The sequence below is a fragment of the Photinus pyralis genome, unplaced genomic scaffold, assembly GCF_008802855.1.
Source record: "Photinus pyralis isolate 1611_PpyrPB1 unplaced genomic scaffold, Ppyr1.3 Ppyr1.4_LG6, whole genome shotgun sequence".
Classification (NCBI taxonomy): domain Eukaryota; kingdom Metazoa; phylum Arthropoda; class Insecta; order Coleoptera; family Lampyridae; genus Photinus; species Photinus pyralis.
This window is the reverse complement of record NW_022170663.1, coordinates 21812139-21883679: the sequence shown is the minus strand read 5'-3', so window position 1 is coordinate 21883679 and position 71541 is coordinate 21812139. Positions and strand designations below refer to the sequence as shown.

At 37.3% G+C, this 71541-nt stretch overlaps 6 protein-coding genes across 8 annotated transcripts in view; 3 read left to right on the top strand and 3 right to left on the bottom strand.

The window, feature by feature from the left end:
* LOC116173677 (SPARC-related modular calcium-binding protein 1) overlaps positions 1–6785 on the top strand; it is a 19265-nt gene extending 12480 nt beyond the window's left edge. Inside the window, exons 2-7 of one of the 2 annotated variants that reach the window (XM_031491318.1) lie at positions 14–740; positions 971–1102; positions 1159–1343; positions 5815–6044; positions 6105–6358; positions 6410–6785. In XM_031491318.1, the coding sequence (XP_031347178.1) occupies positions 14–740; positions 971–1102; positions 1159–1343; positions 5815–6044; positions 6105–6358; positions 6410–6480 (1599 nt within the window). In that variant the 3' untranslated portion in view covers positions 6481–6785. The remainder of the gene's footprint in view (positions 1–13; positions 741–970; positions 1103–1158; positions 1344–5814; positions 6045–6104; positions 6359–6409) is intronic. The other variant, XM_031491319.1, reaches the window with a different exon arrangement.
* A 7778-nt stretch (positions 6786–14563) lies between these two features.
* LOC116174343 (cyclin-dependent kinase 9) lies at positions 14564–18352 on the top strand. The gene is made up of 4 exons (XM_031492250.1): positions 14564–14789; positions 14840–14924; positions 14978–15354; positions 17728–18352. The coding sequence occupies exons 1-4, from the start codon at positions 14647–14649 to the stop codon at positions 18290–18292; spliced, it is 1170 nt and encodes a 389-aa protein (XP_031348110.1). The 5' UTR covers positions 14564–14646; the 3' UTR covers positions 18293–18352.
* A 919-nt stretch (positions 18353–19271) lies between these two features.
* Positions 19272–19733, bottom strand: LOC116174536 (protein pxr1-like). Its single transcript, XM_031492471.1, has one exon. The coding sequence runs from the start codon at positions 19731–19733 to the stop codon at positions 19272–19274; it is 462 nt and encodes a 153-aa protein (XP_031348331.1).
* A 7464-nt stretch (positions 19734–27197) lies between these two features.
* Positions 27198–57065, bottom strand: LOC116173126 (SNF-related serine/threonine-protein kinase-like). 2 transcript variants are annotated; one of them, XM_031490406.1, is made up of 8 exons: positions 56791–57065; positions 38226–38462; positions 37641–38182; positions 37381–37590; positions 37116–37335; positions 35952–37064; positions 35855–35890; positions 29462–29587 (listed from the first exon to the last, which is right to left on the bottom strand). In XM_031490406.1, the coding sequence occupies exons 2-7, from the start codon at positions 38454–38456 to the stop codon at positions 35870–35872; spliced, it is 2337 nt and encodes a 778-aa protein (XP_031346266.1). In that variant the 5' UTR covers positions 38457–38462; positions 56791–57065; the 3' UTR covers positions 29462–29587; positions 35855–35869. The 2 variants fall into 2 exon arrangements, with proteins under 2 accessions (XP_031346265.1, XP_031346266.1); XM_031490405.1 differs by lacking the exon at positions 35855–35890 and having other exon boundaries at positions 27198–29587.
* A 5177-nt stretch (positions 57066–62242) lies between these two features.
* Positions 62243–63466, top strand: LOC116174452 (15-hydroxyprostaglandin dehydrogenase [NAD(+)]-like). The gene is made up of 4 exons (XM_031492370.1): positions 62243–62473; positions 62523–62761; positions 62809–62915; positions 62961–63466. The coding sequence occupies exons 1-4, from the start codon at positions 62328–62330 to the stop codon at positions 63432–63434; spliced, it is 966 nt and encodes a 321-aa protein (XP_031348230.1). The 5' UTR covers positions 62243–62327; the 3' UTR covers positions 63435–63466.
* A 4034-nt stretch (positions 63467–67500) lies between these two features.
* On the bottom strand, positions 67501–69390 carry LOC116174014 (15-hydroxyprostaglandin dehydrogenase [NAD(+)]-like). The gene is made up of 5 exons (XM_031491791.1): positions 68863–69390; positions 68684–68804; positions 68524–68630; positions 68150–68478; positions 67501–68097 (listed from the first exon to the last, which is right to left on the bottom strand). The coding sequence occupies exons 1-5, from the start codon at positions 68953–68955 to the stop codon at positions 67980–67982; spliced, it is 768 nt and encodes a 255-aa protein (XP_031347651.1). The 5' UTR covers positions 68956–69390; the 3' UTR covers positions 67501–67979.
* Between the last annotated feature and the right edge of the window lie 2151 nt (positions 69391–71541).

The window sequence follows — 71541 nt, the reverse complement described above, 5'->3', positions numbered from 1 at the left end:
TTTTTTGTTACAGAATGGTACGGTATGTGCCCAAAGACTATGCAAAGAAACAGAAGACAGCAAACCGGTATGCGGATCGGACAAACTCACGTACCCCACGCAGTGCCATCTCGAAAAATTACAGTGTCACAATAAAAACCTATCCCTAGCCCATACGGGTTCGTGTAGAGAACATACGTCTTGTATACAAGCCGCGGCCAATCACAACTCATTACATCCCCAGTGTCGTCCCGACGGCAGCTACGCGTCTTCCCAGTGTTACCCTTCGATCGGCTATTGCTGGTGCGTAACGGCACAGGGCATACCGATTCCCCAATCGTCAGTGAAATGGGCACCGAACGTGAAACCGCGCTGCAGACGTAAGAAGAAGACCACGAAACGAAGATCGTCGATGCGATCGAAGAAACCAAAACGTGGATGCAAAAGGGCGGACCGCGCGCTATTCAATAACAACCTCATCAAAGTATTCCACACCGAGTATTTGCACGAAAACGGCGCTTCCGTTCCAAACATTCAGGACGTCGACAAAGTCGTCGTGGAATGGGAATTCAAACGGCTGGACATCAATCGCAACGGGCAGCTTGACCAAAGCGAATATCGCGATTTACGCAAGATAGTGAAGATGGCTGTGAAACCGAAACGGTGCTCGAAGAATTTTGGCAAAAATTGCGACGTGAACCAAGATCAACTCATCAGTTTGTCGGAGTGGTCCGATTGCCTCTCGAAAGACGGCATGGATGGTAGGTATTGAAAATCCAGAGCTTTTTACCAACAAAACAATAACACTAAACTACACCCCACGACATATCAACTAATCGCTTTATCCGGCGTTGCTTCCGCTAGCCTACAATTTAACTTTAATAACTTAATTTAAGTATATAATCGTGTAATATGTGGTAGTTGCAGCCGCCTTATGCTAACAACTTAGTTACTTAGGATAGGTACCCGTACTTGTTTTGAACTTAAATAGTTTCTTTGCGTGTGTTCTTGTCGTTGAACGCAGACGTGCGAGGAGAGGAAGGCGCGAATCCTGACGAGGAGGACGAGGACGAAGATGATGGTGTTAATATTTTCCACTCGCCGAGGTCTCCTCCTCATGGAGGTACTGAACCGCTCTACACACTTGCATGTCTTTACTTGATATTGTCAATTTTGTAGTCCTTTACGGAGACGGTCACCCAACCGGTAGCGGCCAAAATTACGACGACGAGTCCGCGGAACGCAAGGACGAAGACGCCACCGACTGCACCTCCGATCGCCAAACGGCCCTCAACGAACAGCACTCCGCCAAACTGTACCAGCTCTACGTTCCCGAATGCACACCAGATGGTCGATACCAAAAGGTAAAACAAGGAACTGATTAGTTAACACTGAATTAGATTCAATTCGTTCTTGCATGCGAATGGCTATCGGTTTTATAGCTCTCGATTAATTATACTTCCCAACACTAATTCGAGCGCGGAGGAAGTACAAATTAAAGTGCAATCAAAACGGGCCACTGCGTTCATCAACGAAGTTAAGTGCGTTAAGTACTTACATAATCAAAGAAATATGAATAAAAACTTGATGCATCGTGGGACGATGGTTATGTGCCATACATTTTTCTTCTAAGTCAACTTACCGTTAGCAAAGCGCAGTTAAACCGGAATCAACTTTGATGTTTCGGATTAATAAAAGGCAGATGCAGGTGGTTATGCAGAAAAATGGCCTGAGGCTGCATACTACACCGCCTTAGTTTTCGAGATTTTTATTTGCTTGGCACACAGAAATCAATTATATACTTGTCCAGGTCGTCCAGGACAGGACTTGTGCTACGTTTCCAGTATGTCACTGGTGGCGGTTTTATATAATGACAGAAAAAAAAACCATAAAATTCAGATCATTGAAGAGTAGGTGAAGGTTATGATCTCGGTTATGATTCTATATATTAACTATAACTCTCACCAGGAAAGATTGCCGAGTCCGATCCCGATCTACAATCTCTTAATTTCGTAAGGTTTTCCGGGACAGTATCGTGTCAATGTTGAACGAAAAGACTTTTTGTTCAACATTAGCACGATCCTATTCCAGAAGTCGCTCGCATCTTAATAAAAACAAAGATTGTAAATCGACACAAGGTGTGCTGTGACCGGCAATCTTTCCTAGCGAGACTTATATTAATACAACTAAGTACTACTATTAGTATATTAAGTAACAAGGGATTAAAAAGAGTTTTTGTTCCCTCGAGCTTTAATATTCTTAAGGGAACAAAAACTAGTTTAATGCAGTGTTGCTTATACTATTTTTTCCAATACCGACCGATTTAAATCAATTTTTCCATGAATTGTTCAAACAAAAATGAGGGATTAACATTTTTTAATCCCTAGGGATTAAAATTACCTGTTAATGCACAAAAATTAGGGATTAAATTCAATAAAACAATGTAGGTATTGGAAAAAAAAACTATTTTGTAGAATTATGCCCCCTGGGCGTAGAGGAACATTTTAGCTATTTCAACTTTTTCACAAAGCGGTTAGTTATCTCGTTATTAAAAAACGGGAATTATTATTGCAAATGTAAATTAGAACGTCAAAAAAGCGTAAATGGTCAAATTTATTAATTTAGCAAAATGAAATTGATGATGGTTCAGCAAAGACGAAACGTCTGATTAAAAAATTAACAACGAAGTAAAAGTTGCTGGGGCATTGGTTTTGCTCTAGGTCAAATATTAACGCCAGAAAAAATAGTTCGTAAAATCCGATTGTTCAAAAGATTTCAAAAACCAAAAAAAATTTCAGAGGGTAAGGCAGAGGCTAAAAACATTCTTTTTTGTTGCTAGAAAGTAACAGCTCATAGGACTATTCAAGTGTACAAAGGAAAATGAGTTGAGGCATAAAATATTGGTATAAAAGAAGCTTACCATTGCGCAGTCTGCGCATACGGACACCTAATGTTTAAAATATACGATATGTTTTCCTTTACTTGAAGAATCTTTGGATACAATAAAAAAAAATAAATGAGAAAGTTGAAATTGCGCACATCTGATTTTTACAATATTCGATGTGCTTGTCTTTACTAGAAGATTCTGTGCTTAAAATTGCAAAAAAATATCTCTATAAATAAGAAAGTTGGCTGCGCAAATTAATCGTCAAGATTTTTTTTGTTGAGGTGCCAGTGTTATTAGCTACCGAATGCAAACGAACTAAATATCTTGAAAACTGTAGGAGTAGTTAAGGCCTTAGACGGATAGACGGACGGACGGACGGATAAAGTGGCCATAATAGCGTCTTCCAACATCAGTTGGAAAATGCGCTAATAATGGACAAAGGTTTTCGCCCTAAGGCGAGTAACTTTAGCGCATTTTCCATGCATTCATCGGTACTTTCCAAAAGCTTTCCATGCGCACATTAATCGTAAAGATTTTTCTTCCTCGGTATTGAATTCAAAAAAACAAACCAAATATACTACTGAAAACTGTAGAAGTATTTGCGGTCTCAGACGGACGGACGGACGGAGAACCTGGCCAATAGCGCCTTCCAAAATGACAAAGATCAGAGTTGGAAATGCGCTAAAATTCAACACGATTTTCCGGGGCTTTTCTGAACATGGTGGCACTGTACACAATTTTAGAATTTCATATACAGGGTGTCAAGAAAACAGGGCCCAAAACAAGCATTTTTTCCTACTTAAGATCCAAAATGTATCGTCTGGGAGCTAAGCTTCCAAAAGTATCAAAATTTGCATTTAGGATAACACTTGGGGTTTTACCTATGTTTTTAGAAATGTCATGTCCTTTCCAAATTCTTACCCAAAGATGGTGCGGTCTGTGATGTACCACGATGTATAGGGTTGAACTGTTAACTCCACGTCGGTCGGTACGCCAATGGGTTGATTTTACATACTGACTCGTTGACTTGTAGTTGCTCCTCAGATTATTAACTCGTTGTATAAAACTTAAATTTTTTGTTTTGCCTATACAGGGTATAGCACCTAAGAACCCTCGGGTCATAATTCCTTTACCATAAAAGATACCGAAAAAAGTCTTAGAGCAAAATTGTGCAAAATTACCGCCGCCATATTTCTAAAATTTTTGATCGCCAGGAGCGTGCTGTATTCCAGTGGCGTATCAAACTTGCATTTTTCTAAATGGAACACTCCATATTTTATTATTGATTTGGAGAGTACTTGAAAAGTACTTATTTTTTATGTAAATGTTATACTCCTAACTGTAACGATTTCGCTGTTATAACCTTTTTTCGTCAAAATTTGACAGTTATTATTATTAAGTCTAGACAATTTGCAGAGGAATTTGGTTCCTTTTTTGCAAATTTTGCTATATTATAAAATCATCGAATTTTTTTTAGAGAAACTAAATCGCGCAGGCGGCTAAGTTTTGTCAAATTTGTGAAATGTCAAATTAAAAAAAAAATTCAAATGGCACCCCCCTAAACCTCTGGGTAGCCAAAACTACAAATTTTCCACTGATACAAAGAAATCCACTCATTCCATAAGAAAATTTCAGACAAAAACCAAGTCGAAACGCCAATTTGTGCCGGCAGTGTATGATTTTTTTAAATTAACGTTGCGAAAATGTTCAAACTCAAGCAGAACTAGTTGATAATTATGGTGTTTGTTCTTGTAGACTGTTTTAAATATCCCATTAAAATCAAAATTGATACGTTACCTGAATTATACATTTAAGTCCTGTCAAGTGCAAGTCATACATCGTCTGATTAATTTATGATGCAAACGTTATAGGTTAGAATTCATCAAATGAACAATTCCATGTAACTTTCCCACCTGAAAAATCTATCTGAAGGCAATCCTAATGATAAATTTAACTACGAGGATGCTTTGAAAAGTAAGGTCTCAGTTTTTTCCCTACTGAGAGTAGGAAACAAGTGGTAGTCGCCGGGGGCACGTCCGGGCTATAACGAGGGTGGTCGATGACCAGTCGAATCCATTGAGTAGGGTGGTCGTTTGATGTGACACATGTAGACGCGCATTGTCATGATTCTTTTATTAACTTTTGTTAACTCGTTAAAATTTAATTCAGTGTAACGTTTGATATTGCAAATTTTTTATATATGTACATAGCATTCAAACATAGTAGGTATTATCTCAGCCCTTAATCCGGGTTTTTCAACATGAAAATAAGGCAGTTGGCGAGTTGGAAAATTGGATGGTGGATCGCCTTTTTGCAATACAATAGAACTTTTATATCGCCAAATGAAAACTTGGTTTACTCATTTAAAGCGAATCTCAAAAGATGGTTGACGAGTTTGAATCCAGACCAAACCCGTGCTCAGGTTCCTCACAATTTCTTAGTTCTAATTTGGTTTATTTATTGGAAAAATTATCAATGTTCCGCAGTATGAAATGTCCAAATTACCCTTATAACTTAAGGTTTGACAGCCAACAAAAGTACGAATTAATTGTCTTTAACTTTTTTACCGGTTGCCGTTTTGTTTATAATGTTAATAACTTCTTGTATATACAAATTAGGTTCACAACTGTGATTAATAAACTGGTTTTGTTCGTAACTTGCCACTACACATCTGGCGCAACGGAATGTTTCGCACCTTGGACCTTAACGTGTTCGTAGTAACAATTTATTTAAGCGCAAGTACAATGATCTAATAACGCACCTAAACCAAAACAGCGGAAGACTGACTTTTTTCCTCCTCCTCCTCTATCTGTCAGGTCTTTTATCCAAATTATAAATGAGGTTTTTGGGATTCCATTTTCCTCAAATTACGATGTAAATTATAATAAAACAAACAATTTTTGTCATTGCACGGCATCGGCTTTGTTTGATAGGCACTAATATTGCAGATTCAATGTTATAAATCGGCCGGCTACTGTTGGTGTGTCAATGAAGACACAGGGAAAAATATACCTGGTACATCAGTGAAGAATCAGACGCCGAAATGCGACCAAATACCTGTCCCAACTCGTCCGATGAAGGGCTGTCCCGACGACAAGAAGAAATCGTTCCTAAAAGACCTTATGGAATACCTCCATCAAAGGATGCAGAAGGAAACGAACGGAACTAATATCGCCGGGTAAGTTAGCAACCGGCGGCGGCGACAACCCTAATCCGTCACTTATCTACAATTTTACAGAAACAGCCCAACATGGAAGGCGTCTCGCGAGGAGCAAATCGCAACGTGGAGTTTTGTCGTGTTCGACAAGAACAAGAACAAAGTCTTGGACAGGAACGAGTGGAAGACCTTCAAGGACGTCATGGCGGGAATAAAGACGTTAAAACGGTGCGGTAAAAAATTGCCGCGTTACTGTGATATCAATAAGGATCGACTGATCAGCATGACCGAATGGTTAGATTGCCTGAATACGCAAAGACACGTTTCCAATAACGGTAAGGCCCAACTGGTCGCAATCGATTTTTTAATTTCTGTCTCTGTTACAGTTGCAACAACAGTTTCGCCTGGACTAACACGGACAGGTAAAAATCCATTAACGATGTTAATGGACGATTAGTGCAATGTGAGAAGTTGACTGAATACGCTTTAGTGCTGTGAACTAAAAATGTGAAAGACAAATGTGAAATGACCTCAAAATGTGATCTAAAGTAGCTCTTTACTTTAATTTTATACAAGCGCTTTAAGTTTGTACTAATTTATTATACAAACGCTGAACGTTACGTAATGATTATTACATTTATTATAATTGTTTTCTGTGCTGGTTTGCCCGGTTTGCATGTGAACACTTCTCTTCAATACTTATGTAATTATTTATTTAATTAGTTTAGATAGTATCGCAAAAATAAAAAAGACCTAGACTTACTGGAGGCTTTTCTTTCATTTCAATACCCCCATTCAATTTTGCTTAGAAATGTTTTGTGAGTGACCTAATGGAAGCATGGACCTTGAGGTATTACTGCCCCCAATTGGTGTAAAGTCGCAAATAAATAAACGTATGCAACAAAACCAAAGCAATTGCCGAAAGAAGATAATGAAGAAGTCGTACTCATGTGGATACATCACTCGGTAACGTCTCCTGCTGTATACGTATGTGTTTTTCTTTCGTAGTACCACAGATTGTAGTACCATAGAGTAAAACGTTGATAGTACATAATCGCAAATTTTAGTCATTGTAATTATTAATTTTTCGGTCTACCTATACTACACTTGTCTATACAGGGTGTTCGAATAATAGGGTCACCTCAATATCGCTTTTATTCGGCGTGATTCGAAAAAATGGTCGAATATAATTCTGTACGCGAGATTACGATCTATCCGATGGGCGATTGAAATTCTCGGTTACACTTCCGGTTAAACCGGAAATCAATGCCACTTTTCTTTTTCAAATACAACTGCAACACGCACACATACAAAAGAGACTGCGGCATTAAGCGTCTTTGGTTCGAATCCGGGTTCTACCATGGACATTTGTAAATGTATATAGTGGTTTGGGTTGGCAGAGCTGAAACCCCGCCCACTGAAAGACAAAGACAAAAAAATATGGCAGCGTAAATCTTCTTTCATACAAGTCACGATCGAATCTGTGCGCAAATAGTATAAGAAACAAATCTAAAATAGTGAATCTGTATGAGATCTAGCGGTAGAACAAAGAACTAAGAAGTGAAAACTTTACTAACAAAATTAACCGCACCGAATTTGCACAAGAAATACACAGATGCCGTAACGATTAATAAATGAATCTAAATTGAAACCTGAATTTCAAAAAATCAAATTAGAGAACCCCTCTTTCTTGTATTGCTTATACACCGTCCGGCAGCGGCCACGAGATGAGGGAGCAACATATACTGCGGTGAATCGAACTGTATGCGGCATTCCATTACCGATATAGTTAAACCAAATAATACAGAGGAACATCACACAACATGATTCAGATAACGGTATGGTAAAACAACTTGGAGCTATGCCACGCTTCAAATATCATCGAATAATCTAAATAATAGCAAGGTTTTAAACGAAATTCAAAGATAAATAGTTAGTACCAGCTGCCGGGTAGCTGCGTCCCACTTGCTACGTTGTTTGGCTTCATCTTCGCTTTACTTTCGGAAAAAAAGCAAAAATAGCAAATGCAGCAACAAAAAAGGGAAAGCTATTGTCTCTGTTTATACTTATTTGAGTGAAGAAAGTAAGTGTAAACGAATTGTGAAAGACCTAAATTAAGCATGTAAGTGGGCTGATAGAGACAGGGTTACATAACTCGTGTAACAAGAGGCAGAGGACTTGATTGTACCAATCAAATAATCAAACAACAAGACGTAAAAAAGAACAAGCTTAAGACATAAACTTGAAGGAGAAAAGAAGGCGGTGTGAAAAACGCGCAACGAAAGCGCGAAGAAAAAATGTGAAAGTAGGGGGAAAGAAGGAAGTATGCACTGGGTCCTTTGAAGAGGTGGATATGAATGAGATAGGAGCGAAGTGGTGTAAAGTGACAAAAGAATGTGACACGATGGAACGAAACATAAAAGAAAGAAAGGCATGGAACAAGCAGGCGTAAATAAGTCGTGAACGTAGAGGTGGCGTGAAAAAGAAGTATGAAGGAGAACTGAAAATGGCTGCAAATGAAAGAGAGGAGGATACCAATACACTGAAACGAATACCTGAAAAAAAAGGCATAAAAAAGAAAGCACAAAGGAAGAAGATGCGTTGTCGTGAAGAATGAAATACAGCCGTTGTAACGGAATACTGACAATTACCATGGTTCATAAAAAAAGAAATATAAAAAATGCAATGCACATTTCGTTATCACGTGCCCCTGGTAAATTTGATTCTTATAGAATTTTACCTTTACCACTTAATAAATTATTGGTACATACTTCTGTGGAAATATACAACTCCTCCTCAATGCTAAACAAAATCTGAATTCAACCAAAGGAATGGTAACACTGAAATAAAATGCAAATAAAATTCCCAATCACTGAAACAAAATAACCAAAATCCTTTGCTTGGATCTGATTTTTGCCAACGAATGAAATACAATACAGAATCCTTTTATGAAAATGGTTCTCATAGGTCGATTCCTAAAAATGTATACAATGCAAAAAATTCAAAACAACTTACAGTAACTGACGTGGACGAGATTACTTTCAGGTTACAATTGAACCTCTCTCTCCCTGGAAAAATGCCGCTCTTTTTAAACAATATCAGCACTAGAATAAAACGCCAAAATTCCGCTGATATTCAATTTTTCCCAATGAATTAAGTTTTATGGTGTGAGTAAATGCACAAATTAATCGTCTTTTAAGTTTTCTGCCGAATGATGTTGTGTACAAAGTATTATTTATCGCGTTTTAGTTACCGTTAGCGACGCCAACGAAGAAAAGTCTGTTTTACAAAAAATAAGAACATCTAATTCCGTTTCTATGTGAAGAGCCCGTCTCCAATTCGAAAATGTTCCCTCGCGTAAATTTGTATCATTCGTAAATGAATGACATCGCTAAAAATTAGGCTAACCTCTAAATTTTAATGTAAAATTGAGTCTGTAGGTAATTAGCGACGCGAAAATAAATCGATAACTCGAAAAACTGTCAACCTAAACATGCTCCACCTTCGGTGTCGCATTTTTATTAGTTGACAGTTTTTCTCGTCTAATTGCTAGGCAGGCAACAGATTTTCATTACCTTAACAACCCAAATTTACTCGGTAAAATACAAACCTCTTGTGCAATTATAAGTGATTAAATTTTATTAAAGTGGTCAAGGGTATAGTAGATTAAGGGGTTGTATTTGACTTTTGTCTAAATTTTGCCCAGTGGTACAATGTCACTTTAAACTTCAATTTATAGCTAAATTGTGGGTTGAAGGATTTGATTGACTAATATTTCACAAGTTGACCAATCGTGTTTCTGAAATCTGTCAGTTAAACTAATCTGAAGTTTACCAGGTCTTATGGCCGTTTGCACCGACAAATTTAAGCAGAGCTTAAAATCCATGGCAACGATTATTGAGACAATGGTTGCCATGGATTTTAAGCTACGCTTAAGCTAAGCTTTGCTTAAATTTGTCGGTGCAAACGGTCATTAATGTCAAAAGTGTATTTTTATTAAAAATAGCGCCAGGCAACATTGGATATACTGTAACGCAAAGTTGATAAATTAGGGGATGGGGTGTATTACGTTTTGTGACCATTATCAAGGGGTTAATGCAGTGTAGGGTTTTGCCTAAATTTTCTTTCTCAATGTCAAATAGGAATTTTTATTAGGAACTGATCCAGGCAACATTTGATATAATTTACCTTTATGTAATAATAATGAAATAATAAACCCTTGTTGGTGAATGGGGGATGAGTGAGGGGGGTGGTACGCAGATTATTGTAGTCTAGGGCCGAATTTTGAGCTAATCCACCTTTAGGATAACCCCAAGTTTAACTTATTAATCTACTTACTATTTTGCTGCACGTTTTTGGTTATCTCTTTTTTTGTTTTATAATTTACTTCTGGATTGCATCCAAAAGTCATAGTAGTTTGTATTGTACCTATGTAATTACGACGTTTGCGCCATTAACGCAGCATGCGATCATGCCACGTCTGACGTCACTCACGGCAGATGTTGCTACGTGGCAAAGATATTGTGTTCAAGTTTTCAATTTTTCTTTGCGTTTCTGATTCTGGCGGAATAATTTTGGACACGAAAGTGAATATAATTACAAAACGGATTTAAGTAGCGATGCTGCGTGTCCAAAATTACCCCCATCTCTTACACCATTATAAGTAGGTAGTGGCAAAGATTGACTAACCTTTCGATTTTCCTTTTGGGGTCCAGAGTTTCCTTTTCCTCCATTTATAAGCACAATACACAAATAGTCGATTCAAATGTAAACGATAAAACACTGTACAAACGTAGTACATCGTAAACGCGAACGAAATAAACTTCTCGCAGTGATAAGCTGCAATTGCAAACGCCTTTTACAAAAATGGAACACGTTCGGAGCATCACAACCGGCTACAGATTTTGATTCGGACGTAGTCGGTTCCTGGCGGTAACGTCAGTACCTAGAGATAAAATAAAATTGAAATTAACACATGTTTTGAATAAAATGTATTTGATTAATATTGCTAAACTAATAGTTGAGGCCTTGATATTTTTTTGTAAGCGATTTACGGCCGTTTGCATCGTGAAACTTAGATTGTTTAAAATTAAAATCAATGGCAACGATTGTCGTGACTCGTGACAATGGTTGTCATGGATATTGAACTATGCTTAATATTATTATTATATTATTTAAAGGTATAGGTAATACAACCACAATTCGCCGACGAAGTACATAATACCTCATAATTCCATACTTCTTCAATGATTCTATTATAATATGTACTTTGTCCAAAATAGGGGTAGAGTAGTCAGGGGCGGATCCAGGATAATTATAAGAGAGGGGGTTGGAATAATTTGGAACAATTTTTTATGAAAAAATGTTGAACAAAATGTTGAGTTTTTTTGGCTTTCCGAGAAGTTATTTTGTAAATGTGAATAACGTCCGATTATAGAGTTTTTTATTTTTCGCAATCCTTTGGGGAGGAACTTAAGCCCCCAGCCCCTGGGTGCGGCCTGTCGCATATTATAACAATGGCAAAAAAACTCGCTTTTAAAACACCACAACTGGCTCGAAAACAATAACACTTTGTTATTGCGCGGATGGTAAGACTTCTCTTATAGGTATTACACCAATTATTTCTTCATTATTGTTATACACAAGTTTTTTAAATTTGAAATATCATGAGTAAAAACTTCATAGCATTAAACTTGTTTCTGCATTCTTTAAGTAATAGAACGATTACTTTTTATATTTTATAATAGTGCACAGTCGGCTGGATTACAGGTATCAAAATAAGCATCACAGACAAATACGCTCTCTTTCAAAATAAGCCGAGTCCCGTCTATTCTTAATTTTTGCTATTTAAGCATAAACCACCTCTAATAAAATCAACATGGCTATTCCCGACGATACTAGAAATTCCATCTACGCCACCAGAACCGATAACCACCTGAATCGCTTATCTCGCACGTGACATTGTTCGTCGAAAAACCAACTACCTAAATTCTTGTCCGATAACAACTTTTTATCAAGATAAAATTCGCGCAAAAATTTCCATTAATACTAAGTTTCCCGTCTTAAATTTATGATACAAACTAAATGCAACAAATAGAATTAAATTAATTAACCAGTTACCAACTAACTAAATTTACAAAAGAAACCAACATTAAAGAGATAAATCAACAAATTTTCACATTGTTCACATTGGAAATGTAAATGATTTTGTTGATAGGATATCTTTAATATTCCAAACAAAACGTACTGCTAACTATTATGAGTGCATGGAATGAGGAGGTGTTCGAAAAGTTCTTTGGTCACTTCTTTTCAAAAAAACGCTGTATGGACAACTATTTACGGCAGTTCAATTAACGACAAACAATAGCTGTAATTCAACTTACAATGCATACCAAATTTAAAATGACATATACAGGGAGACCAAAGAAATGCCAAAGATCCAAGATGTTTCGTTGGGGAGCTACATCTCGAAAGGTTCCAAAATTTGCGTATCTTATTTGGTTTTGAAATATGCTATTTACGTTTTTGTTAAAATTCTTACCCAATCAATAGCCAGTCCTAAGGGGAATTCGAACAAATCCCGACGAAATTTGGCATTTGGCTATTTTTCAACAGCGGGACAACCAAAATCATCAAAACTGTATTTCAGAACATCCACAGGATAAACAACATTTGTCATACTATTTGCATTAAATCAAATTGAACCTCTTCTTTAATTAATGGTTAATCGATCGTTTGTTGCGCGGTATGTGTTATTCTGAGCCTGAGTACTTGTTTTTCGTCCAAATTATTTGATTGTTTAATATCGAATAAATTTGTTCATCTGTAAATAGTAATTACTCGAGGCCAAATTACGACCTAGATAAGAGTTTTCATGTTAAATTTTTCTATTTCGTGCTAAGAATTCCATCAAATGTTAACTAAAAATTTGTTACATAATAATATTAACCTCTTGCCAGGAAAGATTTGTGGTCACAGAACACTTGATCCTGGTCTACAATCTATGTTTTTCTAAAGATGTGAGTCACTTCCGGGACAGTACCATGTCAATGTTGAACAAAAAGACTTTTCGTTCAACATTGGCACGATCCTATTCCGGAAGTCGCTCGTATCTTAAGAAAAACATAGATTGCAGATCAACACAAGGTGTGCTGTGGCCGGCAATCTTTCTTGGCGAGAGTTATATAATAAATTCGTTGGCTATTTGTATTTGTCGGCTGGCAAAACCGTAACGTCGTGAACTTACGGCTTTTTGCAGCAGGTGGGGAGGGGAAGATGAGTAGATATTTCGGCACTTGACGGTGGAAAAATTCTGGAGAGCATGGGAATAATCTGAATGGCCCATCTCCTAATTGTTGCAGTTGGCCCGGAGCGCGGGGTCATATTTAGGGTGCTTTGAGTTCATTCGTATGTTTCGCCAGTTGGCCCGGTAATTATACTGGAAGTCTTATATTTTCGGCAGTTGGTCTGGGGTGCGAGATTGGATACAAATGATAATTTTCTCCTTTCTAATTGTTTCTTTTTAAATTGGTAATAAAATGCATAAACAAAACCGCGCACGAGGCAGGAAAGTTGTAACACGGGATTCATCTCGCACTTTGATCTTGAGATCTGTGCATGCGGTTAGGTCATTAGCCCCATGCTAAAAGTTATTGCTAATGGGTCAGGTCACTTAACCCGAAACAGATCGGTTAAATAAACAGAAACAGACCTGTCTCAGGTGAACAGACCTGTTTCTGATGAACAGACTTGTTTCTGATAAACTGACCTGATTTGCAAATGCACTAAAAAGCTAAGGGAGTAGAGTGTTAAAATGCTGTGTCAAGCAAATCACTGTAACTTGATTAAAAGGTTCTTAAGTTCCCAACTGCTTTCCGGGACCAGAAGTTCTATATAGTATTGTAGACAGTAGTGGTAGAGCTTAGAGCTTTTGATTGGTTCTCAGGTAGCCGAAGCTAGAGAAAGGTTTTAGAAAAAGTGTAAGAAGATTTGGAAAGCTGGAGCTTTGAGAATTTACTGGACTCTCTTAGTTTTGGAAAATTACTTAGAATATAGCGCTCGGCCGCTCTGGAAAGGATACTCGGGGTGCAGGTGATGAAAAATACAAAAACCAGAACCCTTCGGCTAAGACTTGAAAGATACTAGTCATGGTAAGGATCAAGAAAACTTATAGGACTTTCTTAAACATTCTAATCTGTAATCTCTGTTCATAACTGGAAAAATTAATTTTAAAGATTTAAAATTTTGATAATGTCTCCATGACAAAACTATAGGATCAAAATTTATTTCCTTAGTTATGAGTGCACCAAAATCAAAAAATTGTTCATAAACAACGAATTAAAATTCGTTTCAAAGAACTTGGACACACGATCTCATTTTTAATTTAAAATGTTTAAAGAGGAGGTAATATTTTTTTTGTCATATTAATAGTAGAAGTTCTTCCATATGAACCGCTCTGTATGTTGGGAAGTGTAGGGCAATAGCAGTCGGTACAATAGCCACCACAATTCGTTCATCTTGTGAAGGTAGTGTAGTCACGTAATTTTTATTTATTTTTTAAGGTTATGTCCACAGAAATGAAATTTTATAAGAAAGCTTGATTGAGTGATCTTTAGCAATAAAAATGCAGCCTCGTGAAAAAAGTCATTCCCATCCGGGGATGACACTGAAGGAGAAAGAGAAGTATATCGAAAACTTTCGCTTTCCCTTCTGCGATGTTTCGGCAAAATACGAAAGGGTTGCGAAAATTGGACAAGGAACTTTCGGGTAATTTCTTACTTACATTTGAAACTTTGAGCACTACATGCATATTGTAGAGAAGTGTTCAAGGCGAAAGAGAGAGCAAATCCAAAGAAGTTGGTGGCGATGAAAAAGGTTCTGATGGAGAACGAAAAAGAGGGGGTTGGTGTAATCAATTTAGCGTGTAAAACACTAATTTGATTACCTACTTTTAGTTCCCCATAACAGCCTTACGCGAGATACGCATCTTGCAAAGGCTTAAGCACGAGAACGTAGTAATGCTGATTGAAATTTGCCACAAACGGGCATGCCAAGAGAATAAGTGCTTGTCGACGTTTTACCTTGTTTTCGAGTTTTGCGAGCACGACCTCGCCGGTCTCCTATCAAATGCTAATGTAAAATTTAATTTAGGCGAAATTAAGAAAGTTATGCAGCAGTTATTAAACGGCTTGTATTATATTCACAGTAACAAAATTTTACATAGGGACATGAAGGCTGCCAACGTACTTATAACGAAGAATGGTGTTCTGAAGCTGGCAGATTTCGGCTTGGCTCGTGCTTTTAGTGCCAATAAAAATGGTCAACCGAACAGGTAACTCGATCCATTATAATAATTAAAAAAATAGTCAATGAATGATTTACCATTTTGTATGCAATTGCTTAAAGTCACACAGTATACAAGACGGGGCAGACAAGTATCATAAGTTTTAAGAATATAGCAAAATGCCATTGAGAAAAGTTGTTCAGAATGGAACGTTGTACCGAAGTATAAAATCATGGCCTAAGTATTCAGATTTTTATTTTTTTTGGAAAATTTTTGATTATTCCATTTTGTTATATTCTTAGAAAATATGGTATCTATTCTTGAGTGAACTTTATATTTTTAGCCTATCCTTTATACTGTATGACTGGAAGCATAGAGTAATCAACGTTGTTTACTTTATGCTGGAAGTCATTCTAATTGCATATAAATGGATATCAAACATATATCAACATTTGACGATATTTAGAACTAATTAAAGACCACACTGTATTTACTACTTATATGTGTTGGGAACAATGAATTTTTGCTTGATCTCACCACAGTCTTTTCATTTATTATTAGGTAGGTAGGTATAGGTTTTAATAGGTATAACACTTATAATGAAGGTTAAAAATTATTGCATTTAAGTAAAAGGATGACAGGAAAATGTATAGGCTGTTCCATTACAAAAAACCGGGATATACAAATATAAAATTGTTTAACTCGTTTAGCGGACTAACTAAAGTCGAAGTAAATGATATGAAGTCTGAAGTCAATATTTAAGATTAAAAATTGCGATGGTTAGCATAGATATCACTTGCGCATGCGCGATTCTGCTCTTGTGTACCAAATTTGGTTTCAATCGGTTCAGCCGGAAATGAGAGTTTGATGCAATACATCACTTATTAATGTGTGGGTGGTAAAAGATTTTTTAGGATACCTAATTCCAAATTTTTCCAAAAATTTTTTAAATCAAGTATTAAAAAAGGCGTAGAATTTCGAACCAAATTCCATTACAAAAATTTATCTTTTTGACTCCTTACTTTGTGATCGCACCCTGTATAATTAAAAATATTTTTAAATATGCGGAATATTCGACCATTATTATCACACAAGTACAATCTCGACAAATCCTTAGGGCCATAAGAGTACTCCGCGCGATCGTTGGGTCACCCTGCACTGTTAAGTGAAACTTTTAAAATAGTCACAGTGGATTTTTGAAGCACCATGTATATATGTATCAAATTTTAAAAATCATTTACTCATTTATGTTTCAATAAAAAAAGTTAAATCTTTATATGCATATTATATGCACCAATAATGAGTCACAGTAGGCCAAAAATGTGATCCACAGTTGGCTCTGACAAGAGAGATAGACATATCGATCATGTGTAATTGTTACCTTTCAGTGACAAGAGTAAGTAGGTAGTTTTACTGCATGAGTAGGTAGTTCTAATACCAACCTACTTAAAATTAATATTAGACGTGACCTAACATTTCCACAGCCTTCTCTGAATCAAAATGCTGTCATTGAACTTTGATAAGTCACCGCAAAAATTGTGTCATGATAACATTGAAAACAAAATGACACCATACAAAATGGGGTCATTGACTTCTGGTCTTCAATATGGAAAATAACACCGCTAAAGAAACGTACGTAATTGAAATTTGATATCCTTGAAGATGAAACATGGCGCCACTAAAGTTAGACCTTTGATGAGCTTGGAAATGAAATACGACACCGCGAAACATAGGGCCAATCGACCTCTGATGACCTTGAAATTAAAATATGACGCTGCAAAAAGTTTGAGTAATAGTAATTGAATTTTGATATCCTCTAAAAAGAAACCACAAAATGGGGTGATTGACCTTTGGAGAGGAACGTTCCTTGAGCTTTTCTTGGCCTACTTTCCAAGGTCACCATCAGTACAGTGTTTGGGGGAAGGGTCGAATGCCCTTGAGCCTCGCCTTGATCTATTTTCCAAGGTCACGGCGAGGTGGCGACCGACCATGAGACCCGGTTCGCCCTTGTATTTCTATTTGAGGGTTATTGAGATTTCATGTTTGGGTTAAATGTTATATGACAGTTACTTTTAGTTATATTCAACTGAAACATGAACGATGTGCTCTAAATTTAAGCACTAAGTTTTAACCTGTAAGAAAATAGAGGAAACAAATTGTGGTGAGATTAATATAATAATAATGCATTGTTATATGCATATACAGTGCATGCTCTCAAACTTATTAATAATATACGTGCGGGGGCAGTACAAGGAGATTATGCTTTTAATACTTCAATTCAATCATAATGATAGTTCGGTGAGGAACAAGGATAGCGTTATCGAAAAATTACCTAAATTAGTTAGAAGGGATTTAGTCCATAAGACCCCATACTGCGTCTGAAGGTGCGAAGGCAGTCTAGTTGTAACATTATTCTTTTAGATTTACAAATCGTGTGGTGACACTGTGGTATCGTCCACCAGAGTTGTTATTAGGCGAACGTAATTACGGCCCCCCCGTCGATTTGTGGGGCGCCGGATGTATTATGGCGGAGATGTGGACGAGATCGCCGATCATGCAGGGTAATACGGAGCAGCAGCAGCTTACGCTCATTTCGCAACTGTGCGGCTCGATCACGCCGGCCGTCTGGCCGGGCGTCGAACATTTAGAGTTGTACAAACAGATGGACTTACCACAACAACAAAAGCGTAAAGTGAAGGATCGCCTGAAACCTTACATGAGAGACGCGTACGCCTGCGATCTCTTAGATAAGCTATTAGTGCTGGATCCTTCGAAGCGGGCCGACGCCGATACCGCGTTAAATCACGATTTTTTTTGGACTGATCCGATGCCTTGCGATTTGGGAAAGATGTTGGGACAACATTCGCAGAGTATGTTTGAGTTTCTGGCACCGCCGAGACGTACCCGACCTCATCATACCATGGCAAATCAAAGACCAACAACATCTGCAATACAAGACGGTGGATATCAAGATCGCGTTTTCTAGTTACAGATGATTGTTTAAGGAACTATTTTTATTTTTGTATAATAAAGTTTTGTAATCTGATTTTGTTTATTATAGAACCTAATCTATCTAAGGTTCAGCTGCAATCAAACGACGTAGCCAATCGGCCCGCTATGGATGGCATGAATGAACTCGTACGTTGTGTAATCGGTTCTTTTATGTGTTGAGACGTGTGAGACATAATCGGAAGGGGAATTGAATAAAATGGGGAATTTTGTGTGTGAGAAAAGACAAGAACAAATAAAATATATTACGCACACAACAAGGCAATACCAGGGAAACCTTCTACGGGACAAAAACCCAGGCATAGCCCATACAAATACGTGAAATAAATCAACTACGACAACAAAATGGATAAGAGAAAAATTCCCAAATAAAACATCTCAAATTGTACTACAAAAATGGGTTAATGGATCAAATTCATAAAAACACCACAAGAATCACTTTCTGAGCTAAACATTTTTGGCTTAAACTTCATTAATGGTTGTCCTAGTAAAACCGATTACGATAAAAGTCTCTGTATTGAATTTTTCTAGCACTGGTATTATCTACACAGTTTATCTAAACATTTTTGCACTAGGCATATAAGCATTAGGTAATGGGAAACAATTCCATTGATGACATTAATCGGAAAAGAAATAATCGAGAAAGCACTTAGCACTTTCACAACTGTTTGCAGCAGAAAAAAGATGATATAGTATTTAACAAGCCATTTTTATCCATCGCCATGTTAGTAGGCTCGATTGAGCCATAACCTTGTATGACACTGGGCGCAGTGTTTGTGGATGTATCAGATCTTGAAGGTTGTTTAGTAATCACTGTGTCTTCATTTGGCTCGTGCTCTTCATCTAAAGATTGCCTTGAGATCGTTTCATCCCGTACCGCTTTTACGGACGATGAGCGCCGGTGACCCCTACGAGGTTTTTTGCATTTTGACTCCTCTTGATTAGATATCTGATTGTTAACTGAATCTGTTAGCAGAGGCTCCTTTTTCGTGTGCCGTGTTTGACCACTTCCAGCTTTGGTGCTTGCTGCCCATGTCGACTTTTCTGTCTTTCTTTTTCCTTTCCTTTCTTGTACTTTTCTTCGACTTTGCCTTCTTACGTCTTTTATCATTGCTCGCTTGACGCGATGGCGGTAAGTTCTTCTTTCTCTTTTTCTGCTTCTTTGAATTGTGTGCATTGTGCGATTGTTTCTTGCCAGTACCACCTGCACTTATGTCACGTAAATTTAATCTTAAATTTTCTTTCTCCACAAGTCGTGCGTCTGGTTGAATTCTAATTATTTTACCCGCCGCCGATGGAATCTCTGCTATTGGTATATGTGGGGTTTTCAGCGAATCATGATACTCGTCCAAATCGCTTGGACCTGATTCACTGGCCGATGAATGCTCTGTTAATACTAAATGGTTTTCTGAAATCATATCAAAACTAGAAGCGCTCTTAACTAAAGTCAAATAGAAACTGCAACAATATACTAATGTCATTTAAAAATCCCTTATCTTAGTAGTATTATTTATTGTGATAATAGAGCTTCATAGAGGCACTTAGTATAATCATTCATTTTTTATCTCATTTTTGAAAATGTATTTTTAGTCTTTAGCGAAATCAACCAAAATGCGAATTGCTGGTGGAATCGGGTACCGACAAAGGGAAAGTGGTTACCCTGACAAGATCTTACTGATGGTGGTTAGAACTGATTAATCTGATCTGCCACACAAACATGGGCTGAAGTCGCTTCGATCTCACACAAGGACTTTGATAATTTGTTTATTAACCCATCGAATATGCAGCGAAAGCTAGAGTAAATAAACAGTCTGAAGTTCTGCAGATGCAATTTATAAAAAGTTAAAATAATTATAGGACAGTAATATCGGAATGTTTCTACTGAACATGTTTTCCCCATTTGATGATGGTTACAGCCCAAACATTACTTTATTAGTTTTGCGAAAGCTCTATTTACAGAGTATTCAACATCCTTACATGTTCTTTTCAAAAAACAATACAACATTTGCTGTTGCTCTAAAAAGTACAAGAAAAGCATCTACTGTGCTGATATACCCCTACGGTTAGGCAACACAGCTTACATATGAAAGATGTGAAAAATACGAAACGCTCTGTACAAAAATCGCGAGGATGAGTTTTCACTTCATATACTGTTCCAATTTTTCGCTGTATCATGTTGCTTCCTCATCTCTTGTGTCTTTGCAATACGAGAAAGTGGGCCCGCTAACTAACTTTTCTTCGGTTTAGCCCAAGGAGGCTGTTTGATCGACTGGAGACTGATAGCATTTGCACATGTACTGTTCATGCTAAACTAATAGTAGCCGAGCTGCAGTAGAGCGATGTCTTTTTGATTTTGTTTTTTTTATGTACAGGGTGGCTCAAATTCGTGGATCACCATTGGGATCTCTCTAAACTGTGAGAGATACCGTGTAGGTTAAATGGGGACAAAGTTCCCCTTTTTATGACTAAAAACGCTTTTGAAATTTTTGACAAATCTTTGAAAATAACTGAGATCACTGAAAATGTCAAATTTCGATTTCATTTTCCCTAACTCTATGGGCACTTTTTCTCGGAGAATCTGAATTTGTTATCAAAATTTCCATAGCACGCAGATGTAGAAGCTACAGGCTCCTACTTTTTTATTTCTTATGGACGCGATATTGGATTTGTACCGAATGAGATAGAGGCCAAAAATGGCTCTAGAAAGTGATTATTAAATTTCCTTTCAAATAAATCTGTTGGAAAAATGTACGAATTTGGGCTACAAATCTTTCTTCTTTATCCAATTTTTTAATAGAATGGTACAATACCTCTATGGTTACGCAACGCACCTCACAACTGAAAGAATGACAGTCTCGAAAAACTACGAAACGCTCTGTGCATACAACAACCATGAAGTCTTCGAATTCGACACAAGGTCGTCTAACTCTAGACGTGATTGCAAAGAGGTGGGAAAGCGAGTAGAAGAAAACCTTTCAAATGCTTGTGATAATCAACCCCTATTGGTAGGCAAAACACCTTTACATCTGAAACAAAAATACGACATGCTCTGTATATAGCGAATCGTGCTACGTTTTTGAATTAAACCGTTCTGTGCAGATGCCGAAAAGGTGATTATTCGTTTATTTTTGTCATTACGAGTTAGTTTATTAGCAGTGTGATGTTACTCTGCTAGATTGAATTTAACTATTCCGTCCAGGAAGTACCTAATTCTTCAGTGAATCTGTTACTTTCTTATTCGTGGCCCGCTGCCGTACGGTGCGTAAAAGCTATACGAAAGGGGGGTCATCTAATTTGATTTTTCTGTGCGAGTGGTTCAACTGTTTCCGTGAGGGAAGTACCTAATAGTCTGATTCTTCGCTTTATCTGATTCTTTCTTATTCATGGATCGTTGCCGGACGGTGCGTAAGCTATACGAGAATTAAGGGACCCTCAAATTAACGACCTAAATAGTTTTGGAAAAGGTGTAAATTTCTAAAGGAAAAACCCTGTGGAAAAAGGAGTTAAAACCTCCTAATGGTATGGGAAACATGATTCCTCAAAGTCTTCGGGTGCGTTCCCATATAGCAATCAAAGGCTTTCAGAAAACCTCCAGACGCTTATCACAGGGCCTTTCCAAAACATTCTATCGCCCTCACACATCTTTTACGGCACTACAAAAATTCTAGTGTTGCCCAGTCAGATTTATAGGCCCTGTACAGGTTCTTTACAAGAGTTTCTAGGCCCGTTCCAAATAATTCTAACTCTGGAAGACCCAGAACGTTGTAAAAAGAGCATATAATACTCCTATAATAAAGGGATAACGTATCTCTGGCTGACACATAAGGAACTTCCCAAAGCGCTGCTTTCCAGAACAATGAAAGACTCTCTTGGAGCCTTGTAAATGCTTTCCAGAACTTATAGATCTTTGGAAAGCACTTCTGAAGGCTATCAAAAGCAGGATATCGCCGTATCAGAACTGCTTACCAGATTTAGTTATATAGCACCTATTCGGCGATCTCTAGCGTCTTTAAAGCAACTATTTAATAACATCTTTTGAGAGTAGGTATATTAAATGTGTGCATAGTGGTTTACATGCTTGGTAAGAACTGTGGAATATAGAAGTTACGTAGCGTAGAAGTATAAAAATAATTTCTTTAAATAGTTACATAACAATACAATTTGAAATACATAACAAAATAAAATCATTGACAGCAGCAGCAGCCCGGGCAATCACTGACATTTTCTTCTGGTGGAGTTGAATTATTTCGCATTTGCCTGTAAGGGATATCCACACAAGTATTGGTACGATGTGATGGTGCAGAGGTAGTAGTTATGCTGTTCGTGTTGCGGGGTGCTCGTGCTCCTGTATTCAAGTTGCTTGATGACGATCGAACTGTGTGGCGTTGTACATTCTGAGTGTTAGTGGTGCTAGTTGGTAAGGTAATTTTGTGATAAGGTGGAGTAAGTGCCCTTTCAGAAACCCTTTGCGAAACAGTGGAAACTGCAAAATTGTTTGAAACATTTTCTTTCTTCAAACTGGTACGACGTTGGGATGAAGTAGAGGTTGCACGTGAGGTGACCACTTTTCCTTTTTTGTTAGCTACAGAAACATTGCGAGGGGTGTTGACAAGAGGTAGCGGAACATTTTCGACTTCACCAATGACTACATTTTCTTTATCGGCCAAGTCAAAACAGGGTGGATCAATTGTGTAGCACGAGGGTAGTGTATTCCATTCTTTACTTACGGAACTGTTTTGAGAATCACTAGCACGAGTAATTGGACGATTTCCTCTTTTTCCTCTCTTGGAAAAGGACCGCTGGGTTTTCCTAGTTGGTTCCGGTGAAGGATTGAGTTCTTGAGTTCTGCACGAGATCGATACAATGGTATATAAAGACGGATCAATCAACACCGGATCTGGTTTTAATGCGTAATAGTCATCATCGAAATCACTTTTACTGCCTCCACTCACTGAATCACTGTCGAAAACATAGCCATGTGCCTTTAAGGCTTTCAAATCTTCAGTACTCATGTCCTCTTTTAAATGTTTGCTCATCAGTATGAATAAACCATTTTTAAAGTTCTATAAACTAGAATTTATTTAAACATTTCGTGTATGTTTAGAAATGATAACAAATCTAAGTGCATATCGAATCGATAATAAACGGGAAGTTTCACACGCAACAATTTTACAATTACATGTATTGTACCACAGATGTATTTACGTAGGCGTAACCTTGCATTGTAAAAAACACCTGAATGTGAAGTGACAATTCCTTATCAATGTTATCGTAAATTATCCTTAACAGATAGAGACTGAACCTAGTGGCTCAACATAGGTTTTGAGTAGGTAACTAATGACTCTCTGTATAACATTTCTACTCCAAGATGCGGCACCCCTAAACGAGGGCGCAAAAAATTCAGATCTCAATTCGAGATTAGGGTTTTTTACCCAAAAATTCGAACTGCATTTTTAGGAAGGGCAACAAGAATGCTCTGAAGTTGATAGGTACAATTTGTAACATGTTACCATTGCCCTCTTTGAAAAATAAATTTTAAAAAAATATTTCTCTACGGCCTCCATATAAAAGTTTGTACGTCTGTCCCTCGGTGTGTCCTTAAGTACTGTAGGCGTTAACATCGGGGGCATATGCGATTAAAACCTTGGGCTTGAGAACTACGAAGTTTGCACTTTTCATTTGCGTGGGAATTAAAAAAAACATGTGGGCTTGGTAGTACAAAATTGGCATTGACCAATAAACAATTAGACATTGCCAGAACGGAGAAACGAGTGTTCGCTTGGCGAAGCAAAAATGAAAAAGGAAACAAATTTTTGGAACCTTTGACCTCCACTCCTTTTTAGATATTAGGTATTTATTTGTCACACCCTGTATAATAGAATTGAAAAGCACCTTGCTTGAAATAAAAATAAACGCAATTGAGTTTGTTGAGATACTTGGGGTGTAATATGTTGCTATATAAAGAATGCATTCTAAAATACGTACCTCTTAGCTACGATATCCACCTTCTTTTTGCCTTGTATTGTCCAAAGTCCATATTGAGGCAAAAATCTGTGGTTTTTATTGGTATCAGCATATATAGTAATTATGAGGTAAATTTCAATTTTTGGAAAGTTAAATGTGGTTGTTAATTTGGATTGCATTCGATTATTTTTGAATTTGAGGTCAACTTTGTTTTGTATTAGACCGCGTTCAGCTGATGCACCAGCGCGCAGTCATCTTCTAGCAACTTCATATACATATTTTTCAGCCACCATCAGCCAAAATTCTACTATTTAAGTATTAACGCCGCCATTAGATACATTATTTGCCGCTCAACTTGCACCACCGCGGCGCATTCTGCTAGTGCGTTAGCTTAACGCGGATTCCCTGTAGATTAAGTTAAGAAATATTAGGGACATCTGGAAATAATTGCGTTATGTTTTTTAAAGTTTATCTCACTTAAATCTGGTCTTGCGATAAGGAGTTCGTGATAGCGTCGTAAAAGCTAATTGATTTGGGGTTCGCCGCAGTAAACACAGGCGCTAGTTTAGCGAAGATGAGCAGACATTTGAAACGAGTAAGTGGGGGTGTCGGTACGTGGTTCTGTCTTTCGAAGCTTTACTGATAAAACACTTCAATTAAAACAGAATTTTTTAACAACCTAACATCAACCCCAATTTGAGAAACGTGTTACCTAATAATTTTGAGCCCCGAAAAAAAATTGTCTCAGATCGACCCGGAAAAAAAAATTTCTTATAGAATGCGGCCTGGAGAATCCATAATTTCAAACAGTTCCAAGATTGGGCTACTAGTTCAAAAGTTACAGCCCTTTGAATTTTTTTCGAAATTGGTTTCTAGTCTATAACTTTTGATTGAGAAGTCTGATCGAAAAAGTACGAATTGATTTGGATTCTACGCACCCAAATTAATAAGAAAAAGTGTTTTCCCGAGAATTTTTGGTGTAGTCGATTTTTGGTAAAAAAGGAAGGTAATATCTACACTGTCTTTTTTTGAGCCCCGAAGAAAAAATTATCTCAGATCGACCTGGAAAAAATATTCTTATCGAATGTGGCCTGTAGAATCCATAATTTCAAACAGTTCCAAGATTGGGCTACTAGTTCAAAAGTTACAGGCCTTTGAATTTTTTTTCGAAATTGGTTTCTAGTCTATAACTTTTGATTGAGAAGTCTGATCGAAAAAGTACGAATTGATTTGGATTCTACGTACCCAAATTAATAAGAAAAAGTGTTTTCCCGAGAATTTTTGGTGTAGTCGATTTTTGGAAAAAAGGAAGGTAATACACTGCCTTTTTTGAGCCCCGAAGAAAAAATTGTCTCAGATCGACCCAGAAAAAAAGTTTTCTTATAGAAAGAAAGAAGATAGTAGTGTCAGGCATCCAAATCCCAAAGGCCAAAAGGAACAACTCGCCCAACTAGCGAACGCGTCGTCCGGCCATGGAGCTCAGTCGGGGAAACACCATAGGCGATAAAATCGCGTTTCTGTGATACAGTCAATTACAATCAAGGTACCACAACTGAAAAACTCCTATGAGGAGTACCTAGATGGGATCACAAAAACTAAAGGTTTAACGAGAAACGTACCCTTGGTGGAGTGCGAGGAGCTAGAAAAACATCGGGATAAAGTCAGAAAGCTATTCAACAAATCTAAACGGCAGAGGCGTGAAGAAACATGGAAAGGGTACAGTAATAACTAATAAGTGTCCGAGCAGCGTGAAGGACTTGGCACAAATTCTGTGAAGGAATGGATTCGATATCAACAGCATCACGCCTACAAAAAGACCAGTTCAACTGCATTGGGAATCTTAAGAAATCCGATTGGAAATACACAGTGAGAGTGTAACAGGGAAACATTAGAGTTCTTCATGAGCATTCTTTCCAGGCTCACAAGTAGCTTTGAATAATTTTATATTCAAAGCAAAAAGTAAAGGCTTCTCTTCGACAGATAGATGCAGAAGACCAGGTACCACTCTTCCAAAAGGTTGTTGGGCGCATACCGTAAACGATACAGAGCGAGCTTCTGTTTCACTTACATACCCGAGAACGTGGCACAAGGTAAATGTGGTGTTCATACCAAAATGGTCAGGACGCTCAATCAACCCAAGCGAGAGATGGGAAGCGCTATGGAATTGCAATTGCAATTAATCAAGTGGTTCAAACCGACGAACCTAGTAGGATACCTCTCAATTCTTGAGAGAGGAATATATGAGGTGGCCGAATCTATCTTTCAATCAGAGGTCTATGCCAATGAGTAAGAAGGATGCAAAAATAGACACCCTCACAGACAGTCAACCTGCACTAAAGGCGCTATAGCCTGTACCTGTGACTCCATACTAGTATGGGAGTGCATGTGCAATCTAGAGAAATTGGCAACTGGCAACCGAATTACACTATGGTGGGTGCCAGAGCATTCAGTCAACATGTACTGGTCAAACAAGGAGCACGACGGAAGCTAATAGAGTCAGAGCCCGCTCGTTAGTATAAGGGAGGTATTGCATTGGGGTAACCACTTTTTTGACGGAAATACACGTTTTGAAGCACCAGGAATCCAAATCGAACAAAATCTCAATTAGGTCAGTCTGTCTGTACTCTCATTTCCGGTTAAACGGTTGAACCGATAGGAACCAAATTTGGTACATATTCTTAAGACATAAAAGGGCAGAATCGCACATGCGCAGGTGGTATCTGTGCTAGCCACAACAAATTTTTTACACTACGATAGCGAGATACACAGATACTCAAGACCTAGTTTAAAATAATTCAGTCAGAAACTGAACTGAACACTTCCCACCTTAGCAATGTAAAGGAATATTATGGGAGTTGTAGAAAATACACAAACAAAATATGAATGTAGCAAAGAAAGTTGGTAAGAAAAAGGCAGAATAAAAAACAGAATCACTAACATCTTTATTATGTGCACACACAGATGCATACATGGTGGACAACTATTACTAACGACAAGACCAGCTTGACATCAATAAATAGCATCTAACGTGTTTTATCTGCACACAAGAACAAAATTCGTATTTCACATATAAATATCTACCAATGTCACGCATGAACTTAATTAACAATCAAAGACGCACATATTTCTGTGCCTCGTATTCATTTGCAAAATAAAAAATTGTGCACAGCACATACTGCCCTAAGTGTCTCCACACTTCACATAAAAAAAACAAATTTTTCTTCAGACAATCAAGAACAGGATTAATACATGATTTTTAATACTTACAAGGTAGAACAATTATCGCAATTTCAAATTTGAGTAAGTATGTCTAAGTCACCTATAAAATTATTTCCATTTTAAGTATATACGCTATATATTTGTATTGCACCTTACTTACAAATTATACAGTACATCTCGCAGAAAAATCAATCTTCTCGTTTCGATAAAAAAAATCGAGATTTACCATACAAATAATTAGTATCAAAGCAGTAAAAAAGTCCACAAAATTTGGTCTCACCAACGATTGGTACTGTTTTTTAATTTAATCAGTCTTAACATGTCTCTAAGTTTACAATGAACGATTTAGCTACGATTGCCCTACCCTATTTTGTGGAGTTTTCATACTATACAGTACAGTCAGTTCGTAAACTACGCTATCAAGAATGTTGTCGTGAATCGAATTATACATTTTTATTAGAGAGTGTGAGTGTAAACAAAAAGGATAGCCCTAGATGATGAGAAGAAAAGAGAGGAACTTCGGTTAGATCTGTAGTCATGCAAGGCACTCTTCGTCACACAACTACGATATTATCGTGTAAAATCTGTCCTGGGGGGTGAAACAAAATTGGCCTTCAAACAATATTGTGTAAATTTTTATGTATACACCTAGGGATCATTCATTTTAAGAAATCATTTAGTAGTCACCATGTCTTTGCACATGAAGCAACAAGGACTACACCCCACGTTCCCACATTCAAAGCTCAAAACTGAGACAGGTGCTTAGTTTGCTCAGTAAATCAAGACAAACCGTCTGTTTAACATTCTCCCTATAAAAATAGATACAAAGCTGCACATTATTTATTTAAAAGAGATCTCGACACAAGCGATACAATGATCATTAGCGTCGCAAAAAGATTAAGAATTTTCAGTCAATATTGTGCAATAATTTCTTTCCTCTTGTGTAAAACAAAGAGGTGTATGAACTGCTGCTTAAATTGTGAAGCAATATCGCCATGCAAGAGGGAGACTGAAAATTTCAGTCTCCCATGTTTCTCCTAGTAGTTTTATGGTGTTTACTTACCAAAATCACGATCGCGCGCATTTGCAAAAATATTCTCAGCATGTTTCCTACATATGTCTTATTTTAATGGGCAGGCGAAATCAAAATAGATTTCTGAGAAATATGAAAGTGTAAGTACAAAAGAGTTGTTGCTTCATGCGTAGCAAAAGTAGTTGAAAGAGATTCATAATGAGTTGGTCAAATTGAAAATGTAATGACCTCATCACTGCATGATTATTATAAATTATTACATGTATAACTTGAGCAAATGTCGAAGGATGTAGCGCAAACCTGTATAGGTTTAATAAAGTAAATGTCACAGCTGTCTCAAAGCACGAGTGCAAGGAATTAATGTACAAATTGTCCGACACTGATACCTACCTTACAAGTTAGTACGTTATTAATAAATATTTGTTAAAACTTTGGTTATTATAATAACAATAAATATATAATAAATTTACTTAAACTAAATTCCGTAAATAAATAGTAAATTGTCTAGCTTTGGTTAAAAAATGGGAGTCAACAGAAGCTGCAGCATTTCGACGCGTGACCGAGATGCGTCGCACAGATACCCGTCAGTTCTGTGCAAACGTTATTTAACTGCACGGCGGTCGCGGCCTTCCTGTCCTTACCTTGTTTCAATCCCAGGTTCTGATTAATGTCACTCTCACTTCCGATACTGTTCCTAATGACACTGGCGGCCCTCTGACGATTGCGCATTATTACGTCGGGATTTTGACTAATTTTATCGCGAATTAACGACCCGCACGACTGCGCCTTATACAGGCGATTCCTGCTGAAGATGCCCGGCAACGGAATATACAATTTTTTATGCACTTGAAAATATTTCCCGAACAGACGCATCTTCTTCGTCGAAACCTTCTCGACCAATTTGCAATTTTCCTTCTCTTCGAAGGTCTTCGGCTGCTTTAGACAATTGTGGGAGTCCGAATTTTTCAAGGGCGCATCCTTGCGCGACAGATGGTGAACCTTTTCTTCCTTTGCCAGCTTCTCGTCGTGCTTCTTTGTTCCGCTCATACTCAATCCCTGATAAGCGAAATTTGTATCAATAAGATTTAATGGATGAACAATGTAAATGCTAGAGCAGGGGCGAATTGCGGCAGAAGCACCTGTCCGTATTGTAACGTTATGTTGCAACAAGGGCAGTTTTTTATCAAATAAGCACACCTCAAAACAAGAAATCCGTTGTTGTGCAATGTTGCCGCTTCTGCGTTTAGTGTTCATTGGTTAACTTCCAACAGAGAGCGCTATTAAATTTACCCTGAATGCTCTTCACTGGAACTCTGCAGAATAATGCTTCGAAGTCAATTTTTCAAGTCATAAATTAGCGACGGGTTAGTAGAGACACAGAGAATTGTGAATGTCACTCTGTTGTACGGCAAGTTTCAATCGGGAAACCGGACGAGATTATCCGCAAGACTGACACAAAAGAACCTACGCTTGCTAGTAGGGACGCCATCTGAGCCCTGTAAATTGAACAAGGCTTGGTTGAAATTCCATCTTGTAGAGGGCAGTGATTAGACACCAACCACATTTTCTGCGAGACTCGTAAAAAGAAGAAAATCTTGGTCAGAAATGGCGAATATTATAGCCACTTTCTCCGTCAGAGTTTGTCTCGGCTGAAGTAAATGTTGTTTTGAGGGTCAATTTGCAGTATCATGCAGTGCACACCAGATTCATGTAGATTTCAAATACACTTTCAAGGACTTTAGTGAGACCACAGGAAATCAATGGGACCTATGACCAATCTAAGGAATATTCATAGACCCAGAGTGAAGATCTACACCAACATGGCGTAATTTAAGAGTTACTAACTAAACATCAACATTGGTGTGCAAACACTAAACTGCATAGTTGCGAGAGGATCATTTATAACGGTTAAAAAACAATTGATTCGATTAGGCGAAATCAACTAACCAAATCAGCTTCTCGTCTCGCGACAAGTTTTTCAGTCTTAAGCTTATATTACACGTGTCAATCTTTTTCTTCAATTTTAAGAAGTCTTTCAAATTGAAGGTCACGAAAATGCATTTAAGCCATGTGACAATTTTAAACTTAGTTTATTAAGAAAATAAGAATGAAGGAAGTTTTTTGAATTCTGGTTTTCCTTCAATTTTTTAGTAACTTTTAGTTACTTTCAGTTGTATCACCACCTTACCTACTTGTAACGCTTTTTTTCAGTTTTAAATTTATATTCCATTTACGTTACGCCATCTGTATATTTCTCGTGGAAATTCGATGTGGTGTTTCACCTCTTGTTTTTCATGTACGTTCGCTAGAGGTCACCGAATGTACCTTTCTGTATTTTCCCCTCTGTCTTGATCTTCCTTAAATTTTCTCGTACGCGTTTTTTTCCCTTTTTTGCTTTTGTACCTAGATATTTCGACATACATCGGTATATTAATTTGATAAATACGTAGAATTTGGATGATATCGCATTTTTATATGGAACCGCCATTTTCAGTTTCAATATCACGTGATATTTTCGCCAATGACCTACATCGACATTGTTTACTTAAGTCCTGAATATTGATCCTGAAATTAATTATTGCTTTCCATTGAATGTTGATTACAATTTTTGTGTTTGAGTTACCCAACGTGTCAAACGTTAATTTGTCATGCATTTATGTGCCGCGCTATCACGCCCTCTCTTTTGTTTTGTGTTTCATCTGATTGCAGATTATTGGCAGAAAGCGCTCTTCTGAGCTCGGTAGGGCTTCGGCTATGACTCAAAGGTAATATTTTATTTCGTTTTTATTCCGTGAGCTTAACATGTAAATGCACTTTGGTTATCGATACATTTTAACTCCGCTATTCTTGCGGAAGTAAATTGACATATGTAATTTAAGCTTTGGTCGATTAATTGCCTATATGTCTGAATAATCAACTGACCAATTGATTAATTAAACAATTGGCTAACTGACTAATCGATTAGTTGACTGTTCACTACTGATTTTAAAGTAAAACTGGTAACTGGCACTGATGGATCAATTGTAAAATGGAACCGTGCCATGCTCAGCAACAGAGTCATTATATCCATAATCGGGACGACGAAGATGATCTCATCGGTTACTATGCCCGTCTCCTCTGCTGTGGTGCTAGACGAGTTCCTCCGCGTATACACAAGGATACGCGGACGATCACGCGATCGTCATAGCGGGAAAGGTAGGCGGATAGGTGGTGCAGTAGACATGCCCTCTCCATTAACCCAGAAAAGACCGAGGTTGGTCCATTTACTAATAGAAGGAGAGCGGACCTTGATGGACTCACTCTTTGAGGACGCCAACTGGGCCTGACCAGGTCAGTGAAATATTTGGGAGTCATCATAGATTCCCGCCTGACCTATAAAGGGCACATTTGAGCGAATAGGCAAAATGGCCACTCATGTCTATGAGCATGTAGAAGGGCTGTACAGGGTGGCCAACTAAGAATGCGAGGTACTGTATCTGAGAATCTATCCATCGTAGAGGCTTGCGGTAAAAAAATTTATTACTAAAACGGCCACGAGCAAAACCTGGAAAATATTTTTAAGTTTCTGAAATGACCGCTAGAGGGCGTAACTGCAATCGGGGATCTAAGAAAGTGATGTTTCTGTGAATTCCGCTGTATTAACCTAACAAAAAAATGTCCGGTCTTTGAAGTTGACGATAATCTGAACAATTTTTCCTGTTTCTCTAAAAATGAAGTGGTGGGGGGTATTCAAAGGTTTCTGTAAAGAACACTCTGTATCTTCGAAACGGCTGGGCCGATTTAAACAAACTCGGGTTAGTTCAAGAGAGCTATTCTTCAGCTACAAATATTATACTATTTGAAGTTTTGTTAGTTTCACATATCACCGCTTGAGGGCTTTTATCGACATCCCGACAGAAATGGTTAATTTTCTCAAAAAAATTAAATGCATTGGTGCGATTTTTTTTCATGAAAAAGTACCTAAATTATACCTAAACAATCTCGCGAAAACAGCATCTCGATATCTTGATATATATATATTTTTATATCGTGATTTCGAGCATTTACGGCGGCATTAAAAGCTTCCTTTTTTAAAGCGATCCACCTTAGGGACACAAATTATATAATAAAAATAATTCCGGAAAAATTAGCTTAAAAAAATAAAATTTTGAGAGTACAAAATTTCATTTGGCCTCAATTTTAGGTTAGGAACAAAATATCGAGATGCGGTTTTCGCGAGCTAGTTTAGGTATCATTTAGCTACTTTTTCAGTTAAAAAAAATCAAACCAACGCATTTAAATTTTTTGAGAAAATTAACCATTTCTGTCGGAATGTGGAAAAAAGCCCTCAAGCGGCGATATGCCAAACTAACTAAACTTCAAATATTATAATATTTGTAGCCGAAGAATAACTCTTTTCAATTAACCCGAGTTTGTTAAAATCGGCTCAGTCGTTTCGAAGATACAGGGTGTTCTCTACGGAAACCTTTGAATACCCCCCACCACTTCATTTTTAAATACAGGAAAAATTGTCAAACAAAAATTGTTCACATTATCGTCAACTTTAAAGACCGGACATTTTTTTGTTAGGTTAATATAGCGGAATTCACAGAAAAATCATTTTTTTAGATTCCAGATCGCAGTTACGCCCCCTAGCGGCCATTGCAGAAACATAAAAATATTTTCCAAGTTTTTCTCGTGGCCGTTTTAGTAATAAATTTTTTTACCGCAAGCCTCTACGATGGACAGGTTCCCAGATACAGTACCTCGCATTCTTATTTGGCCACCCTGTACATGGGGCTTGAACCCTCGACTGGTATATTGGCTTTACCCTGTATTGATAAGTCCAATAATACTGTACGGTGGCCTGCCATGTGCAGGGCAACCTACAGGAAGCAGCTAGGACAGGTTCAGAGACTTGCTTGTTTGGGAGTCACTGGACACATGACAACCACGTCAACTTTCGCCATTGAGACACTTGTAGGCCTGTGTTTCTGGCAGAGATGTTGCGCTGTTAGTAGACAGGTTTCGATCGGCTACAGTGCTTGATCGCAGGCAAACTCTAGATAGATTAGGTGAATCTAATAGGGTAAGCTTGATCTCGGTGCCCGAGCCTACCTTAGGAATTGGTTGCTCTCTCTCTGTTGTCAGGGCCAGGATTAAAAACTGGATGATCAGTCAATTCCAGGCTCAGTGGCAACAAGCAACCGGGCTCGGGCAGCCCAGGGCGTTTTTAAAAGGTCTCCTTGGAAAATCTGGTTCTTCTAAGCTTCTAAAACTTCTCTGCGATCCTTTATTGAGAGGAACAGGCTCTAAACCTAGTTGCAAAAGAAAGAGGGTAGGCACAGTGGGCCTTTGGCGCACCTAAGTGCTGCCTGGTCGGGCTCCCCTTATGAATAGAACAGAATAATCTATATCTTAGTTCCCTGACTAGGCACCTGTCAGTAGGGGTCGCCACTATATTGGCGCACACAAGCCTTAAATTTGCGAAGTGCTCTCAGACCACTGAAACCTGGCGTGAAAAGCACTCCTTATCAATTAACATTAACAAAAATGGAGGTTTTTCTTGTCGCTACAAAAAGTAAGCTTGGGCGTCTCACCTTCCGCAAAAAACACCCCCAATTTTCAGAGTTTATGAAATTTCTAGATCTTATAATGGACTGAGGAAACCCATGTTTACGTAAAGAACACTTGTTTGGTTACTCAGACTGTTTACTATCATAGAACTGTTGAATCACTTGCAAAGTAATCGATCAAGAGCCAAAAAGGCAACAAAAAAGCCAATGCGCTAGCCAGGATGGCCTCAAAACAACAGTTTTGGGACCAGAGCCAGATCTCACATTTGCAGCATCAACTGTGAAGTAGTATAATCTCATAACTCATCATAGAACAGTCTTGTGTTTGGGCAGAATTAGCACGAAAGCACCAAGCACAGTTGTAACCCTCTTGCTAAGTGACTGTTCACCACTTGCAATTTTTGACAAAAGTAGCTCTTTCATAAGTGCAAAACAGAAAATCGACAACCCTGTATGAAGAAAGGGGCGGAGATATCTCTTGTCTACTACTATTTAAAACCAGTCGATCTCACCGCTCCTGTTATTATACCTTGTATCAAGGATGTACTATATTATAATATAGGATTGCCAGATCACGGTGTATTTTCGCCGCTTATAGTGGTGGGTTGTGACGTCACTTGCGGACCAGGCCACATGCTTTGGCTATTAATGCGCATAGTTTCCGTCGATTTGTGCACCACTTTAAATTTAAATAGATATATATCTCGCTTGCAGCATAATATCCTCGACAATATCCACCCGTTGCATATGAAATCATTGGTTGGGTTGAACAAGGCGCATGGGAATCATTGAACTGAATTGAAAAAACGACACGTGGAATAAAATGTAATTGAATAACAAAATATATACAACATAAATAAACCCTGAGAAAAAACTTAATGTCTATATAAAATGTTCATAATAATTTCATGGTAACACACGCACAACGCTCTTTCTCTCCGTCTGTTTTTCGTACCCCATACGCATGCGTGCACCCCGGTTTGACTTCTACAGTAAATGATATTCGGGTTCACATCGGCGTACCTTTTTGTTGCAATGTAGGTACAATGGTAAAGACTTGAAACAGTTATAACACTAATGCACAAGCATTGACAATTCATCAATTATAACGGGGAATTCTGACAAGCAGGTCAGTGGGTGACGTCACATACGGGCGGGAATACGATTTAACGTGAGGAACATTACAGGCATGGGGATCTGGCTATCCTATGTTACATAGCATCCTTGACCTTGTACAGGTAAATCGCGATTGAATAAGACACATTTGGGGACAGTTAACAGGAAAAGATTCTTGTTACCTCTTGTAATTGCCACTAAGCCATAGTACCTTTTTATTATAGAAAAAAAAACACCCAAATAGAATCGTTCCCGTCAAGACAGTGGTGAAATCTCATGATCACTAGCTGAATTATTAAGGGAAATAAAGACCACCATAGGTGGAGAAAAACTCTATTCTGAGAGGTTAATATGGACAACTTCTATTTGTGTCTTTTATCCATGTTTCCATGAACTAATACAGTACCTAACTGTGCGGATAATTTTAGCACAATTGAATATCAAAGTCACTGGTATTAGAGTTAACCATGTTTCTAATCTAAAAACAACCACGTTAAGTATCTAATTACGCTCAACATGTTATATTGCCATCGAGCACAGTGATGAACGTTTTATTAATGTGACTAAATGATTCTCTAGGGTTAATTATCGTAGAAAGTGATGGGAGATAAATTAGCAAAAAGAAAACCTCAACACGCACAACTTTACCTACATTCGTCACATAGTGCTAAAGTTGCTCTGCCTTCACCTGCGTTCAATAACACAACGTTACCCCAGATTCGTTCTCTTTCAAAGAAAAATGAGCTTACCTGTAAAATACGGGCGCCCAAACCTTTCGCCTTTGGGACAACATTGGCACATGGAGTTGCGTTATAAACAGGATTAATAACGACAGAATGTGAGGCGTCTTCTTGAACCTCCGTAATGCGATTTAAAGATTGAGATTCGCGCAGTCTCGTCTCCCTCCTTCGTCCAGTCTTATGCCTTCGGCCGATACCCGAATTTCCGGCGTTCTTTCGGCCGCTATTGCTGTTATTACTAGTGGAATTACTCTTGGTCGAATCTTGAGTGTTCGAAACGTTATTTTGCGCTATGATCGATACGGATCCTAGTCTACCGTTCGTTGTACCGGCGCTCGCGCCCGTTCCCGGCTCTTGGGAGTCGCTGCTGTCGTCGTGCGAGTCACGGCGGCCCTTGATGATCGATTTTTCCGCGCTGGCGAGTTTGTGAGCCCTTTTCTTCCTACTTTCGCTATCGTCGTCGCTAGCGTCCGATGAACTGCAGGAGGCGGTGCGATTCTTGTGAAACTTAGACCGTTTTTGTTCGTACGATGTTCGCTTCTGATTTCGGCTCACGAACTGTCGGGGCGCGGACCGCGGGTTGACTTCCGTACAGTCACCCTCCTCGAAAATTTCATTCAGCTGCAATTGAGGAGCTGCTGGAGAATTTCGGGTGGGAGAAGGCATGGTGTTGAATTTCTGCACTGGGGGCGTGTTGTACTGTGTAGTTGTCACAATGGGAATCGTAATCGTCGACGATTCGCTGATAATACTTGTCGGGACTACGTTCGAGTTGGGCTGCATGTTGTTAATAATTTTTGCCTGAATCGGAGATGTCGTTTCAGGTATACTCGCGCTTTTTCCCATTCTCCACTTGTTTTCCGCCGATTTAGGCCTGTCTTCGCACAGGTTTCTTAAAATGTTCATTTTTGGAAGCACTTCACGTTTAATTATGGCAATATCTTGTTTCCGCCTTTCCGATTCGGACAAGCGCTCTTGTAGGGCGAGGTTCAAACGGCCTTCCGAACGAGATCCTCGCCTGTTGAGCGAATTGTGAGGCGGAGCCAACTCCTCTCGGCCGGAACAGCTCGACAAGTCTTCTTCTTCTTCGTCCTCCTGTACTATGCTGCACTTCCGAGATCGCTAAAATTGATTTTGACCTGTAATGTGTACAAAGACTATAACTGGAAGTACCTGCGGTAATTCTCCGGGAGTTCGGGGTACAGTAAGTAAGTTGGGAGTTGGTCCGGTGCCTCCCAAATCGCGAAGAGGGGTGGGGGAGCCCTGCGCAACGGCCAAATGTTCAGGTCGTCGACCTTTATGCGTCTGTTCGAGACGTTTCGACTTTAATTTTCTTTCGGCTAGCAAGTAATATGTGGCGGTAATGTGATTGTAGGCGTTCTTTTCGATACTCCTGCAAGTAAATTGTCATCTTAGAAGGAATCACAGTTTGACTTACTCTTGGACTTCCTCTTTGGTAGCGATATTTCCATTTACAATTTTTTGAACTATGAGGTTGTGATCTTCATCCGACAGTTGCTCTCGGGTAATGAGAGGTACAATGTCTAAAGATTGATCGCCCTTTTGCTGAGCCAGCCACGGATGCGCAGCGATCTGCGCGAGTGTTGCTCGTTTTTCGGGATCGCGCACGAGCATTCGAGCTATCAAACTACAAACAAAAGCAAATGCATAACAAAAATTATTCGGTGTCGATCTTACTCTTGGCAGTCTTTTGAAACATGCGCTGGAACAGTATATTTACAGTCCATGATCATGGTAAGCGTCTCGGAATCATTTGCTTCCTGAAATGGGGCCTGCCCACACACTAACATATATAAAATAACACCAAGAGACCAAACATCAACAGCTGGAGCATCGTAAGAATCGCCTAATAAAATTTCGGGTGCAGAATAAGCCAAACTGCCGCATGACGTTTCCAATTTTTGACCGGGAAAAAACTTATTACTAAATCCGAAGTCCGTTAACTTAACAACGCCGAGTTTTTCGAAGAACACGACATTTTCGGGCTTGAGATCACGGTGCACTACATGCAGTCGGTGGCAGTACGATATTGCCTTGACAATTTGGTAAAAGTAGTCACGTGCCAGTTGTTCCGAGAGACCGGCATCGTGTCGCATAATGTAATCGTACAAATCCCCTCCATCTCCCAACTCGAGAATCAAATAAAGCTTCGTGGCAGTATCAATTACTTCGTACAGACGAACGACGTTCGGATGTTGGACTAGTTTCATACAACGGACCTACAAATACATGTATCCGCGTATGCTACACCGTGCCACTTACCTCTTGAAAGAGATGAGCCTTGGAAACATCGTCGAGCTTACTTTTATCGATGACCTTAACGGCGACCTTCTCCCCGGTAAAGACATGCTTGGCCAATTTCACTACGGCGAAGTGCCCCCGACCGAGCGTCTCCTCCAAATCGTAAAGGCCCGCAATTTTCCCATCGTATACCCCGCCGCCAGATCGGATTGCGATAGATCCTCCACCTCCCAATCCGAGGCTTCGGTGCATTCTAACCTGAAGCAAAAGAGACTATAATTAATACTAGAGCTTTTGTTGCAGGGGTTTGAGGGCCCTCGATTGTAAATAAGATGAACCGATACGTCCTATTTAAAGTTTAACATTTTGGCGAGGGAAACGGAACAGGCGGGAAATGGAGATCGCAAGGTGAAAGTTTAGTCGTCGATCCGCAAGGGAGCAAGCTCGTGCAGTTGTAACCGGTGGTCGCTTTGCTTTGCACATATACCGCTTCATAGCATACGTGACCGAAAGTAGTAAAAGCGATAACAACATGTGCATTTTCGATAAAGGTGTGCATTTCCGAGATAAAGCTAAAACTAAAACTTTCGTTGGTGAAAGTTAGTAGCGATAAAGTTTTACCAGCTTTATTTTAAGTGGAAAAATTATTAACAAGAATGGTGCTGCCATGCTTCAATCGCGTCGTTAAGAAGCGGTAATTGAAGTGGGAGTTACCTGCGAGCTTAATTTTTTGTTAAAACGGGAGGTTGGCCTAATTCGTAACAAGGCGAGTAATAAAAAACCTACGCGAATAAATCAATTCTGAATCTAAGAATCGCTTTTCATGCAAAAAAGTGATTAAATATGGTGACATTCAAACTCATTGTGATAACTGATAACAGTGATAACATAATGAAATTTTCCATTTTCCAGGAAATTTGTCGGATACGTATTCTCGCACTATTAGGGTGTTGTGCGCAGAAACACCATCCTGTTGAAACCAACAGTTTCCAACTATTGTTTTTTGTGTGTGCCGTATATCGTTGATGATGAAACGAAACGTTCTTTTGAAAATCTGTCAACGGTATCTTGTAAAGCTCAACAAGAGACAATGGGAAAGTGTTTTTTATTTTTTGTGTATCTGTTCAAGTAACATCAGAAAAAAATACAACGAAATCGGCAAATTTCAGTTTTTCTGGTACATCTTCGGAAGGAATCGGAATTTTCTGGTTTTTTCTTTAAGCATGATAATAACTGTTTAATTGCGCAACTTTTCCCTAATTTGACCATAGTTGTATGGTTAAATGGAGGCAAAGCTGCCCCTTTTTGTGCCCAAAAATTCACATTTGACATTTTTGAACTGAGAAACCGAGAAATTGAAAAAGACAATAGGTACCTGTTAGCACCCTCTATGGACACTTTTTTTTCGGAGAATCTGAATCATATTTTCCATAACGCGCTAGATCTACAAGCAGCAGACCACTATACTTTTTTATTTCTTATGGGTGCCATATTGGGTTTTTATGGAATGAGATAGACATACTTTTACATAAATTTGCAAGAAAGATTTCAAAATCAAATGTTTTACATTCGTTTCTCAACAAAACATCTATGGGTAACTAGATCTTGCGGGATCAACATAGCAGCTATGATGGCAATGCATTCAAATGAATTTCTCGTTTTGTTCTCTATCTCATTCCGTAAAACATTGTATCTTGCACCGTTACGGAGATCCCAATGGCGAGCGAGTTACAAATTTGAACCACCCTGTACACAAAAATTCGAAGCACTTGATGGTTCTAGCTAGAGTATTTATGCGGTGCACAGGGTTCGAATACTATCGGGTCTAGTCCGTTGATTTTAGATGTTTATATTTCAAAAAAATGTAAAAAGGTTTTCGCGTTAAGGAGAGTAACTTCAGCGCATTTTCCACTATTTATGTGTACAAAGGAACACTCTGCGCATGCGTTAAAATATGCGATATGTCAGCCACTAGAAGAATCTTTGTTAAAATGGCAAAAAATCTCTATTCATAAGAAAGTTGATATTGTGCAGTCTTTCTTGGTTGCGATGCCAGAGCTATTAGCTACCTAATGCAAAAAAGAACGAACTAAATATCTCGCAAACTGAAGAAGTCGAGGTAGGAGTAGTTAAGGCCTCGGAAGGACGGATAAAGTGACCATAATAGCGCCTTATTTATTTATTTGCCTTTATTTTTGAATGGGCGGGGTTTCAGCCAAGGCTGCTGCACCAACCCAACCCACTATACATTTACAAATATCCATGCCCGAACCCGGATTCGAACCAGGGACCCTTAGCAACACCACAGTCCAGTTTCAACTTAAATCGGGCGCTCGGTGTATGAAAGCGGGAAAACAGGCGTTCCCGTCACGTAAAATCAGGACGAAATAAATATTTATAAATAATTTATAAATAAATAATAAATATTTTTATTAATTTAATTAAAGTACTCTAAATGTATCGAAGGTCTTTCAAAGGTGTGCTGTTGAATTTGATTGGTGATATATAACCATGTTTTGCACGCATAGAAATCGGGACAATTCGGGATATTTTTTCTAATTCTGGCGGGACGTCTAATTTTATTAAAAAATCAGGGCAAATCCCCCTTTTTCAAGACGTATGGCAACCCTACTTCCAACATGAGTTGGAAAATGCGCTAAAATAAGAATATTTGTTTTAAAAACTACCGGATATAACAGTGAAAATGTCACGTTACACCTGCTCTCTTTATTTTATATGCATAGAATGTAACTTGCAGTTTGTCGACAATTTAATTTGGTTTTTTTTTTTTAAAATATGAATTTAATTATTTTGTTGTTGTTTAGTTATGTTAAGATTTTGAGTTTTTTGTTGTTTCTTTCTTTTTCTTTTTTTTTCTTATTACATTAAATCATTGCGCGTTAACTATTATGTATTGTCCTGTAATTGGAAGGTCTGTTCTGTTGGGCAATAAATCTCTATTATTACTATTATTACTATTAATAAATTTTAAAACTACATTCATTTTTGGCATCAAAAATAGAAGTTGCAATTTGAAAAACTGAAGTTTTTGACATTTTTTATTGATATCGCAGCAGCACTTTTTTCAGACTTTCAGCGGTCACTTAAAAAATTCCTTAAGACTTTAAGGATTCCATTATAAAAAGAGCACTCACTTATCTTGAACAGTTTAAGAGATGAATTTTTGAATGGACCCTCGCATGTCAAAGAAAAATTGACATATGTCAAAAAGTATGACAGATAGGTATGTAAACCTTAATTGCGTTGAATTCATAATAAAATGGCGCATTTAGAAAAAAAATAGAAGATGGTATGTTTCTATTAAACAAAAACAAGATGGTGCCAACTTCCGGTATTTGCGGAAGCGGCGCCATCTTGAAATTATTTTATTTCAATTCACAATAGTCGATTATGGCTGTGAACCAAATTTCTGAGACAAAGAACCATGATGCAGGGTTTATGTTTTTTTGGTCGCTGAATCCGAATTTGACATTTGCACAAAAATCCGGATGACGCGGGAGCCGCCATCTTGGAAAAATGGCGGAAAATCGGCGGTTTTCCCACAAAACGCGAAATAACTCATTTGGTATCGGCTTTTTGGCGAAGAAACATCAGTAATAAATTAAAGTGCATAAAATTTCCTTTGCGATGAGCCCTTGTTGATAAAAATCGGATAAAAACTAACGCCACTACAGTGCGACGAAATTCTGCCCAAAAATGACGTTCCGCAATTTCCAAAATTTCGCGCGCAAAAAACGGAACTGACGTCATTCACGATCAGTAAGCTCTACGAATGTGAGGAGCTTTTGAAAAACATCCAATTGCATCCCTAATTTTGGCAATCATCGACGTAAGATTGCTTCTTTTAGTGTGGTTTTTTGATTTTTTATATCCTTATTGGCTGTTTCGTCAGAAACTCGGCATTCGTTATTCAAATGCATAATTGGACAGCATTTAACGAAAGAGACCCAACTTTGTTGCTACATTTCAAAACCATGTATCTCCATCGAACAGTTCAACCAGAGGATACGTGGGTTTGGTATGTAGCTAAAAAATTGTTTGTTTTTCGCATATTGGCGTCAAATTTTGCTGTCGGATTTTCCTGTTGATAGAACATAACGTCTTGCTGTTCAGCTTTTCGAAAACTTATGGCTGTTTGCACCGAAAAATTTAAGCTGAACTTAGCTTAAGGGTAACTTCAAAATCCATGACAACCATTGTCTCAATAATCGTTGCCATGGATTTTAAGCAACGCTTAAGCTAAGCTCAGCTCAAATTTGTCGGTGCAAATGGCCATTAGTTATGTTCTTCCTTTTTTCCAGTGCGTTATTTTCGGTGATCGAGCGTTCAATATGGAACCAGAAAGCATCATAAAAAAGTGTTTCATTTGTGAAAAAGACTTAAATAATGATGTAGAATGTAAGTGTAGTGCTTCAGCGCGGAATAGAAACTCTTATAAATTCTAGCAAAAAGCGAAAAGACACAACAGTTCGAGTTTAGAAAAAAGAATCGAATGGGGACGCTCCTGGTGGGAGGGTCCAGATAGAAAATTTGTAAATTTAAATAGAAAATACCGAAAATGCGTAACTTTATAACAATTTGTTACAGTACAGGGGTTGACAACCCTGGTTCGTATTATTAACTTTTTTCACTATATCGTTACTTGGCCAACAACAAACCATCCTCTACAAAACCAGAACGACCACCAGCATGATCTATGATGTACCTCTGGCCATCCCTATTGGACTGATAAACTCCCGATACTTCATCGGATTGCCAGCATTTACTCCATATAATGGGTGGATATAGGTCTCATCCAAGTACGAGTATATCACACGTCTCTAAAATACCGAGAACGCCATGCTACAATGTCACTTCTTTCCATTAACAACCTACGTTTATCGTGATACTTTTTATATCAAAAATATCAAAAAGTTTCAACAATTCCTTGCTTGCACTCGTATATTAGTTGATCTTTTCTTGCATTTTTTCTTCGAGCACATTCAAAGTTGGAACCCTCGTTGGTAATCTACGGTCCTACTGTATTTTTTGTACAGTTCTTAAAATACACAGATCGACTTAATCAAAATCGACACAACCTGAGCGGCGGGGGTTTTAGTGAGTAGGGTCTTTTGAATCATTCAATGCAGAAATCATGTTGTAAATTGTGATAAAAAATGTTAAAACTTAGGTATCTTGATACTCATTTCACCGTGAATGCGCTAATTTCGGCGAAAGAAGTAGGTTCGGGCGATTAAAGTGGATGACTGCCAAATTCAGCAAATTTTCGATTTTATCGAAAAAACTTTGAGATGATGTTGCGATGTCAATTTTCGTCCGAATTAAACAATCTTGGGCTCATTTTAAAGGTAATTGGATGTTCTTCAAAAGCTCATCGTTTGGAGAGCTTACTACTTGTGAATGACGCCAATCCCGTTTTTTTTGCGCGCGAAATATTGAAAATTGCGAAAACTCCATTTTTGGGCCGAATTTCGTCGCACTGTAGTGGCGTTAGCTTTATCCGATTTTCATCTAATGTAATCTGAAAGGGAAATAAATAAATAGAAATAGAAATCAACAAGGGCTCATCTCAAAGGAAATTTTATGTACCTACTTTAATTTATTACTGAAGTTTTTTCGCCAAAAAACCGATACCAAATAGTAGGGGAGCTAGCACGAAATCCACTGAACGAGAATGATCAAAATTTTAACCGATGGAGTTCCATTTTGCCCTATCAGAGTATGCTAAAATCGATCGTCTGCCGCCTCGGGTCATATGACTTAAGGCGCTGCGGGTACTTCTTGCGGTACCATTTCTGAACGGTTGTTTTTCGAGAAAATAAGTTATACACCAAATGAAAACGTTGATAATAGCTCTTAAAAAAATATTTAAAAAAATCGCGCACATTTGATAACTCCGTAAAAAAACAATTCTTAGTCGGTTTTTCACGAACTTTCTACGGATATAACTAGGTTACCGTTGGATGAATGAAGCTGATTTTTTTTACAGACTGATGATAGGTAGTACTAAGGACTTAACGGTGTTTGGTTTTTAAATTTTTTGTCTAATTATATTATAATATTATCTTACTATCTTAACACTATAAGAGATCTTATAATTAGAGAAAAAATTTAAAAAAGAAACACTCTCATAGTCATTGGCTGTACCTATCATTAGTCTATAAAAAAATCAGCTTCATTCATCCAACGGGAACCTAGTTATATCCGTAGAAAGTTCGTGAAAAACCGACTAAGAATTGTTTTTTTACGGAATTAGCAAATGTGCGCGATTTTTTTAAATATTTTTTTAAGAACTATTATCGATGTTTTCATTTGGTGTATAACTTATTTTCTCGAAAAACAACCTTTCAGAATTGGTACCGCAAGAAGTACCCGCAGCGCCTTAAGTCATATGACCTGAAGCGGTAGACGATCGATTTTAGCATACTCTGATAGGGCAAAATGGAACTCCATCGGTTAAAATTTTGATCATTCTCGTTCAGTGGATTTCGTGCTAGCTCCCCTACTAAAATGAGTTATTTCGGGTTTTGGGAAAAAACCGCTGATTTTCCGCCATTTTGCCAAGATGGCGGCTCCTGCGTCACGCAGATTTTTGTGCAAATGTTAAATTCGGATTCAGCGACCCAAAAAACATAAACCCTGCATCTTGGTTCTTTGTCTCAGAAATTTGCAAGGTGGACCCCTGTTTTGAGCTCTAGGGCCTGGACTAAGTTAATACATTAAAATCCATAACTTCATCGGGAGCAGAATATTAGTTAATTTACAAACCTAAGGGAGGCTAAACTTCTCATTTCATTTTCTACAAAAACGGCATAAATATGCTGCGTTGCAATGTACTTTGGTGTAAAGAAAATTCGATACTGTAAATGTTCCTATAGCAAAAAAAATTGAAATTTATTCCGGAAAAGTGATAGAAGATTCCATTAAAATAAGCAGGGCACTAAAAGTTACCGAGGCAAATAAAAATCCTCAATTACTTATACATACATTGTAAACACTTCCGTTTAGGCTCGGGAGACGATATTGGGGGAATTATTCCAGAAAAATGTTGTATCTTCCAAACCCAAATTGATCGCATTTCGTGTTACCTGTTTTTTAATTAGTCCCACCACAGTTATTGGATACGTTAATTGGAGCGTGACAATTTGAGAGTGAAATGAAGTGAAAAAATTAGAATCAAACCCAAAAAATTCGATTATCTAACGTTTTGTATAATCTCCCTTGGAAACAATGAATTTAATTAAGACGATAGCCTTTTAACCAATTAATAAACAACCGCATTGCAAAAAAATTAAGATTTGCAGCGCGATTCGACAGTGCGATTGGGTTCGCCTAGTTTATATATAGAGTGCAAAGATAAAAACGAAAATAGAAGGGGTAATATATGAATGAACATTGACGTCATTGCATGTGTCCTTTTGTGGCTACAGTATCTACGTGTTTTGTTGTCCTCTCGTTTCCTGTGACGTTACGTTGAGAAATTCATTCATTTGACTATCGACGTAGGTGTTTCAGACACGTTTTTTTTCTAAATATATTTGCACCAACTTACAGAATTTGGTGGCGCACATTGCATCCTATTTTAAGAGCAATTGGTATGAGCGATGACAGTTCTGATCTAGCGTCACAATTTGAATAACGTATGCAACTGGGGCGCCACCACTGCGAATTTCCTATACATTGTTGCAATGTTCAATTAATGGAGGTTATCATTTACTTTTCGGGTCGCTGAAGGATTAGCCGCACAATCTAGCGTGCGTATCAATTTTTTGCTCTATTTTTAGAGATTCCCACCTTACATTTGAAAAATAAATTGACCTATCGAGGCTCTTATCACGCGCGAGACATGAGCACCCTCCATGCTCACTCTTGAAATGCCACTTAAGTACGTTATATAACGGTTTTAATTGGTCGCTTCTGAAGAGGCAGACAAAGTTTAATAGATACCATAGGTAATAATTTATTCTCTTTTTGGTAATGCAAATACGCAACGTTCAGTAAGTAACTCGTTTGATGTATTATGCACGTGTAGGTACTTTTGGAGAGCGGTAAAACTCATTTAAAAAGGTCGATGAAGTGAAAGATTACTTTCAACATATCGTTCCGGTCTTGCTTATTATCATTTAGGTATGTTGCAAGAATATCATGCATTCATGGAGAGTCAGTTCCTTTGCTTAAGAGATTCGGATTGCCAAATTTTGGTAACAACGATAATCTCGATGAAGGCTTAATTGTTTTTAAACGGGAAATTCAGTGGCCTTAACCGCCTCCCCATAATTCCAAAAAAATATTTAACAACATTTTTTGAATTAACACCTACCATAATCCTGGGTACAAATGGAAAATTTACCATGGGTCGTTATTTGGGCTCGATTAAACACACAGCTGATCATTTACACACGATACAAAGAAAGGCACTCAGGGTCTGAAGACAAACACCACGCACATGCGATCAATTGAAACAAATGAAGTTTTAACGAAAATCCTATTTCCGGCCATAACTACAATTTTTTTTAACTGACGCATAAAAGATAACACCAACTTACTATCACTTGATTTAAACAAATTAGCTTTGTTGTAATTACAAATGGAAAAGTGGCTTTTTGTTTGTGGACAACTTTATCGGGTATTTCAAACCTTATATAAGGGCTCCACTTATGCGATTACTACTCGATAGACAACACTCAACCTACACTGCGTAACGCAACCCTTGAGCTTAACTCGACCTCGAGAACTTTTATATCGACGAATTACAATCTCCGTTTCCGGTTTGCTCCGCCTTTTTAAATCATTGTTCCCTTCTACACTTTCGATCCTACTTCCTTATCATTTTTTCAACGTTCACCAATCAAATTTGCTATTTGCCAACACCAAAATTTCGAAAGAACGACCGCCGGCGCTCGCATTCGTACAATGAACTGCGCCTTCGATAAGTACACACTTGTGTTTACTTACGGCGAACACCTGCTTATCTCCAAATTAATTAGCTTTTCCGGAACGATCGCGAACTCGTTGTCGCATGACCGGATTTAAATGGGATAAACTAAAAAAAAACACAACTCAATTACTTCCAAATGTCCTAAATGTTCCGTAACACTGTCTAACTTTGCAATAAAATACACAAAATATAATTTAAACAAAATTAAATATATGTAATAATTCTGAAGCAAAACAATATTGAATTCAAATACTATGATCTAAATCGTGTTCAATCTAAATTAAGGACCACATTTAACCTTAACAAACTGCTACAGGTGCCGATTTTCAAGTTTTACTTCGCACCTAACGGCATTTTTAGTTAAAAGAGATACAAAAAATGCTTTATACAAATGCTTCTTGAAATTGACTGTTGAATAATCTTCCGTTTTCAAAATAAGTATACGGAGTCAGGTAAAACAGTCATCGGACGTAACCTCATTTTTTAAACGAAATACTCTTATATATTCTAATCTAAAAAGAGAGCATATTATATTATCTTCTCTTTTCAAAAACGTAACACTACAAAATTCAATATTAATTCATTAATATTCATAAAAAAAGAAATAAAAAAATCTTTTTTTAAATTTTTTTTGAATCACTTGATTTTTTAACCTCACATTTTCTTAATTAAAAGAGATACAGAAAAATGTTAATTACAAACGTTTCTTGATAGAGGATACAGTTGTCAAAATAAGTATACCGGGTCAGGTAAAAAGTTATCGGACCTAACCTTATTTTTTTTAACGGAACATCTATATTTTAATCTAAAAAGGTAAAATATTAAACTCTCTTTTCAAAAATATAACACTAAAAAATTCAATATTGATTCCTAAGTATTAAAAAAAGATTTTAGAAATTTTAGAAAAATTAAAAAATTAGACAATTAAAAATTTCACAATTTTTATCTTTTTTTTTTCTTTCTTTTTGAATCACTAGAATCGTTTCTAAATATCATTCCTGGTGGGTTATATTTTTCAAATCTTTTTAGATTAAAATATATAGGGTGTTCTATTTAAAAAAATCAGTTTAGGTTTGATAACTTTTGTATCTGACCCCGTATACTTATTTTGAAAACAGATTATCCAACAATCATTATAAGAAGCTTTTGTATTAATCATTGTTTGTATCTCCTTTAACTAAAAAAATATAGATTTATTTTCCCCCGTATCTCTTAACCGAAGTGTATTGTATTTTTTATACTATGATCTTATAAAAGTGTCGAAAACGGACACCCTGTACATAAAAATTACTGAAAGCATGACATTGGCGACAGTCACTTCCCTCATTGGAAATTTTGGAAATGTATGGAAACTGTTTCGGGAATGTGGAAATCCATGAAGGATTTCGAATGTTTTGGAAATGTTGAAAATATACATGGCGAATTAATAAAATTATTATTATTATTATTATTTAGAAAGTATTTGGGTAATTTTCGGAACATGGTGGATGTAATAGGGCCAGTGTGGCGTCTTATAGTGTTTTCTTACGAAAATCACGATAGAGCACGTTGGGTTCGACAGGCGAAAAAAACAGAAAGAAATAAATTTATTTTCCATAAATGTTTTCCTCTCTTTCGATTTTGCCAGAGTTTTGAATGGCATGCCTAATTACCGTTAATACCATAACACTAGCCGATCAAACTTACCCTTCTTTCTCTTACATTACATTCGTACTCTCGTTCGTACTTCTTTCTTGTTTTCCACCGTGGAAAAATACTTTGGTAAATTCGTCGCCCAGAAGAGGCGGTTGCGTGTTTAAAGCGGATTCGGGTATGACATAAAACTATGTGATCGTGGGTATTTTTAATTAAATAATTAAACTTAAACTCATTACTCCGACGCCAAGCCACTAAAATCGATACTTTTTTTTTTGCAACACTGTACTAATGTTACACCATTTCGTTATTGATACCTAAGGCCGGAAGTCATCGTCATCTTGCGTCAAGTCAGTTGTTCTATTGTTTGGACTCCTTGGTTGATCTATCAACGTTGAACGACCCTTCATAAATCCAAATTCATGAGGTGATCCAACGCTTTTACCCCTGGCAAATAAACTTTTCATCTCTCCGGTAAAATATAACTTCAAATCCGCGCCCCTTAAATGTTTTTTAAATCCAGGATTAGCGACGGTCTTCTTTCTGAATGAAATTGCGTCACCTTTAAATTAGATGATATTTCCTACACTTCTGTTTGCAAACAATCATTTTTTTGCTCAGAAAAATCGTGAAAATAGTTTACAAACATCCAAAGTAACTTCCCACATTAAGAGAACTGCGCATTAAAAAAAACATCCAATAACTCACGATTTTCCTTAATTGCAAAATTAGTTTCGTGCTCTTCAATGAAATTAAATTAGTCGACGAATAGCGTTCCTGTCCGAGGGTCAGCTAATTTTAATTAGAATCGGAAGCCACGATTTAATTCAGTTTTCGTTCATCGCACACCGCACCTTTCCCCACGCAAATTGAATTTGCTCCCCCGGCAATTTTTTTTGCGCTCGCATGGGATTCGACGACATTATAACAGGCAGTTTTGTTCTCTACATCAAATTTTAACTTAGTCATGTTTCGATACCGACTGATTGGTTGTCGCGTACATTCTGTAATTGAATTTAATTGACCTATTCGCTTTTCTTTTGCATGGGGGGAAATTGGAAAACAAGTGATGAAATTCGGAGCATTGGAGACGGTATTTCATTCCCTTTTTCCACGCAAATGCAAACAGAATCAATTTTGATTTGTGGCCCATTACAACAATAAGAAGGGGATAGTGTAATGCGTTTTGTAGATTTTCACTTCACTTCAATGCAAATTTTGTTAAAAACGAGCCGAAAATCAAGTATCTGAAGCAAAGGCTCTTCAGATGAATAAAACTTTACGGCATTGCCAAGTACTTTAAGTTCCGGGACATATTTATTGCTTTACTTTTTACATATTACGTAAATATGTGGCCTTCTCATGTGAGGTACAATTTCGTTGGGGATTTACTTCCAATTGTTTGCTAATTATGCCATAATCATTACCTATAATCCTGCTTTTAGTATCGCTGCCTTACGTTTATTACTCCCCATTTCAATTTTAAATATTTACTCCAACCTTCAACTATATAACTTTTTAATTAGTTGATTGTGGTCCGTATTTTTAGATTTTAACACGATGTTTGTACCTTTGTTCGATTACACACGAATAAAAACGCACGTATTCTGTATTTGTTGTCTATAAACGAATTGCTTTACTTTCGTGTCTCTTTAATTTTCTTTGGTTCAGAAATATCAAAAAATTAATCAAAATCACCATGTGGATGGTGCCAGCATAACCGACTCGTTGCCAATTTAGGGGATAGAAAATTGTTTACAATAATTTGACACAGGAATAGATACAAAAATTAATTCTAAGAATTTTATTTGCTTAGAATTCAATACCCTGTCAAAACCGAAAAAGGTGCGTGGAAATTTATAGAAAATAAGTTTTGTCCACAACTTATCTTCTATAAATGTTTTAAATTTCTTTTCGATTTCTCTGCGTGTTGAATCCAATGCGCGCGATCGTGATTTTCGTAAGAAAACACTATAAGACGCCACTATCTTGGTAAGCCGGCAACGAGGAGTAAAACGCCTACCATATTACACCACGCTCCGAAGATTACCCAAATACTTTCTAAACTATTTTCATATCCACGTTCCCAAGACACTTTCCACAAATTTCCAATAAGGAAAGTAACCGTTGAAATATTTTTCAGTCGTCATATGTTCGATTCCCACAAATCAACCGTTTTATATTTACATTAATTTTTATGTACAGAGGGTCCGATTTTTGACACCTTGACGCGCTTATTAGAATTATCAAAACTTCTTTAAACATTTCTAGAATTTCCTGTAATTTTTTTTTAGAATTGTGTACACAAACACTCACCTTCGCCTGGAGGGGAATACCGTTCAATTTGCAACTCACAGGATACTTAGCAAGCTTGTTAACGACGGATGTGACCCTTGCAAAATTGTCCCGAAATTCTAGCTAATTTCGTCCTGTTCCACGACTTCTTAGCGCCTTACGTTTTCACAAGTTTTTAAACAGTCAGGACCGTATTCAGGTAATGACCATTTCCGGTTTTATGCGCCACGTTAGCGCCTTTACGTATGTTAGATGATTGTCACACTGTACAACTTGATCTATTGTTAATGTTTGCACTGAAAACACTGTAAATATTAAATTTGCAACAAGGATGGATGATGGATCCATTTTATTCATCTTGAATGAGATGCTAAGTGAAAGATATTTCCACGGATATTTCATTCACTCCCTGCAAATCAATGTTGACCCGTAAAAGTAAATGCTATTCCGTTTTGTTTTACGCTTCGTTGACTCTACTGCCATAAATTACGAGATAAATTGTGTAGTTGCTTAATTAAATCATATTTCCTTTCTTTATTTATTCAAATTTTCACTTTTAGAAAACGAACAAAACTCGACTTTTAACTTCGCGGGAATGTACTTTTCTCTACATAGAGGTTGGTGACAATACGTTGCTGTAAAATACTTCCTTTACTTTCCCTCAAATCATCTCTGATACAGTCCAGTGTAGGATTACTGTTAATTGATTGACGTTAGTTTTTAATTTGTTTATAGTCCCCCCCATATAGCATAAGGTGCAGTGTAGGTGGCAGTTTAACATTAAAATGGATCCACCACCCCCGTAAACACATTACAATTAATCGAGCAATTACTTAAACCGGTCAAAACTCGTCGAATCTTTTGATGGTGAATATCGTTTACGACTAATCGAAACACCCTGTATATCTGAAGTTTTTCAATATACATATTATGAGTAAATGGAGGGGGGGGGGGAAGAATTGTTTGTAACTGCGTATTGTTTATATAGATTTGTTTATTTAATGGTAATACGTGAAATTGCGTGTTAAAATGAAGGCACATCTGGTAGTTTGCGATAATAGGTTTTGTTGTCGGGCGAGTTTTAATTATTAATCAAGGCACCTGTTTTGTTATCGCTGTTAGAAGAGAAACGAGTATGCAGGTGTTATGATTTTTCCTTGTAGCAGATGCCGGAAGTGTATGAGGAGAGATTATAAAAATTCTAAGTTTCAATTTTGATTTGTTTGTGTAAAATTTTTTGAAAAGGTGTAAAAACGATATTTTGGAACATTAAAAAAAACTATGAAATATTTCTGTCGTGATGGAAGCGTAAAGGAAATGTTTCATAAATGTGTTCCTTTCAGTTTCTTAATTTTTTTCCAAAAATTTAAAAATCCTTTCAACATTTCAGGGTCATTTTGAAATTTTTTTTAATTTCGCACATTTCCCAAATGTCTAGCAATATTTTAAACATTTAAAACATTGTGGATGCATTGCAATGTTTTAGAAACGTAGAAAATGTTACATAGATAAAAAACGATATTTTGGAAGATTTAGAAAAGTTAAGAAATATTTCAGAAGTTTTGGAAATGTGTAAAAAAATTAAAAAACGCATCGAAACTGTTTGGCAATTTTGAAAATGGAAACAAGAATTTTTAAAACGTAGAAAATTTTGAAAAGGTGTAAAAACGATCTTTTGGAATGAAGAAATATTTCAGAAATGATGGAAATGGGAGGGAAATGTTTCAAGTGATGGAAATGTGTGAGAAAATTGAGAAATGTTTAAGGCATTTTGGAAATGATTTTTCAAGAATTTAAAAAATGATTGGATATGATTTAGAAACGTGTAGAAAATTCTAAAAAGTCAACATCGAGGTTAACATTTTACTTTACAAAGTTTTTCATTCCGCCATCTCTCCCCTTCTTTTCACAATGGCACAAATTGCAAAAACAATGCCCACAAAGCTTCTCAATGTACAAAAAATAAATCGATTTGAATACTAAAAATGCGCTAAATAAAGACTTCACTAGAAGCATTACAAAAATACTAATTCATTAGAACAACGATATTTAAAGAATTAAAAAAAAATAGTTGACTTACCAAAAAATACTGACATGACCAAAAACTTACCGAATGTATTAAAAAATAGTAAAATCGCCACAATAAACAATCTCAAATGTTAAAAAATTACTAAAATTACTACAATAAACAAATAAATATTTAATCATTTTAAACGAGATTTAAAATTTTCAAACAAAAAAGCGGTATAACAAATAAAAAATCTCAAATTTTCAAACACAAAATAGAATCAACAAAAAATTACTTACCGAAATTACCAAAAACTTACTGAAAATGTATTCTCAATCAAAAAATAGCGGAATTACAAAAAATTACTGAAATGACCAAACATTTACTGGATATGAAACATATAGGTACTAAAATTACCACAAAAAACAAATACTTAGATATTATTAATTTCAAATTTTCACAAAACAACAGCGGAATAGCAAACACAGCAAATTTAAAAAAAATATCGGAATTACCAAAAAAATACTGAATATGAAAAAAATACTAAAGTTTCCACAATAACGAATCTTAAATTTTCAAAAAAATAGCGAAAAAACCAAATAATTATTGAAATAAAAAAAATGTACTGAATATGTAAAAAAATTACAATTACCACAATAAACATAATTTCAAATTTAAAAAAAAAGGCGGAATAACAAAAAAACAATCCCCGATTTACAAATTACGGAATTACCAAAAAAATTACTGAAATGACCAAAAATTTACTGGATATAAAAAATCGAGTAAAAAATACTAAAATTGCCCTGGATTACTGGATAAATAATCTTAATTTACAATTTCAAAAAAAAAAACAACAGCGGAATAACAAATAAACAAACTCAATTTTTCAAAAAATTACCAAAAACTTACTGAAATTAAGTACTAAAAAATTATTACTGAATATGTAAAAAATTAATAGTTTCCACAGTAAATAAATTCAAATTTTCAAAAAAATAGCGGAATTACAAAAAAGTTACTGAAATAAAATATGTAAAAAATTACAATTACCACAATAATCCGAAGTACCATCAACCCCAATTATCTCGGATTATCGAGACTACTTCAATCATTTCATATTTTCAAAAAAAAAACAGCACAATAACTAGTGAACAATCCTACATTAAAAAAACAAGTTGTAAATCAGCATATGCATGATTAAAGCGCATTTTTGGTAATGCAGGTCAGTATTTTATTAGCGAAGTTTAAAATTATCGATCTCACGAGTAATTTTGGCTGCGTTATTTAATTTCAATTGACGGTACGTCTTCATTTTGTAAAACAAATCACAAAGTAAATAATAAGTTTTTATACTGGTAGCGCTATCTAACGGTAAAATTATAGCACCTCCGAAACCCATATCGAAATTATTTTCTTCAATTATCGATCTCACAAGTAATCTAACTCAAAATAGACTAGTGCCTGCACATCTACACTATAGCAGAAAGCTTTTAGTGAAAATTTGAATTCTCTAGCTATTGTAGTTGTTGAGATCTCACGCGGACAGCCGGCCTGCCAGCAATAACGAATATAATAGCGTATTTTATTCAAAAATGCGCTAAAAATAATAGCGGCATTACCAAAAACTTACTGAATATCTAAAAAGATAATGAAATTTCCAAAATAAATAATCTCAAATTTAAAAAAAAAGAGCGGAATTATCAAAAACTTATGGAAAGTACCAAAAACGTAATAAAAATGTAAAAAATAACTTAAATTACCAAGAAATTACTAAAATTACAAACATTTCCTAGTATGGTCCACATTTTTATGAAAATCGCTGTTCCTTGACCAAATTATACGGAAAAACGGGAAATGGGGAATGGTCAATAAGAGTTCGTCCTCGAGTTCGTCCTTAAGGAAAATATAGCAAACGAGCTTCTGGGTTTGGTCGAGGGTTTGGTATACCTTGGCATTGCGTATTAAATGGCTAAAGCTATGCTCATTTTGAATTTCATGCAATTCGGTTCATAACTAACGCGAGATGTCAGAACTCAGAAGGGCCTCTGATCTGCAAATTTGATAAAGAATCCACCTGCAAAATTTCATCGTAGTCGGTCCAATCGTTTTTGAGAAAAGTATTTTGAAAATGGACAGACGGACGGACGGAGACACCGCAAAATTGTGAATTCGTTAGGAGCTCGTTAACAAGCGGGTAATGGCGTAGATTTTGAAATGAAGGGTAAGTTGCGCTTAATTCTAAATTTTCCACTTCTGTTTTTAGTATTTTTACATCTCATTCTCGCTCCAGTCATATCCTAAAGACCTCGCTAAAGGCCTAAACCATTTGTCGACTTCAAAGTGAGTTGGGAGAGGGGAGGAAGCAGTAGGTTAATAACTTTATTTTATAGCACATGTTAAAATGACAATTTAATAGGTTTGAATGAGTAGGCCGTTCTTTAACTGTAAGGATAGATAAAGTGAAACAAATGATTGTGCATTCTAATGACATATCTGTCATCCTTACTTCAAATGCACGATATAAAATGACGTTCAGAACACATAATTATATCAATTATGTTTCTATGCAAACGATCGCGATGGTAGAACCTAAGCTTGCTATTTTTGACGTCTCTAAATTAAATTCAAAATCGTCAGAAGCTTTACAATGATTTATATGGCTTCTGCTATAGAATAAAGTTGACTCACTCAACATCTTTCAATCAATGGTTAAACTGTCCCTTTAATAATATAATAATAATAAATAGCTATGAACATCTTACAACTGTTGGAAAAGTTTCATTTGTGTGGAATTTCTGGCGTACTTACCCACCTTTCATTGAATTTAAGTAATAGGTAACTGAAATAGGGTTGTTAGGTGTATTACAGAAACCAGGAGTTTGATGTGCAGGTCTGTGGGTAGTTCCCCCACCGCTTTACAATACATTAAATATGCATTTGCGATTTCTTTCCATCAAGTGGCACCTGTCGCATTCTGAACTTCTCCCCAGACGATTCCCTCGGAATCTCTCACCACGAGACTTACCTGCCCTTTACAGTTCTGACGTATCAATGACGTCACCTTCGTACCGAGGACCTTTAAATTTTTACTAAACAAACAACGATTTCCATTATACTCCCATTCGGGCAAGATCAGTAAAAGGGTTCGCGATGGAAAATTACACGCGAACATCTGTAAGAGGCGGGTACCGTCTGCGAAAATCGGTTATAAATAGCTTTTGGGAGAAAGTCAAATCGTCTAAGAATTCTATAATAATTAATCGAGAATGCTACGATTGACGTAAATATCCAGACATAATAAAAATAAACCCGACCGAAAATAATACCGACATTTATATTAATGTTTACACACAAAAAAATACGGTTAATTAGCCGACCGCGAGTCTATTTTCGATGGCTTCCCCGCCGTTTTAAAATGACCAAGGGGGTTAAGTTTGTTTTTAATTGTTACGTCATAAGTAACGAACGGTAATTAGATGCGTACCGTTGCGACTGTGACCTACAGCTCACAGATCGCCTTTTTGCACCTACACCTGAGATTACCCCCGCAATTTATTGCCAATGCAATGCCTCCTAAGGGAGACCGACGACAAATAGTGCGGGGTGCCCTAGTTTCGCAGACACCCTCTCATTTAAATAACTACAATGCGGTTTTGTCGAGAGTAAAATTAACGTTTAGGCCATAAACTTACTTGGTTGCCTCTGTTGGAGGTGAAGCAGAAGTGAATCACTTTATGTTTTTTAAATCATGCTTATTGCTGAGAAGGTGATCGAAAGAGTTCTCGTAATACGCAGGCGACTACCGGAAACGGTTAAGGAATCGCAAATCGGCACATTTACACAAATACAGATTGAGGCGACGGTTGTATTTCACTCACTTTTGACAACTTCACTTTAATTATTATTATTGAATGGTACTGTACTGTAAGTACTGCCCGCAGCGACGCTAAACGCTACGTACGGTGAACTACAGACAAACCCAAAACACGTACACGAAACTGGCACGAGTTCGGCCGAAGGTCACTTCGTTACCGTTTCGATAACCAACAAAGCACGTTATTGATCGTTGCGGACTGGTGGCGTACTCTGTCGGGCGATCTTGTACATAAAAGTCAAACAAGTACTGCCTTCTGATTCCCACTTCACTGTATAGTGGAACTCTGGAAGCACAGGTAGCAGCACAGTCAGAGAGTAATTGGCGCTGTTTGAATGACAAAAATGAAAGATCAAGAATGAATGCCTTTTGTGCTTATGATTTCAGGATTGTCACTTTTTAGTACTTTAAGAGCAATATACTATACTTTTCGTTAGAACATGGGGTACCTAGCCTAGAGGGAATTTTATAAATAGAGGGCCCAAAATAGTTTGTGGGTCACTATCCTTTATAATACACAAAATGATATCGTAATTTTTCATACCTCCCCGAGCCCTTCAGACTAATCTTTCAGAAATAAGTCGACTTTCCATGAATTTTGGAGACAATATAGTTTTTGCCAGTTGCCAATGTCTTTGCTATATTTTCTGGGAGTTTTCCACTGTCCTATCATGGGCAAAAGTAATGATTCGCATACCATCGTAAGAATTCGAGCATAGTAATGGCGCAAAATGATTACTTCCAATGTTGTAAAAGTAATAATCAATTTTCTGCATACTATCTGATTTATTGTTAGTCAGCCATTCTACGAATACAAGCTACGAACTTATTTGCACACTTCTTGCCATTGAAATGGTTAATTGTTTCATTTATAAAGGCAATGCTATTTTACTTATTTTTTTTTGTTTAGAAATTTATGGAATGCAATTGTGGAATGAACCTTGAAATCCGTTCTTGAGGTATAAGGGAATATACTCGATCACAATAAGAGGTAGAGGAGGAAGGCTATGATTGGTAGAAATTAATTCCTTTCGTTGAGATCTTTCATTAGAGTACCATGAAGGATAAAATTAGTTCCACTCCCCCCGCCCTCCCTTCCACTTTAACCCGTACTTTGATAAGAGGACAGAAAGAAGGGCAGCAGTTGGTAGAAAATGGTTCCTTTTGTTGAGACCTTTCATTGGAGTACCATGAAGGATAAAATTAGTTCCACTCCCCCCGCCCCCTCTCCCACTTTAGCCCGTACTTTGATAAGAGGACAGAAAGAAGGGCAGTAGTTGGTAGAAAACGGTTCCATTCGTTGAGACCTTTAATTAGAATACAATGAGAGATAAAATTAATTTTTAAAAACAAAGAAATAATTTTTTATTTATGGTCCGTGCGCGAGTGCATCATCTTGTTGACACCAACAGTTTCCCGCCTCTGTTTTTTAGCGCATTTTTTAAGAATGAAAAAAATGTGCTATTGTTTGCGTTTTATCCGTCCGTCCGTCCGTCCGGACACACTTCTACCGTTTTGAACTACTTCTAGAGGGGAATGGTCCTAGAGTCCTGGAATTTTTTTGCAGTAGGTAGCCTATACCTTGAAGGTGTGCCAGACGGCCATCAAATTTCGGTGTTTAAAAGGGCCCCCCCCCCCCCCCCATGAATTATTTCCTGAGATGCTGTTTTTGAAAGTAAAACGTGCATAACTTTTACATACGTCAACCAATTGGTCTCAGATTTTGCATACGCATGCCTATAGTGGTGCCAAGTTAAACTTTAGAAAATGGGGGAGGGGGTAAACACATGTTCTACCCTTCATGGTATTCTAATGAAAGGTCTCATCGAAATAAATTGGTTTGTACAAACTATAACTTCCCCGTGCGACTCTTTTTTGAGATCAGTGAGCGACGGGGTTAAAAATTTTATCTCTCATTGTCTCAGCGAACAGTTTTCTACAAACTACTGCTCTTTTTTCTGTCTTCTTATCAAAGTACGTGGTGGAGGGGGGGAGTGAAACTAGTTTTATCCTTCATGGTACTCTAATGAAAAGTCTCAACGAAAGGAATGAACTTATACTAACCATAGTCTTCCTCCTTGATCCGTTGTCGTGATCGGTTATAATTCCTTATATCTTAAGAGTGAATTGTCAAAGGAAAGGTTTCAAAAGTTCGTTTTGCGCATGCGCTGTGCCAACTTTCTTATTCATGGAAGAAATTTCGTAGGGATGTTTAAAAAAAATGCGCTTTACCTGCACAAGGGTTGTGCACATTTGTAGGTACTTGTTTGTTTGTGTGGGGTTGATATATCGTTGTGTTCGTAATAAAAAAATCTACTCCAATACAGCGTGTACTTTTTTTACGATTCATATAAAGAAATAAAGTTGATGAGAGTGAATATTTCTTCAAAACGAAACGTTTTTTTTTGAAAATCTCTGAACGTCGACTTGTACCGCTCAAAAAATGACAATGAGTGAGTGTTTTTAATTTTTCTGTATGTGCTCAAATAATATCAGAAAAAAAATAAATAGGCAAACTTCGGTTTTGTTTAAAGTATGGTAATCTTTAATACCTACTCTTTAATTGTCTATCTTTTCTCTAATTTGACCATCGTCGTATCTTCTATGGTTTCGGAGATCCCCATGATAGACGGACACAGTGTACGTATGTGTCATAAGAGATTTAAAAGGCAGTAGGAGCGAACTGAAAAATAACTGTTTTGCTTTTTTACGCATTTTTTAGAATTAAAAAAGGGGAATTGTCCTAGAGTCTTGGAATTTTCTGCAATTAGTAGCCTCTATATCCTGAGATGCTGTTTTTGAAAGTAAAACTTGTATAACGTTTCACATGCGACAACCAATTGCTCTCAGATTTTGCATACGCATGTCTTTAGTGGTTTGATGATGGGATGGGGGGGGGGGGGAGAGGTTATCATACCTTCTTCATGGTATTCCAATGAAAGGTCTCGCGACTCGCTTTTCAGATCGGTTTGCCACGAACTTCGGTTGTTCGCATACAATCGGTGGGTTTAAATTAAAAGGTATGATTACTGATTAGTTGGTTAAATCCAAAAAAATAAAGTTTAATTAATTACAGAGAAAATATACACAATTAAATATAACTATATACTATACAGGGTGCCCATTATGTATGGAATATACTATCTCGGTAAATATCGACTGTATACAAAATTTTCCATAATAAGGTCTCATTCCATTGTTTTTATTTCAGAAAACAAATGAATATGGCAAACAATTAATTTTTTTTAAATAGCAATGCACACTTTCATTACGCTCATTTAATAGAGATTTTTCTTCTCTTTCCAACGACGTACCATGTTAGCACCCGTGTAGAAGAAATAAATTTTTTTTTTCAAGCTTTTGGCGATAGAATGGTGAACATTTTGAACATTCATTGCGCTGAAAACCATTTTACATTTCGTTTTGTCTTCCAAGGTTTAATAAGAAACATACACGTTCATTTGTTTCATTTTGATGTAGGATATCTGGATTAATGTTAGGTATTGATAATAGTAAATTTTTTGAAAAATTTTCTTTAATACGAGTAGATACTAATATGTTATATCATTGAAAAGAGAAAAAAAATCTCTATCAAATGAGCTTAACGAAAAGGTGCACTGCCATTTAAAAAAATTCAATTGTTTTTCGTTACTCATTTGTTTTCTGAAATAAAAACAACTGAATGCTGCCTTATTATGGAAATTAAGTGTTAAACGAGTTTCATATAGAAAATTTTTGGATACATTCGATATTTACGGAGATATATCTCCACTATACTCCATACATAATGGGCACCCTGTATACTATGAATCAACTTCTTTATTTAATTCCCAGGCTCCCGGGCGGCCTAAAAATCCAAGACATATCTCAAAATCTCAGTTAATTAAGCGAACTTCTAATGCAATAGGCAAAATAAATAAGTTTACAAGCTGTGTTCTGCCAACTACCGCTTTTCTCTCTTACCCCTTATCAGAATAGGGAGTTGGGGGTTTCGTGGTACTCTAATCAAAGGTCTCAAAGAAAGGAATTAATTTCGACAAACCGCGGTCCTCTTCCTCGAACCTTTATCGTGATCGGTTATAATTCCTAATATCTCAAGAGCGGATTGTCGGGACGGAAGGTACTCATAGAGGGCGATTGGGATATACCTACTGGTCATTTCAAAACTTTAACAGCGAGTATCTCGAAAAGGTTTTGTCGTATTTCACTCAGTTAGGAGACTTTCGTTATTTAATATTGAACTCAACAAACTGGACTACCTTCTATCTCTCTTTTTACGATATTCTAAACTACCATTTAGTCGTCCAACCTTGGAAACTGGGATCCCTTATAACTAGTATTTGAAGAAATGGAAATTAACTCATTGAAATTGAACCCGAGCTCGTAGCGGAAGGAGGCATTTTCAAACTCCTACTGAATACATGGCGTTGCATAATCTAATGACCGAGTAGATGCGGAGATTATTAATTGTACACCAAAGCGGTCTAAGGGGATGTTTAAATGCGTAATCGCTTGAACAAAATAGTCATTCTTTACTGAGTTGGTTTAGATTGCCACGTTAAAGTTTTTTCGATTTGATGTTGCGGAATATTATAAAAACTCCAACGGCTTGAAATTGGACTTTTCGTGAACCGAACAGTTTTTCTTTCAATCTATGAATATCGAATTAACTGATTTTTTAGTCGATATGTAATCACATGTTGTGCACTACCTTTTCCTTGCGTAAGCCACAAAATTAACGTAATTCTAAATCCGTTTCTAATTGTTTGGACACCCCGTGGAAATCTTCTAATCACCGAGCTAATCACCATAGTTTCATGGCGTCCTGTGATTTCATGTTTACGAACAAACCCACTACCCACGTGCAAAATATCGCATTCGCTCGAAAAACGTAGATTCCCAATTGATGGTTAATCGCAGAAACTTCTAAAAGATTTTGAACCGCATCCTGTGGCTCAAAAACGAATATCGAGCTGAGCTCTTTGACGACTCAAAACCAAATATTTTAAAATCTTTACTTACAAGAAACCGACAGACCGACAGACCGATATCATAGAGATTCGAGAATACGATTATGCACTTGTGGACTCATAGTAAATAGTTGTATAAAATCGCAAGATCAAATTTCTTAACGGGATGAATATCATTAAAGGTACCTACCGTCTGCTGTACTCTTTGATGTAATATTCAAAGAGAATGATTTTCTTGCAGAATAATAACGAGTGGGCTCGACAAATTTGCAACTGTGTAGGTACCTTCATAAAGATGGTCATTTGTTTAGCTCAATATGTCAAATCACATTTGAAAATGTCCAAAATGGGAAATTAGTGGGTAGATAACTTTTGGCAATTCAGAATGTTTATAACGTGCGCTAAATTTTTTCGTCGTCAAACCATTCAGTCGCAGTTATTCAACCGAACTGTAACTGTTTGTAGCCTAAAACCCATCGACCAATCTAGGAATTTGTCTGATTCGAAATGTCTTCGGCCCGGAAAAGTTTTGTAAGTGCTACTTACTTCTTCTAATGGAATGCCAAACGTCCAATTACAGAGAGAACAAAAATTGCCAGATGGATGTCGGTTGTAAGGTCGCCATTGTGAATGGGGGAGCCTCGGGGATTGGACTCGCTGCCGCCAGTCAACTACTATGTGCAGGAGCTCGAAATGTAGCGATAACTGGCGATGACCTAATTTCTGGGAAGGAGGCCGAAAAGTTTTTGAATAGTACATATGGCATGGGAAAAGCAATGTTCATTAACTGTAACATTAATTGCACAGCCCAATTTGAAGGTGCGGATCTAATTGTTCCACTCGTGAAATAAATGGAAACCTTTCAGATGCGTTTCGCATAGCTCATACTGTTTACAAACAACTAGACATAGTAGTGAATACTGCTGGAGTTTTGGATGGATCACACTGGGAACGCGAAATTGTTACGAATATTGTAATGTAAGTCTGGGTCGACAAATACGTTAAGGGTTTGTTGCAGATTGGAACAATACGAGGGACTCTACTGGCGTACCACTACACTGGGAAAGAAGGGTTGGGGAAGGGAGGAGTGGTGATTAATATAGCTGGAATAAACGGATTCGACGCCCTGCCTCCAGCCCCAACACTGAGCGCGGCGCAGCACGCCATTGTAGGCCTGTGCAAAAGTTTCGGAACAGACACGCACACGGCAAAATCGGGAGTCAGGGTGGTCTGTCTTTGTCCCGGATTCACTTCGACGAGCTTTACGAAGAACGCTACCGGTAAAGGGATGACAGAGCTGTTGGGGAGAGAGCTGGAGACGTTCATCAACAAGGCGAAGAAGCAGGGACCGGATCCGTGCGGACATGCAGTTGTTCATCTAGTGAAGTACGGTGAAAATGGATCCGTGTGGGTGTGTGAGGGAGCAAAACTGTATTCCTTGCAAATACCGCACAGGAAGGCTTACAGTACGTTGATTGCGCAATATTTGTAAGGAGTCCTTGTTAATAAATCCATCGACTTAGACACCAACTTTTGTTCCATTAACGATATTGAATCTCTCAATCAAAATAAGAGGTTCTATGTATGCCATACAGATAAAAAACAAGCAGACATAAATATGCACATTCTTCTTAGGGAAAGAAATTGGTTGTATAAACATAAAATTCTTCTGTAGATACGTGTGCTTGTGACTGTACTCCTCCTAAACTGGATTTGGATTTTGCACCTACCAGCTTTTCTTCTGCTTTTGCAACAAGCCATTGAATGAACCTTTTTCAACAGGTGAACGACCGATCTTTCCTTGAACTCTCATCAATCCTTCATCATCCCATCCAACTCTATTCTGTCACACCTGCTGAAGTAGCATTTTGCCCTTGACCAGGAAATGCCCCACAAAGCAAGAGGATCGAACGCAGACATGACGACACTCAGCAGTTTCCTCCTTATTCGTTCAATGGGTTTTCCATTTCAGACATGAACAAGGAAATCTGATTTGTACTTACCTTGCTAGGGTTTTGACCATCCTAACTTGCAACTTGATATCTCTTGGAATGATGAGATTAATATTGTCTTCTCCTTTTAGCATTTGTGACTTACTCGCCCTCTCAGCCAAGTTCAATCTTTGCAAATGTGATCAACGATCCAGCAGCGTCTTGATTTTGATGCATTGGTAAGGGATGCACAAATCCCTTACTGCCCTCACTCCTTCGTGATCTTCTACCTCTGCGACCACTTCCAAGTCAACCAGGATTGCGGTTCCTTTCCGTCCAATGGATTTGGTCCCAACCTCTTTCCCTTCAAGTCCAAGCTCCTCAGCTAGACTTTGCTCCATAATTGTAGTCATCATTCAGTATGTTCGTTGTCGCAATTAGGTCTCACAGCGTAACTGGCAACGACTTTAGTGCTCACCTTTGAAACATGGCTTCCAACTTGTTCAAGTTTCTCTTTTGGTTTGGAGTGTGCCATGCATCCGTTAAGCAGTTTACCTTCGAATAACATATATTCAACCAATGGAAACACAGTTTGTTTGATTTAACCAAGCGCTAACGCTAATCCACTACAAGCGCTGCAAACTTCTTACACTTGGCGAGCCTGTGCATCGAATCACAAATCACACACAGGTCCCTCTCCTCGGACTTCCCTTGTTTGACTGATTCCACTTCAGGGGGTGACTTTTGCTTGGGTTTCACTTCTCGATCTTCATCCTCACTAATATCAGCAAGATACCAGGATATGCTCTTTTTTCGAAATTTTTTTGTCTGAAAGTTCCATGTAGCTGATGAGAGTGATATGTGAATGTGAATCAGCTACCAACTGGAACCAACAAACGAAGTCTTTCAACGTGAGTAATGAAGAAAGTGTTGCCCATGAATTGTTCGCTGTCCAACTTCTCAATAATCTCGTTGAGTGTTCAGTTATTCTTATGAAACCATTAATGGAATTCGCGAATTCCAAAAATGACTTCGGTTTGCTATCTTGAGGTGATTAATTCTGAATCTTTTCTCTAAGGGCACATGTATACATGCACTTGGGAACAGAAGATTGTTCACATTGTCCTTTGCGTCACCTTTTAGTCCACAATAGTCAAATTTTCAAATTTTTACCCGTCACCAGCTTACATGCATCCACAATATGTCTGAACCACTCAATGGACCCAGACCACTCTGCTGGATCTACAAAGAAGACAGATATGTCTCTCTTCATGGACTGCCGGTGACTAGATGCATGATGATGCTTAGGCACTCTCACCTCTTGTTGTATTGGTGGTTGGTAAGAAATAGGAGTTGGGACCCAGTCAATTATAAAATAATTTTGTCGTGGATGGGGCATAATTTGGCGTGGTACAAACCCACTCTGTTGTAGCTGATTCGGGAATAACGCAGCCCCACGCTGAATCGAATTACCTCACTTCACTTTACCCAATGGTAGACCAAAGCCTCTTTCAATCTGTTCTGATCCAATCCATCAAGGAGTATTCCATACTTTTCGAGCTGCTCGATTTGCCCCTTAATGATTTCTTCTTGCATTTCAGCCTTTCTTGCTGCAAGTTTAGCCTCGGCATTTCTTGTTTCGAAATCGAACACAAACTGAGCCCTTTGGCTTCCACAACAATTTTTTGTGTACTACCCATCAGTTTATTACTATGACAGATCCACGAGTTTAGTCTGAATAATGAGTTGAAAGTTAAGCATATCTAAATGTGACTTGAAAATAAAATTTCTTTAGCGCCCCGGGGGCACGGCTAAAGGGTGAAATATATCAACCAATTTTTTTTGAGTTACCTACCCAATGGTAGACACAGATCCAAAATGTAGCTTTGGAAAAAAAATTTTTGAGTTCCGGGGGATGGCTCAAACATTTTTTATAACTTTTTTACAAGTATTTAGACTTCTATAACAAATTTAAATCTGAAAATTTGCATAGCAATATATTCATGATCGATCAAAAGAAAAATTATAATGATCGTGTTACTTCCGGCTTTACAGGATGTGGATAGCAACTTTCTTATTTTAAATAGAACACCCTATATTTTATTGCATTTTCGAAATCTATATGAAAATCTACGACGTTTGATACCACATTTGGCTATACTCAGCATCAAAGGTTTTCAAGTTATTCAAGATTTTTCAAAATTTGTAACGTTTGACTGCTTTTCTTTAGGGCCTTATACCTATGGCTCCCTTGACTTAAATTTCAAAAAGTCTTCCAAAATCAATAATACTGACGTGATGCTACATGCGAAACATTAAAATTTTGATCGCCAGTCTACATGGTGTTTTAAAATTAATGGCCAAGTTTAATAACTTCAAACCTTTAAAAGTTGATTTTTTGCCTTATTTTTTTCCGCTTTCAAATGTCAAAAAAAATCAATTATCGCATTCCTTATGTTATGGTTTTCGTTTATTTAAGATTTTCTTAAATTGTGACCGTTATATGCATAATTTTCTTAGGAGGCCTTGAAATAAACGCGTTTATAGATGTCATTGTACCATGCTTTGAAACATTACCTGGTTTCAACTTGACGGAGCGCCGGCTCATTCTATCCATGATGCTTTTATGTCTTTGAACATTTTTGAAGACAAGTGAATTAACCCTACTTATCCTCGCTATTGGTCTTCTAGATCTTCACATATAGTACCACTGGACTTTTATGTGTGGAGTCTTATAAAAAACAAAGTTACACCTTACACCAGTTGTTTCTTGCAAAGAACTGGAAGTTAGGGTGAGAAGAGCCCTTATGAATTGAAAAAACCGGTGGACACGTAGAACAAAATCTCAATTGATTTGTTTTTTATTTTGTCATTTGTTATCGCGCCATGTTTTTGTTTTTTATTTCATCTTTATTTGACTTTGTATTCATTAAAGTAAATAGGATTTTTTCATACTTAGTGATATAAACTACCATTATTAACGAATGGTAACAGTTATAACCATAAAAACATTTTTGTCTGACAGATCTGCTAATTCGTTTTATTTATTTCAAGGCCCCCTAAGAAAATTATGCTAATATAACGGTCCCAATTTTATAAAATCTAAAATAAAACGAAAAGCATAACAGATAGGTATAGGGAATATATTGATAATTGATCGTTTTTTTTCGACATTTGAAAGTGAAAAAAATAAAGGTTTCATTTGAAAAAATCAACTTCTAAGGTTTGAAGTGATTAAATTTGGCCATTAATTTTAAAACACCCTGTAGAAGGGGGATCAAAATTTAAATCATCGTCTGTAGCATCACGTCAATATTGTTGATTTTGGAAGACTTTTTGAAATTCAAGACAACGTCAAAAATTTGGAAAATCTTGAATAACTTGAAAACCTTTGATGCTGGGTATAGGGAAATGTGGTATCAAACGACGCAGATTTTCATGTAGATTAAAAAAAAAATATACGGTGCTATTTAAAATAAGAAAGTTACTATCCACGTCGGACCTCTACAGCGCTTATGTAACCAAGGATCGCACAATCACTAGACCCATATGCGAGCAAGCTAAAGGAAGATAATATAATTCTAAACCTTCAAAGGGCAGTGGGATCCCATGAAATATGCAACGTCATAACGAGAGCTTTTTTTAGTGTAATTAAAAAATGTTAATACATAATCTTTCACAGATGTAATGACAAGCGCACTTAATTGTACCACACATGGATAATAATATTACAATAAATGTGTAATAATAATTATCAAAATTCAAACCTAACGGAACGTAGCTTTCAAACAACAATTTTTGTTAACGTCTACAAATACGTTTTCGGTTTTATACAAATATCTTATATATCGTCTAACAAAAAGGACTCCAACTTCTTATGGACGCAAAGATTCATTCTGCCTTCATTTCCGCTTAAAATTATGAAACATTTAAGTATACGTGCAACAAATGGTATAAAATTGTTTATATAATACACTTTTTAAGCGCTACTTATATTACATTAATGCTACGAAGCCTGCTTACGTTTTTAAGTACAAGTTGTAGAAAATGATATGGAGTTTGTCTCTTCCAAACTCGACTTTGGTACGTTTATGTGTATAAAAGGTTTAAAAAAACGGGAATAAGGAAATTTCTTTGATTGGTTGAGATTCCTCCAGCAACCAACTGGTTCCACTGGGCGCTTTCTTTAAAACGTCAACTAAACATTTGGCAACGTATTCTGGCCTAAAAGTATGCATTAGAGAATAGACACGTGCGGGCCAAAACCATTACTCACTTTAATGAAACCGTATTACCGGTGTCGGTTTGCCATGCGTGTTCATATTCACCACTGAGAAGCCTTTTCCGGGGATCCCCCGATAGAGCGGGTTCGGTCGGTGAGGGGCACACTGAAAAAACGCGCACCCCAGTTAAATTCACGTGGTATTGATCACCATAACACCGTGTCAAGGCGGCAATTGCATGCTTCGTTGCTGTAAAAACCGGAAGCGAAATCATTGGTCTGGCGCTACAACAAGAACCGGCGTTGACAACGACACCTCCACGTCCGCCCCTATCTTTCCCCATGAATCTAAAAGCTAACAGAAGTCCACGAATAACTCCATTCTAAAACGTAAGATTAGAATCATTTTCCAACAGTCCTTTTCTTACCAAGTTGACGTCAACTTCCAATTCCCACAGCCGATCGTTCATAACCGATGCATTATTTATCACAATGTCTATACCACCTAATTTGGTCATCGTCGTATGGAAGGCTTCTGTTAAATTTGCACAAAATATTTATTCGTAAACAAAGGATGCAACAAATTACCTTCGAACTGTGGATAATCCGTAACGTCGCACGGACAGAAAATAACCCGATCCCTTGCGTGTTTGGATAAAGCCCGAAGCAAGTCCTCTCCCGCTTCATTGTTAATATCACAGATAGCAACCTACAAAAATCACACTTAATTAGCCAAAAGGACGTTTTACGTTTCCCAGCCACTGTACCTTACATCCTTGTCTAATGAGCTCCTCGCAGTACGCCCTACCGAAACCCGAAGCACCGCCAGTCACAAGCGCCACTTTATCCTTAAAATCCATCCTACTTCTGTAAACAAATCATATAACAAACAATCGACGCTTACAACCACTGTCGAAATGGGTATTGCAGGTGACGTGACGTCAGCACTAGACGCCGTGCACTGGCGACCGCGCCCTAGCGTCGCGACGTTAAAAGGGTAGTCAATGAAATTGTAGGGGAATGTTTATGCACGTAGACCTATTAGGGAATACCCCTCTATCGTAAAATTTCAATAGCGCGCGATGAACGCATAAAAAATTTATTTTCATTTTACGAGATGCATATACGCCGTTTGCAAGCAGTAGGATAATTGGGTTATTGGAAAATATGCGCGAACTGAAGTGCCACGTGACATTCTTTCGGAGCGTTTAGCTGCAGGCTCCTAGAAAATCGAAGAATACTCGAATTTTCAGGATGTATATCTGTTTCTCTTGTTGGAAGGCCACTTTCCCCGTCCGTTCGCTCGTTCGAGTTCAGTTTTCAATATATTTAGTTCATTCTCTTTGAATTCGTTAGCTTCTAGCTTTGAATCAACTTTCTTATTTATTAATATATTTTGTTGACATTTTAACCACAGATGCTTCTAGTAAAGGCAAACATATCGCATATAATAATAATCAGATGTGCGCATGCGTAGATTGCGCAATTCCTTTCAAGACTGTTATAAATTTATTGTTTACTACCTAATTGTAAATAAATAAACCATGTAACGGAACCTTACACGTATATATTAGTTGTATTGAGTTCTTAGAAAGCCACATCAACGATGGTGTGATCACGTGAACACTGCTTCGATTTGCGGCCTGGGATATACTCCGTTTAGTCCTACAAAAGACAATTCACTTCTTTTTAAAATTGTCTCAAGTAAAACCATTTTCTTCCCGGCTTCGGTTATCCCGGCGATTCTAAACCCGGCGATTGACAATTCCGACAACAGTGTACATCCCCGCTTCAGTTGTTACGGCAATTTGAACTCTGAAATCGGGGGGATAGAAATCATTTAAGACGCGGTAAGCATATTACGTAAATTTATGTTTATTATATTGAAACAATTCACCGGAATGAAGTTTTGTTATTTGGTATTTTATAGACTTGTGATTTTTTCTTTCTAGATATGATGCAATTTGAATATCAGCAAATTGAAATTATGCAATTAGAGGTAGGTAAAGTTTTCTGGTATCTTTGTATAATTTATATGACCCCAAAAAGGACCTTTCAGCTCCAAAAATGACATAAAATCTTTAACACTACCTCATTGGAACTTCTGGCACTTTATAAAGCTCCGAAGAGAACAGTACATATAAATAATGCCAGCAGCATATAATGTAATGCAAAATATCAACGAAACTATGGCATCAAGAGATGATTAATGATTATGCAGTTTATGGTGAAAAGGTCTGTCAAATGTATGGTGCCAGCAGGACAGCCGAGCTGTATCGATCACGAAAAATCACATAGATAACTTAGGGTTGTTACAAATAATGTACATGATTTCCAGTGTACATAAATCAAATTTATTTTATAGCAGATGTTACATTGTCATTTTAATAGGCGTCTTTTTAAGGGGCAAGGGTAGATAAATTGATTACTTTAACGGTAAAGGTAGATAAAGTCAACAAATTATTGTGCATTCCAATGACATATGTCATTCTTATTGAAAATGGGACGCGGAGCACGATATAAAATGAAGTTCAGAAGATAATATAATATTGTTTGTCCTATTCCGGAAGTCGCTCGCATCTTTAGAAAAACATAGATCGTAAATCGACACAAGGTGTGCTGTCACCGGCAATCTTTCCTGGCGAGAGTTATACCTACAAAATTTTCAGAAGTTTTATAATGATTTCTGTGGAATTTGCTATTATACACGACGGGAAAGGGAAACTAACCATCTTAGTTAATTAACTCGATTGTTAAAACATCCCTTTATCAGCTATTTATTTAATATACAAAGAAATGAAAGTTTCACTCAAAAAGTTTCACCACAGGTACTTAGCAATATAAATGGAACCCCTTGTGACACGACAGATGTCAAGCCTGTAATCAAACTTCGCCATAAGAGTGTCTTGATGGAGTGTTTTAATGGTGATAGTAATCCTTTTCTGGATCACAGATATTTTTTCTGATACGAGTGGTGTATACACTTTATCTTTGATGTAGCCCCACATCAAAAAATCACAGGGGGTGATAACTGAAAGTCCTGGAGGCCAGTTCCAGAGAGCGTGATCACTTGGAACTTTACACAGTACCCACTAATATTTTCAATCGAAATCAGGAACGTCACTTGTGATAATCCTGTATATTATTCCAGTTAGAAATGAGCGATTTTGCTACACCTGGAGTGGAGTTTTTATCAAGATAATTCAGAACGCACGATAATCAAGCTTCAAATTATTAACAACCTTTAGCTTCTACTTCATCAATGTCGGACTACTCCACACTAACCCCATCACCATAATCTTCACTTCAACAGTCTTTTGATGTGCCGCAAACCCAATCAAAACAAGCACAACCTCAACACTCGGATCTACAAATATGGTATTAACTTACGGAACTGACTGACTCAAGAAAATAAAACCCCTTTTTAGTCATTGGTGTAGGAATAC

What these genes read in the sequence shown, in the direction of transcription:
- LOC116174343 (XM_031492250.1), top strand. Translation starts at nt 14,647, where the DNA reads ATGCAGCCTCGTGAAAAAAGTCATTCCCATCCGGGGATGACACTGAAG. An exon ending in ATTGGACAAGGAACTTTCGG is followed by an intron (nt 14,790 to 14,839) that starts GTAATTTCTTAC and finishes TGCATATTGTAG; the next exon opens with AGAAGTGTTCAAGGCGAAAG. An exon ending in TGGAGAACGAAAAAGAGGGG is followed by an intron (nt 14,925 to 14,977) that starts GTTGGTGTAATC and finishes ACCTACTTTTAG; the next exon opens with TTCCCCATAACAGCCTTACG.
- LOC116174536 (XM_031492471.1), bottom strand. Translation starts at nt 19,733, where the DNA reads ATGATTTCAGAAAACCATTTAGTATTAACAGAGCATTCATCGGCCAGT.
- LOC116173126 (XM_031490405.1), bottom strand. Translation starts at nt 38,456, where the DNA reads ATGCACCGAAGCCTCGGATTGGGAGGTGGAGGATCTATCGCAATCCGA. An exon ending in GTTTCAAAAGACTGCCAAGA is followed by an intron (nt 37,591 to 37,640) that starts GTAAGATCGACA and finishes TTTTGTTTGTAG; the next exon opens with TTTGATAGCTCGAATGCTCG. An exon ending in TGGGCGCCCGTATTTTACAG is followed by an intron (nt 29,588 to 35,951) that starts GTAAGCTCATTT and finishes TTCGCTTATCAG; the next exon opens with GGATTGAGTATGAGCGGAAC.
- LOC116174452 (XM_031492370.1), top strand. Translation starts at nt 62,328, where the DNA reads ATGTTTATAACGTGCGCTAAATTTTTTCGTCGTCAAACCATTCAGTCG. An exon ending in CTTCGGCCCGGAAAAGTTTT is followed by an intron (nt 62,474 to 62,522) that starts GTAAGTGCTACT and finishes GTCCAATTACAG; the next exon opens with AGAGAACAAAAATTGCCAGA. An exon ending in TTGCACAGCCCAATTTGAAG is followed by an intron (nt 62,762 to 62,808) that starts GTGCGGATCTAA and finishes GAAACCTTTCAG; the next exon opens with ATGCGTTTCGCATAGCTCAT.
- LOC116174014 (XM_031491791.1), bottom strand. Translation starts at nt 68,955, where the DNA reads ATGGATTTTAAGGATAAAGTGGCGCTTGTGACTGGCGGTGCTTCGGGT. An exon ending in TCATTAGACAAGGATGTAAG is followed by an intron (nt 68,805 to 68,862) that starts GTACAGTGGCTG and finishes TGATTTTTGTAG; the next exon opens with GTTGCTATCTGTGATATTAA. An exon ending in GGTAATACGGTTTCATTAAA is followed by an intron (nt 68,098 to 68,149) that starts GTGAGTAATGGT and finishes GCATACTTTTAG; the next exon opens with GCCAGAATACGTTGCCAAAT.